A 72089-nucleotide genomic window follows, 5' to 3' on the forward strand; every position below is an offset into this window, starting at 1 on the left:
CCTGATGAGCATTTGGCCGACTTTACTTGGTCCATTTATTTTCAGGTCCAAGCCTCAAAAAGGTGCCCAAACTGACCAGATAACCACTGGAGGGAATCGGGGATCACCTTCCCGTATTCCCCAGTGGTCACCAACCCCCTCCCACCCTAAACAAAAAAAAATTTGAAACATTATTTGCCAACCTCAAATGTCATACCCAGCTCCATCACAGCAGTATGCAGGTCCCGGGAGCAATTTTAGTGAGCAATGCAGTGCACTTCAGGCAGCCAGACCCAGGCCCATCCCCCTTACCTGTTACACTTGTGGTGGTAAATGTGAGCCCTCCAAAACCCACCCAAAACCCACTGTATCCACATGTAGGTGCCCCACTTCATCCCTAAGGGCTATGGTAGTGGTTTACAGTTGTGGGTAGTGGGTTTGGGGGGGGGGGGGGTTGGGGGGGCTCAGCACCCAAAGTAAGGGAGCTATGCACCTGGGAGCTTTTTCTGAAGTCCACCGCAGTGCCCCCCTAGGGTGCCCGGTTGGTGTCCTGGCATGTGAGGGGGGACAGTGCACTACGATTGCTGGCCCCTCCCACAACCACATGCCTTAGATTTGGCTGTTTTTGAGATGGGCGCTCTCGTTTTCGATTATTGGCAAAAACCGAGTTCACCCATTTCTAATGTCGACCTAAATGTTGGAATCTGGGAGGCCCGGACCGTATTATCAAAACAAAAGATGGGCGCCCATCTTGTTTCGATAATAGGGTCAGCGCCGCCCCTTTCGTAGTCCCTTAGAGATGGGCACCCCCATTCGATTATGCCCCTCTTAGTAACATAGAAAAATGATGGCAGACAATTACCTAAATGGCTGTGACCTGATCGTAGCTGGACAGATTTGGATGGACTGTAGCAGGGGTGTAGCCAGACCTTGCGGAAAAGGGGGGCACATTTTGGTATGCCACCCCGTTACCTCACCACCCCTTTCCCCAGTGAGTTGCACACTGCAAATACCTTGGCTGGCGGGGTGAAGTTTTCATTCAGCGCCAGTCTCCGGCGCCTCCGCATTGTCTGCCCTGCTCTCTCTTCCCCTCATGTCCTGCACTCTCCTGTTAGTGAAACTGAGCATACCCTCCAGCAAAACCAGGAGCCCAGAAGAAATTTGGGGAGCCCAGGCCCCCGTGGCCTCACCTAGCTACGCCACTGGACTGGAGTGGGGTTTCAGTGACAACTTCAGTAGTGGGAGAACAAGACCAGTGTCGGGCAGATTTCTACAGTCTATGCCCTGAAAGATAAATGAAGATGAAGTGTACATATGTAGAATCACATCATACCTTTTGCTATGAATTTATCTTGTTGGGAAGACTAGATGGACCGTACAGGTCTTTATCTGACATCATCTACTATGCTATAAGAAGCAGCACTAGGATTTGCAGCAGGCGTCTTGGTGGTCAGTCCATTGTCCCAGGTACAAAATAGTTACCTGTATATAATATGGAAACTGCTTTGATTGTAACCACAGAAAGGCAGTATATCAAATCCCATCCCCTTTCCTAACTAGCCCCAAGTGTTACCCCATTCAGTGAAGAATGACTCAGAAATGAATTTATTACAATAAAAAGATAATTACAACAACTTTATTTATTATTCACCAGTATATCTACTTAATGATATATAGAAATTGTGTATCTAATTTCAGTTATATTATAAAATATATGAAATTTAGGATGGTCGCAACCAAAGATGCAGTTTCTGGGTAAAAAACTGACATTCAACTTGGACTTGCCCATCAACTGAAAACAATATTTAAATGAATAAATCCTTTATTAATAATTCTAGTTTTTTCTATATGAATTTTCTGCTGTTCCTTTCAGGTCTCAGCAGAATAATGTAGCACTTAGGGAAAAAGATACAGCCCAGGAGTCCAGCACTAGAAGCCAGGATAGCAAATATCTCCACTGCCACCACGTACTTGCCCTTGGTGCTCAGGTATGTTGGGATGAAGGAGATCCAGACGCTACAGAACACCAGCATGCTGAAGGTGATATACTTGGCTTCATTGAACCGGTCAGGGAGATTTCTTGCTAGGAAAGCTACGATGAAGCTGATACCAGCCAGAAATCCCATGTAACCCAAAACACAGTAAAATGCATGTATTGACCCTTCATTACATTCAGTTAGTATTGTTCCAATTTCTGATTTCATATTAAGATATGGGAACGGGGGAGCAGTGAACAACCAGACAAGACACAGAACAGTTTGAATAAGGGAACAGAAAAGGACTACAGAAATTGAGATCCTGGAACCCATCCATTTCCGGACCTTGCTTCCAGGCTTGGTGGCATGAAAGGCCATGACCACAGTGGTGGTTTTTGCCAATATAGAGGAGAGAGCAATGGAAAAACTGATCCCAAAGGCAGTCTGTCGGAGAATACAGGTCATGTTGTCAGGGTGACCGATGAATACCAAGGAGCAGAGGAAACAGAACATGAGTGAGATGAGGAGAATATAACTGAGGTCTCGGTTGTTGGCTTTCACTATAGGGGTGTCTTTGTAATGAATAAAGATCCCCAAAATGACAGTATTAATGAGAATTAAGAAAATACAGACAAAAGTCAAAGTTATCCCCAGAGGCTCTTCATAGGTCAGGAAGGATATCACTTTTGGGATGCAGGCATCCCTCTTCTGATTGGGCCATTGGTCCTCTGGGCATTTTGTACAAGTGTCTATATCTGAGAATGAAAATTATTTTCCCATTATCTCACAAATAGCATCAGTTATAGGACAGTAACTTTTCCTTTATAGTAAAGCTTGTTTCAAAATGACAGACAGTAGCAAACATTAAACAAATAATGAACAATGAGAATTATCTTTTAGATGAACTTTCATCTGAAATGGATTTTTTAAAGGATTCCAATGTCTTATCCAATCGGGGTGTGATTAGTTTTGCTAGCAGTATCCAGCGCATATTTTTGGATTAGACACAAGGTATTTCACTAGGACATGCGAAGACCCATTTTTCATAGAATACTGAGATTGCGATTGGGACATCCAGATCAGGATGTGCTCAGCTGTGTTGATGTTTTGGAAAAGTCAGGAGTGCATGCAAATTTGTTGACCCATGTTGGGTCTTCAATGCCTGTCACATTATAACATGAAATCACTCACCAGTTTGGCTGGAGATCTCTCCCTCTGGACAGGGGATACAGTCATAGCAGCAGACAGGCTTTCCTTCCCTGGTTAATTTCCTGAACCCAGGAGGGCAACTTGGGCTGCATCTGAACTCTGGAGGTGCCTGAGGATTGAGAAGACAATGATTAACTTGAGGTAATACTGGATTATGACTTTTCAAATGCAATGTTACTTTTCTGTCTAAACATGAGCATTTTTTCAATTTAGTTTTTCAGCTCATTACCAAGCTATTCAGTTGAATATAGAGATCAGTATGAGCTCTATTTTGATTGGAAATATAAATAATATGAAGTAGGTTTGACCTAGAATCAGTCATTCAGGCTGATTGGGGAATGTTTTGAGCAATGTTTCTGTGCTGGTCACCCTTAATGGGTTGATTAAAAGTATGAGAAATTACCTCTGCTTCCTCAAATAACTCTGAATTCTTCGTCCCCTTGTAAGGGGCTATGAGAAAAGGACTTTTAGGTGATGTCTTTTTAACCTACTTTTCTACCTCAATGACCGAATATTTTCTTAATGGATTTGCTCACCATTGGTTATTTACGTATATGTAGTTTTGTTTCTTTAATCAATTAGCTAACAGAGTGAGTTTCATTCAGCTACACTAGGATTTTTTTTAACTTGTTGCAAAATTTGTCTTGATCTGTAAAGGATGCAGCAAGAGTGTTCTAGGAGCAGGGCCTAATGTTATACAGATATCAATACTATTCAGGTACTGTCCAGATAACTCACCCATTGATATTAAATTACACTGCAGAAATAGCAGGTCTAACTTTAACACAAGACTATCTCTATTTCAGGAAGCAGGTGAAAGCTTGACTCTTCAACCAGGCCTTTAATGAAAGAAGTAACTAACTTCTTACCTCACTCACACACACAAGGAATGATTCAGGCTGCAAATCCTGCAGCAGGACATGTTCATCCACTTCTACCCTAGCTGAGATAATATTTAACTATCTCTCTGACCTCATGTGCACCTTTCTTTAAATTAGTTGCCTTACTTTCTAATTCTTCTTACTCTCTTACCTATCCATCTTTGCTTATACCCTACACTGTCAATTAAAATGTTCTATTACAGTACATATTGTGCTGACATTGTAAGTAATACTTTGTATTGTTATTTGAATATTTTTACTGCTGTAATTGTGTATTGACCAAGCAGGAAAGAGAAGAGGCTGATCAAAGGATGAATCCACCACTGGAGATGTTATGGAGAAACACTTTATTGATGCAAATATTAAGGGACCCGACATAGTCTGTATTTCGGCGTATCGCCTACATCAGGGGTCACATGAATAATTCTTTAGAAAGGCTAATGTTGCTGATCGACCATTAAAGCTCACAGTGGCAGCTGAAGTACAACTCTGGGTAAAGCAATATTGACCAAGAATGCTGAGAAGTCGAGTCCTATTTCAGTATTGATTAAAGACTTTTACTCCATTATCACATCTCCTTGGATGTTTGGAAGAGTCCTGTTGATCGTGTTACTCCCTCTTTTGAAAATTCTCAATCCTCCATAAATCCAAATTAGGATTCAGACCGCAACACAGCACTGAAACGGTCGCAACCACTCACTTAACTCTACTTGCTGCTTGCCGTGGTCATATGCAGTCCAGTTTCACTTCCTAGTTGCCAGCAGCCAATCAGCTGAATCAAAGACAGCCCTATGACCTCCCTCCTCCAATTGCTTATGCTTGTTTTATTCTTACTGTATACCACCTTGAGTGAATTCCTTCAAAAAGGTGATAAATAAATCCTAATAAATAAATAAAATATTGTTAATTGATCTATTTAAAGTTAGGCTGGTGTATTCTGTGAGCTAAACTAATTTGAGAGCGGCAGATTCACCCAGAGATGGTTGTGACCCAGGCAGTGGGAGGAGGGAGCTAGTGTACTGCACAAGCACTAGGTGCAGGCGGACCAGAGTTGTGTTCTAAGTGGCCGCAGGGTAGCTGAGGGCAGGTGGCTAAGTGTTTTGAGACAAGCGGTTTGCGTATCTGTGTTTAATCAAGGTTTGGAGAAGTTCCTGGAGGAAAGGTTCATAGTCTGCTATTGAGATAGACATGGGGAAGACACTTCTAGTCCTGGGATTGATAGCATGGAATCTTGGTATTATTTGGGTTTCTGCAGGTACTTGTAACCTGGATTGGCCACTGTTGGAAGCAGGACACTGGGCTTGATGGACCATTGGTCTGCCCTTGTATGGCTATTCTTACGTTCTTAAAGATAGGCACTGAAATAATACATGCTATATGCCAGTATTCTTTAATGGGACACTTTGCAGAATATTAGCTTAATGCACATTTCACACCTAACTTTGGATGTGAGGATTTATACCTGCTAAAGTCTGATGTAAATGCTGGCACCCAACTGATGGCAGTTAGATGTGCAAATGCAGGTATTCTATAAAATCACATGTAATTTATGAGAATGCCACTGACCTGTCCCTGCCCTTCCCATGGTCATGCCCCCTTTGGAGGTCTGAACTAAGGGGCGTAAGGAGAAATGAGAGCAGTAAGGTAAGGAAAGGGGCGGGGGCTGTCCTAGAGTGAAGGGCCTTGAATGCCAGTGCGATGAGCTTAAATTGTATTTAAATCTGACCTCGTTGAATGTGCTCTCCCACATGATCGCCTCTTCATAGATGGTAAATTCCTGATCTGGAGGAGCATAAGGGTTATAACTTCCAACAATTTCTTTAATTCGTGTCCCATCGGATAGAATGACAACGTTGATAATATCATATCCAATGGCGAGATCACCATTCTCATCAAAAAAGATTTCCTCACCCAGAATGTTCTTAAAGTGGAGGTTCTTCAGATAATGATGAAGCTAATGAAAACAAGAGACATTTTTATTAGTGTAACTCACTGCAGGTATGAACTCCTAACTTCAAACACATACATTCTGCTCCTGATTTTACGGACATGTTTTCATTTTGAAGCAACATTAGGGTGGAGCTTGTTTTTGAAGTTTATAAAACATGGCCTTCTTCCCCCTTAATTTTGTTTGTATATATTAAGAAACATTTTAGGCATAACATCAGTTAAATCAGTGAACATTTATTGGTAGTTCACCATCAAATAGTAATAATTCCGCAATCCACATAGGTTTTTCTCGAATATGGCCAAAATAACTTGGAATAAAGAAATTTAAAAAGGGGACACGACTACTCAAAGATGAACTTTAAACAACTGAGCCTCAACTGCCCAGGGCTGATTTCAAATACCCGACCTAAAATAACATTAAAAGTCCTCTTAATTTCATCTCATAACATTCTGTTAGCAAACGTGGAGGGGCATAATCAAACTGGGCGCCCAAGTTTTTATGAGGGCGTCCTCGCAGGACGGCCCCGCGAATGGGTGGGGAAACCTTATTATCAAAACAAGATGGGCGGCCATCTTTGGTTTCGATAATACGGTCGGGGATGCCCAAATCTCAACATTTAGGTCGACCTTAGAGATGGTCGACCTAAATGTTGAGATGGGCGACCTTAGAGATGGTCGTCCCCAGTTTTTGGCCATAATGGAAACGGAGGACACCCATCTCAAAAACGACCAAATCCAAGCCCTTTGGTCGTGGGAGGAGCCAGCATTCATAGTGCACTGGTCTCCCTCACATGCCAGGACACCAACCGGGCACCCTAGGTGGCACTGCAGTGGACTTTACAAATTGCTCCCAGGTGCATAGCTCCCTTACTTTGGGTGCTGAGCCCCCCCAACCCCCCCCCCCCCCAAAACCCCACTCTCCACAACTGTACACCAGGGGTGTTGCCACGGGCAGGCCTGGATGGGCCCAGGCCCAGCCACTTTCCCTCCAGGCCCGCCCAGCCAACATCCGCCCCACCTTGAGTGTCAGGCTGTCAGCAGGTGGGGGGGGGGGGGTGCGCTCCGCTGGCACCGCAGTCCCCACCTGCCAGCTCCATCAACAAGCTGACGACCGTCTTCTGCCACCGGCATCCAGCCTTAACCCCCCCCCCCCCCCCCCGTTGAAACGCCTCGCGTCTGCTGTGCTCTGCGCTGCTGGAAAGGCAGCAAATCCCCTTGTCGTGTCGGCCCTTCCTTCACTGTGTCCCGCCCCCACAGAAAAAGGAAGTTACATCAGAGGGCGGGACACAGTGAAGGAAGGGCCGATGCAATGAGGGGATTTGCTGCCTTCACAGCAGCGCAGAGCACAGCAGACGCGAGGTGTTGCACCGGGGTTTTTTTTAAGGCTGGATGCTGGTGGCAGAAGAGGGTCATCAGCTCGACGATGGAGCTGGTAGGCAGGTGGGGACTGGGTCAAGGAGGGGGGCTTAGATGGGAGAAGAGGTGGGGAGGGGCTCATGGGAGAAGGGGACTTCGTCTGGGTGGGGTTGGGTGGGGAGGGGCTCAGATGGGAGAAGGGGACTGGGTGGGGTGGGGCTCAGATGGGAGAAGGGGACGGGGACTGGGTCGGGGTGGGGCTCAGATGGGAGACGGGGACTGGGTCAGGGTGGGGAGGGGAGGGGCTCAGATGGGGGACGGGGACTGGGTCTGGTAGTGGAGGGACTCAGATGGGAGAAGGGGACTGGGTCGAGGTGGAGTGGGGCTCAGATGGGAGAAGGGGACTGGGTATGCGGTCTGAGAAGGGGGCAGGTGGGAGAATGGGTCTGGGGCTGAAAAGGGGGGCCCTAATGCAAGGCATGTGGATGAAGGGAACTGGGGACTGAAAAGGACGGTAGGTGGGATAAGGGAGCTAGTACTAGAACTGGGGGCTGAAAAGGGGCAGGGGCTGTAACTGTGCGGACTGGGGGCTGAATAGGGGACAGGGAGAAGTGGCTGGGGCTGAAGCTCCGGACTGGTGGGAGAAAAGGGCTGGGAGTGAAATGGGGGACTGGTGGGATAGAGGGGCTGAAAAGGAGGGGCAGTGGGATAATGGGGCTGGAACTGGGGGCCGAAAAGAAGGGGCAGCGAGAGGGAGGGCAGACCCTGGATGGATGGGAGAGGGAGGGCAAATGGTGGATTGAAGGGACAGAGAGAAAGGGCAGACAGTGGATGCAAGGGACGGCAGAGAGGGCAGACACTGGATGGCAGAGAGAGAGAGAGCGAAGACAGAAGCTGGATGGAAAGAAGACGGTGTAAACAAGATGAGGAAAACAGAAACCAGAGACAACAAACTGTAAATAAAATATATATTTTTATTTTTTTGCTTTAGGATAAAGTAGTATTGTAGATGTGTTAATAAATGTTTATAAATAGAACATGTAAATAAGGTAATCTTTTTATTGGACTAATTTTAATACATTTTGACTAACTTCCTCAGGTCAGGATAGGATACTGTAACAGCACTATACTGTATTGACCTGAGGACGTAGGTTTTGGCCTCTGAAAGCTAAATGAATTAGTCCAATAAAATGGTATTATTTTATTTTCTATGTTTGTTTTATTTCTATTTGTTAATTTGTAAAGTGGTAATTGGTATTTGTTAGATATTAGATGTTTTTTTCAAATTTACATCCACTGTCTTTATATTTTGCACAGTACTAGGGGACATTTTCTGTTTCTGTGGTGTTGCATTGTATGCAGAGTCTGGCATCTTGGGGGTTCAGTTTAGGGTGTATCTGTGTTTGTGAAAAAGACATAGCTTTCAGCTGGCATTGACTGTGCAGGATATACGATCTGTACTATTCGGTCTGGTTTCGTTTTACAATAGGTGAATTGAAGTTCTAGTGCTCACTGTACTGTTTAAGATGCTTTCCTTTTCCTTGTGTGACTTGTAGAAATTACTGCTTATGGTATGCTACAATTGCTCTATAGGTCCTGAGTGTTTTGTATTCTCGGTAGGCCTAGTACTGGATTTTGGAGGGGGTGTTAAAAAGTGACCCGCCCCGGATGTCAACTACCCTAGGTACGCCACTGCTTTGATTGCTGTCGCTGTGTTTTCTCTCGTGGCTGATGCCAAACTATGGGGGAGGGGGGAGGGGGGAGGGGGGAGGGGGAGGGCAGGGTTGATGCCGGGCAGCGCTACAGTTCCAGGCTGGAGATTTTGGGGCAGTCCTGCATTTCTGACCACCCCATTGTTATGGGACTTGCAGCACTGATTTCCATGGGCAGAATCAGGCACTGCAAATCCCACACTGATTTGGGTTATAAAGTTTAAATCAGGACTGCACAAAATCTCAAGCCTGGAACTGGGTAATTTGCCATCTCTGTGATTTCTAATTTTTTGTGTTTTATTCTGCAGTTGGTATGGGGTGGTCTGCATGTGACTGATGTAAAAGATTCTGTGTGCATGTAGTTCATGTGGGGATCTATATGAGTCTGACTTCTCTGGCTTTTTAAATGGGAATGTCAGTTTCAGAATTTACCTGTTTTATGAATACAGCTTAATCAGGCATTTGCATTTGTTGCAAAGCAAAGTTTGAAGGATATGTGCCATTGACATGTTTGCCTTATAGCAGTCATATCTGGTCAAGTTTAAGATATGGGATAAAATCACTATATTTAAAAATGCCAGTGTTCCATGAACCAAGTATGTGGTTTGTGTTAATGCAGGAGAGCTGTTGCACAGACTGTTTACTTAGAAATCCATCATCAAGTGCACTCTAAGACATTATTAAGGAGTATCCCAAGAAACACTACTCACACCTAGTGCCCACCCATATGCTCTGGGCCCACCCAGAATGTCAGGTCTGGCTACGCTACTGCTGTACACCACTACCATAGCCCTAAGGGGTGAAGGGAGGCACCTACATGTGGGTACAGTGGGTTTCGGGTGGGTTTTGGAGGTCTCCCATTTACCACCACAAGTGTAACAGGTAGGGGGGATGGGCCTGGGCCTGGCTGCCTGAAGTGCACTGCAGTGCTCACTAAAACTGCTCCCTGGACCTGCATACTGCTGTGATGGAGCTGGGTATGACATTTGAGGCTGGTATAAAGACTGGCAAATAATGTTTTAAAGTTTTTTTTTAGTGTGGGAGGGTATTGGTGACCACTGGGGGAGTAAGGGGAGGTCAACCCCGATTTCCTTCAGTGGTCATCTAGTCAGTTCAGGCACCTTTTGAGACTTGGTTGAGATTGAGGCTTTGGTCATCCCCGCGATGGAAAGCAGTTGAGGGCGCCCAAAATTGGCTTTCGATTATGCCGATTTGGGCGACCCTGAGAGAAGGACGCCCATCTCCTGATTTTTGTCGGAAGATGGGTGCCCTTCTCTTTCGAAAATAAGCCTGATAGTTGCACAGTTCCAGAAGATAGATAGGCATGCCCCACAAACAACTTATCTGGTGAAGGATCTTATCATGCAGTCCTCAAAGCTTTTCTTTTATTCCAGCCTTTTAGCCATACTGTTTTCCAAACAGTGGCCAAGCCAGGTCACAAGTACCTGGTAGAAACCCAAATAGTGGCAACACTCCGTATTACAAACCCCAGAGCAAGCAGTTGGTTCTCATGTCTGTCTCAATAGCAGACTAAGGACTTTTCCTCCAGAAATTTGTCCAAACCTATTGAAAACCCAGATACGCTAACCACTGTTACCACATCCTCTGGCAAAGAGTTCCAGAGCTTAACTGTTCATTCAGTGAAAAAATATTTCCTCCTAACTGTTTTAAAAGTATTTCCATGTAACTTCCTTGAGTATCCCCTAGTCTTTGTACTTTTGGAATGAGTAAAAAATCAATTTACTTCGTCTCATTCTACACCACTCAGGATTTTGTAGACCTCAATTGTATCTCCCCTCATCCATCTCTTTTCCAAGCTGAAGAGCCCTAACCTCTTTAGCCTTTCCTCATACGAGAGGAATTCCATCCCCTTTATCATTTTGGTCCCTCTTCTTTGAACCTTTTCTAATTCCGCAATACTCAAGGTGTGGACACACCATGGAGCGATACAAAGGCATTATAGTATTTTCGGTCTTATTCACCATCCCTTTCTTAATAATTCCTAGCGTACTGTTTGATTTTTTGACTGCCGCCACACACTGAACAAAAGATTTCAGCTTATTACCTACAACAACAACACCCAGATCTTTTCTTGAGCGCTGACCCTAAAGTAACTGTGATTTGGATTATTCTTTCCAATGTGCATCACTTTGGCAACCAGAGACAAATCCTATAACACGACAAGGGCTCCCTGTTTCATTATGAGTGGAGGAGTGGCCTAGTGGTTAGGGTGGTGGACTTTGGTCCTGGGGAACTGAGTTTGATTCCCGGCACAGGCAGCTCCTTGTGACTCTGGGCAAGTCACTTAACCTACCATTGCCTGCTGCCATGAATGGAAAGTGTGGGTACAAATATAAAAAAAAAAAAAAATAACACTCAATGTGGAAACTCAAATGTGTGAAACCATTCTTCCCAAGAGAAACATTTTGCAACTTGATACAATCAATGGTACTAAGCCATGTAGACTACTGCAATGGAATTTATGCAGGATGCAAAAAACAACACATAAAGAAACTTCAAACTACTCCAAACACAGCAGCCAGGCTTATATTTGGAAAAACGTGATTCGAAAGCTCCAAATCCCTCCGAGAATAACTACACTAGCTACCAATCAAAGAACATATTGCTTTCAAAATCTGCACCCTGGTCCATAAAATTATCTACGGAGTAGCCCCGGGTTACACAACAGACCTCATAGACCTACCAACAAGAAATACAATCAGATCAGCACAAACATATCTAAATCTCCACCACCCAAGCTGTAAAGGACTCAAATACAAATTAACTTATGCATCCAGCTTCTCCTACATCAGCACACAACTGTGGAACGCACTACCAAAGCCGTGAAAACAACGAACGACCACCTAAACTTCTGGAAATCACTAAAAACCAATCTGTTCAAAAAGGCATACCCCTTCGACCCAACCTAAATGCCTAAACCTTGCAACACAACGAAACCAAACTCGGAAACAGACATTGCATAACTCTTCCTCTCTGCGATCCCCCAATGTGTCTATAACACATGAACCTATTCGACCACAATAACTCTTTGTATTTGTTTGTCTGCCGAAGATGGCGAACGCCTCTATGGTACTATGTAAGCCACATTGAGCCTACAAATAGGTGGGAAAATGTGGGATACAAATGTAATACAACAGTAATAAAGGAGTGAGTCTATTCACACAAAATATTGTGCAGGGAAAAAAATTAGAAAGAATGGGGGAAGACCGCAGAAAAGGTATCACACAGCAAGACAGCTGGAATTGTTTCAAAAAGAAAAGCCACCGTGCTTTCTTCAATCATCAGTCTTAAAAAACCCCACCTCCCTTTGTGTGGAAATCTTTTTTTCAGAAAAAATTTTTTAAGATATACTCAATATGCTTCAACAAAATTGTAGAGACTGAAAAAGAAGAAAAGACCACTTAGCTGGTTGCAGCATCATGGGCAGGCATCCACACCCGGGATAAGGATGCCAAGCTAACAATCACTGCTCTAGTGGATCTTTATAAAGTCATTGGATGAATCGGGCTGGCTTCCGGCTCAACACTCAGCTGCTGCACTCTTGAGCCGGGAGCCAGCCCGATTCATCGAATGACTCTATAAAGATCCACTAGAGCAGTGATTGTTAGCTTGGCGTCCTTATCCCGGGTGTGGATGCCTGCCCATGATGCTGCAACCAGCTAAGTGGTCTTTTCTTCTTCTTCAGTCTCTACAATTTTGTTGAAGCATATTGAGTATATCTTTTTTAAAAAATTCTGAAAAAAAGATTTCCACACAAAGGGAGGTGGGAGGTTTTAAGACCGATGATTGAAGAAAGCATGGTGACTTTTCTTTTTAAAACAATTCCAGCACTCTTGCTGTGTGTCACCTTTTCTGTGGTCTTCCCCCATTCTTTCTAATCTTTTTCCCTGCACAATATTTTGTGTGAATAGACTCACTCCTTTATTACTGTTGTATTGCACAAGTTTGAGGCGAGTCTCCCCTCTTTTGTCTGTTACCTGGATACAAATGTAACAAATAAATAAATAAATAACCTGCTTCAGGAGAAGGTAATCTGGGCAATCATACCATATTCCATCACTTCTTTCTGAAAATATCATTGTTCTAACATAGGATATTACCTTCCATGGCAGAAAATCTAAAAATCTCTCACTTTCTGCACTCCACAGGGTGGTATTTCCAGAACCTGAAGTGACCATGTTATGCAGTGCATGTGCCAGGCCATACACAGCATTGTAAATGTTATAACTATCCCCAGAGTTTATAGAGTCACACTGTGAAAAGTAAAAAGATGTTTCATCATTGCTGCAGGATCTTCGGATGCTCTTGGGGCACTGGTTGTTACACAGGTCCTCCCACCACATCTGTACGTATGAATCATTTGGAAACATGGCAGGATTCGCCTCACGGACAAATTTGTGAAAGCTTGGAATAGTCTTCTTTGCAACAGCAAAAGCTAAGGTGTTTTTTCTATCAACACTGTATGAGGGGAAGAAAAATCCCCATTCTTCTGTGATGATCCAAAGCTTTCCCGGTGCGTCCCAAATGGTTGTATGTCTTATAAGCTCTCTGTAGTCTTTATTACAATACAAAATAATCACTTTAGTTGAATATGTACTGAAGGTGCCTAAAATATCTGTTTTTTGAAGCCTGAGTGAACGGGATTGGTGTAAGGTTACTATGAATTCAATGCAACCTCCACTCTGCTCAATTCCTTCTCTCAGGATTTGCACAGCCCTTATGCTGTTTTCATCATCAAATGCAATGATACCGACCCAGGTCCAGCCAAAATGCTTCAATAGTTTGACTATTGCAGCACAGATGTGCAACTCACTGGGAACAGTCCGGTAGAAATAAGGAAACATAGCCATATCGCTCATGACAAGATTTCCTGAGGTGTAACTGATCTGCTGAAAATAAAAGATTGAATTTATCAGTACCTTTGTCATGAAAAGATCATATTCCATTCACATATCAAATACTTAGAGCATAATAATATGTAATTTATCTTTAAAATCGAGCATGGCATTGGAAGATTGGAGGATGGCCAATATAATGCCGATTTTTAAAAAGAGTTCCACAGCTGATCCAGGAAATTACAGACATCAGTGCCAGGCAAAATGGCAGAGACTATTGTAAAGAACAAAATTGCAGAGCATATACATAAGTATGGATTAATGAAACAAAGAGGGGCATTTTCGATATGACGTCTAAATCCAACTTTGGATGTTTTCCTAAAAACGTCTAAAATTCAAGTGGGGAATATAGCCATTTTCAAAACAGAAAGATGTCTATCCTTCTTTTATTTTTTTCAAAAATGGCTATTTGCTAGATGTTTTTGCGCTTTGTGCATTTATCTTTTTGGTCCATTAAAAAAAAAAGGCCAAGTGAAAAACGCACAAAATCAAGGGATGTAGGAAGATCCAGCTTTCTTAGTAGACTGGCCACACAGACATCCCAGGAGAGCAATGGGACACACTAGGGAGCACTGCAGTGAATTTCAAATAAATGCTCCCAAGCACACATCTCACTGTTGTGCCCTTATCCTGTCTGCTGAGCCCCCCAAAACCCACCACCCCCAATTGTACACCACTACAATAGCCCTTATGGGTGAACGGGGCACATATACATGGGTATAGTGGGTTTTGGAGGGCTCACAGTTTCCACCACAAGTGTAACAGGTAAGGGGAGGTATGGGACTGGGTCCACCTGTCTGCAATGCACTGCACCCACCACTAGACTATTCCAGGGACCTGCATTCTGCTCTAATGGACCTGAGGCTGGCATAGAGGATGGTAAGTAATGTTTTTAATCAAATATTTTGGGAGGCGTTTAGTGACCACTGGGGGCGTATGGGTAGTGAATCCCTGATTTCCTCCAGTGGTCATCTGGTCACTTAGGGCACATTTTTGTGGCTTAGTCGTTAACAGGTCTAGACCAAAACATCCAACTTATAGCCCTGGATGTTTTTGTTTTGTTCCATTATGGCAGAAAAATGTCCAATTGTTAGGAATGCCCAGATCCCACCATTAACACACCCCTGAAACACCCCCTTGTGATTTGAATGCACTTCTGATGGACTTCATAGAAAAACATCTAAAAATTGGTTTCAAAAAATAGCACTTTGGATGTTTTTGTGAGAAAAATGTCCAAAAGCAGATTTATGCCATTTTGGGGATGTTTTTCTCTTTTGAAAATGAGCCACAAGACCAACATGGATTTAGTGAAGAGAAATCTTGCCTCACCAATCTACTACATTCCTTTTAAGGGATGAGCAGATGTGTATAAAAGTGAGCCGGTTGATATTGTGTATCTGGATTTTCAAAACCCATTTCACAAAGTACCTCATGAAAGACTGCAGAGGAAATCGGAAAGTCATAGGATAGGAGGTAGTGTTCTATTGTGGATTAAAAACTGGTTAAAACATAGAAAACAGAGTACGGCTAAATGGTCACTATTCTCAATGGAGAAGGCTAGATAGTGGGGTTCCCCAGGGGTCTGTACTGGGACCGCTGCTTTTTAAGATATTTATAAATGATCTAAAGATGGGAATAACTAGTGAGGTAACCCAATTTGCTGATGACACAAAGTTATTCAAAGTTGTTAAGTCGCAAGAGGATTGTGAAAAAATGCAAGAGAACCTGTTTTTAATGCCCCCCCCTTTTTAGACCCCTTCTGGACCCCTCCACACGGAGGTATAAAGAGGGTAACTTTATCCAAAAGTGTTTGAATTGTTTCCCTGACGTCCAGTGTCACCCAGTCCCATGGGGGTCTATTCTGGGGAGCCATCAGAAGGCGCAGCTCAAATCTAATTCCCATGACCACGGCTTTCTCTCGCTCTGGGTCTAAGTGAATCTTTGGCCATTTATGTTCCCACATATATACTATTAAAAATCAACCCAAATTTGTTCTGCAAATAAATGTCACCTGTGCGTGGGTTATTTGGTAGAGGAGATGATAGGTAAAGAGTAAATAGAATAAATATAAATAAAGACAAAGATAGTTTTCAGATATAAGGTTCTGTTTATTCTTACCAAAATAAAGTCTTCAATTTAGTACATCTGGGTTCAACTGCACAGAGCTCTGCCCTCCGAGAAGAGTTGGAAGATGTTCTCTCAATCTGCCAAAATCTCATCCCTTTTATAGGCAAAGATCTCTATGCAAGTCAATGGCAAGACCCCTTTTTTTTTCTTAATATTGCCTAACCTCTGAATCATACTTTCCTTTCCGGCAGGTGCGCATATGTACCCACCTCCCCTTTCCGTTCTAGCTATTGCAAGAGATTTTGCAATTTCCGCTATTGTAAACACCTTGTTTTTTTCTTGTTACAAAAATATATTGCAGATGATTGTGACATTTCCGTTGTTGTCAACAGCTTGTTCTGTTTTCTCTCTTTTGATACAAAAATACTAACATATCAGTTTCATATCATCTTACATATCATCTTATGATCTCTTATTATGATCTGAGTGCCATCTTGCACAAACTCCATTTTAAAGACCAAATTTTATCCATTCTTTTCCATTATTCCTTCATCATAAGTGCTACTTTAATTCAGAAAGTTGTACCAGGTTTTGTCAAGACTCTTCATGCAGTCCTGCTTTTGCAGGTTCTCAACTATAAGGCCATTAGTGGGTTATCAGGCCTAGTCAGGGCTTCTTAGCTGGCCAAATCCCTGTAACTTGGCCCACCACCATTCCAGTGGATAGGCCTCAAGCTACAACACATATTAACATTCCCCTCTTCACCCTATCCCGTAGGGTGACACCAGGGTTAACGTACCATGGTACCATCCATTCCAGAAGGTATTCTATAGAATTATAGAATCGAATGAGTCTAATTGAAAGCTGGTATCGTCTGATTTGTTTGAATTAAAGTGATAACATAGGCACTACTTCGGTAACATACTATAACTACAACAATAATATTTCTAAACCTATTAATATGCAGGTTCAATCTTACTCTTACATATATGGAGATATATATATTAATAACAATCAATAATTCTTTGGTTATATACTGATTATATCTTGAGTATACATTTGCATGGATTACATAGTCATACCTATTATTGATTACATCCTTTCATCTGTCTTAACACTATTATTGCATCCCTGTGTGCTGTTACATGATTATACTGTTGCAGACATTTCTATAGTGTCTCTAGCATTTGCATAGCGATTGGTCCATCTCATAGGGAGATAGTCCAATGTGTTATCCCCTGTGGTGTTGGGAAGGAGATTTTCATACAGGGCATACTGTCCTGCGATTGTCTTTTTTGTTATTGCGGTTTCAATTAAGCGTTCTACTAAGCCTCTAGCACAAGGGATTATGCAACATCCTACTAATACAAAAATTGCTACCACGATGATTATGGTGGTGGCCGCTGAAATGATAAATGTCTTCCATTTACCAAAGGCTTTATCCATCCAACCAGTCCAAGATGTATCGACACCAGAGTTCTCTGCCAATTCTTGCGACAGTGAGGTTAGACCTTTCAAAGCTCTGGTAATTGATCCATCTGGAGCAGTATTGTTGGGGATAAAGGTGCAACACTGTGTACCTATCTTGCGGCACACTCCGCCGTCTGCTGCCAGAATCTGGTCAAGCACTAATCTATTTTCTAACGTCATTCTGCTGGTGGCATCTAATTGTGTTGCAATTCCTTGAACCGCGTCTCTGGTGTAATTGACAAATCTCTGCTGGTTGTAGTATATATAGTTAATCCAGTCTACGTTCTTGTTAATAGTGGCCCACCAAAAGAAGGCAGACTCGAACCCTGCAGCTATCTGGTTTCTGGCTTTGAACTCATCAGGAACCCCTCTTGGGACTCCAATTGCATCTATATAGACTCGATCATCAAAGGATCCAGGCATAGCATCTCTCTTCACTCGTGAGGAAGAGCTGCTATGAGGAGGGATCAAGGACGCTATAATGATTGGAATTACCAATTTGACTAAGGCACATCTGCCTGTCCAACTTCTGTGGAGCGTATGGTAGATAGTGTGGGTTCCACAATACCACCATATATCTGCTCTAGCCTGTGAAAAATCTGTGAGATTCAGATTTCGCAGGGTCCCTTTTTCCAGGGTATTATTACAATTGGTCAAATTACCTAGAAACCGTGTATTTTTCACTCCATATCGTTCCAGACATGTATGATATCTAGTACCAGGATCTGGAATCCTGAATGCAGGCGGTACCCTCATCCGAGGGGGTAAGTAGGGGTGATGTCTGTCAAGGTGTTGACAAGACTGATTAGTTTCAGTTATTACCTGTAATAGCTCTAACATACACCAAAACCCATCTGGATCATTGTGGAGATCTAAAGGAAAGGGGACCACTGTTGGTTCTGCTCTTGCATGGGTGCAAAAATAACAATTAGAGACATTCAAACTCTTAGTAGTATAATGCGCCCATTCGAGCCACAAGTTTGTCTCTCCAAACCCTGTTTCTAGTGCCATTAAATCTTTGGAATTATTAATTGGCACGATCTGGTAAGGAATCTTTACTTCTGGGATCTTTGTTGGCATCAAAGGATTCTTTTCTGGTTGGGCTGGGGGTGGAACAATCTTAAATTTTCCAATGGGGTCTCTACCTGTGGCATCAATTCCTAAGGAATAAGTTCTGTATGTAACAGCCGTTACTCCTCTGAAAGTGATGGCCACTTGATTACATTTGGTCATTGAACAAAGACCGGTCACTCGCAATTTCATAATGGAAATGCTCTTTTTGAGATCTGGGATTTCGCTACCTGAGTAGGGAACCCATGAACCTGTGTACCACCATACTTGTGCCCAACTTCCGCAATTGGAGAAGGGACACAGGTATATTTCAAAAGCTGACAAATATTGCTGCACAGGATGTTCCCCACACATTGTGTAAGCACACACATCAAGGGTTACTGTGGTTGTGTCTTTGGTAGTGGGTAATGTTATTTCGTAAGTGGTCATGAACTGTTGCAGAAAACCTTCTAGATTCTGTGCTCCTTGTACCATGGGCATGGTGAGCACACACAACAGGAGAGCTAGGCACTTCATATTGGTAGTTTTCATGATTAGATGTTGGACCTAGACTGTACAAAAGGCAATTGGCGGGTAATGAAAATGAGTAACAAAATTATCCCTAAGGTCTTAGCAAGTACTGCAATCACAATAATTAGTATTCCAAAGTATACTAATGCTTGAAATATCATTAGGGGTAACTTGGGTATGGGGGGTAAATTCTAGTTGCTCCTTGTTCAGTGGGATTGGGGACTTCGAAAAGACTGTATACTTCCAAAGGTCCCAATCCAACCTCTCTAATGAATAGGAAAGGTATCCAGTCTGTGCCAAGAACAGTGTATGTGATTAACCAAAAATCCACTACGTCACCAGTTTCTGGTCTTATTAGGAGCTCTTCAGTCTGTTCAACTTGTAAACCCAAGCTTCCTCCAAACAATGCTAGGGTATGAGTAACTACTCGACTGGGACCGAGTGTCCAACTCTCAAGTAAGGGTTCACACAGTATCTAATATCGTGTGAGGGGATCCCAAATGGGATTGTCTTCTGGGGCTGGGTCCCAATGGGGATATCTTAATTCTCGTGGATCTAAAAGGTACTCTGGGGGTTCAGGGATTACTGGATCACCTAAATTAAAAGGCGACAGTGGTGGAGATTCAAGGGAAGGAACGGATTGTGGTGGAGAAGGCTGGTTGTCTGGTCTGCGATGGGACATATATTGATGGTCAAAAGGAATGTAACTATCTAGGAGGACGTGTGGCAGGGACTCTGATACTTGAGGTGGCTAAGGTAGTATTCATGGGAGGAGGAACGTCACTATTAGGCACAAGAGGATAAGGAGAAGGGGTGGCTCGCAATTCAGGCAAGGTAATATTACCCTCAAAAGTAGTTGTAAGATTGGGGACAATATGGACCGTGCTACTGATATTATTGGGAACACTTGTAGAATGCAAAATACGAGAATTAGTGAGGACAGGAGTAGTCGCAGAGTTTTCAATAGGCACTGAAGGATGGCCAGTCGAAAAGTCTGTTGTGGCAGATGTGTCTGCCCAGGGGGTGGGATAACTGGTGGCAAGGGGACTGATCTTTTTGATCGTTTGGAGGGATGTGTGTCCAAACAAGCGCGTGAATGTGGTGTACAGTTGGGGCTCTGTGTAGGTTGCTGCAATAGTTGCTGGAACAGGAGTAGTTGCAAATACGGAAGTAGTTGCAAGTACTGCTGGGGTAGCTGCAAATACAGAAGTAGTTGCAAGTACCGTGGCGTTTCCAACGGGCAAGGTAACGTTGCCAGTGGGAAAGGCACTAAGTGTGATCCAAAGATCTGCAAGATTTCTGTCTACTGTATAAGTAAACAATGTTGTGACAAACAACACCAAACCTATGCAAAGGATGATACAACACGTGAGTCCAACAGCAAACAGTCGTGCAGATGGGAAGCAGAAGAAGAGGGTGTACTGGTGTACCACCGAGACTTCTGCTGTGGTGCTTTCTTCGTCCGTGTCGTCTTGTACGGTGTCGCCTTCAAACAAGGTTTCGTCAAAGTCGTGGGACCAATGACTGTTGGTGTCAGATAGCTGCTCAGAGTTACACTGGTCAACAGAATAATGTTCAGTTTTATGTGGATCTGGTTCCTTGATGTCGTCGAGGGCAGCAAGGTTCTCTGTAGTGGGTTCCCTTCGGAGGGCAACACCAACGAGAGAGGGTGATGGAGGTGGATAGGCCTCAAGCTACAACACATATTAACAAACCTTAAGAGACAGGGAGACTGGACGTCTAAATGGCAGATGATGTTTAATGTGAGCAAGTGCAAAATGATGCATTTGAGAAAGAGGAACCTGAACTATAGCTACGTAATGGAGGGTTCCACATTAAGAGTCACCGACCAGTAAAAGGGTCTAGGAGTCATCATTGATGATATGTTGAACCCCTCTTGCTCAATGTGCAACGTTGGCTAAGAAAGCAAATAGAATGTTAGAAATTATTAGGAAAGGGATGGATAACAAAAATGAGTATGTTATAATACCTTTCTATTGCTCCATAGTACGACCACACCTCGAACACTCTGTGCAATTTTGGTCACCACATCTCAAAAAAGATATAGTAGAATTAGAAAAGGTACAGAGAAGGGCGACAAAAATTATAAAGAAGATGGGTCGACTTCCCTATGAGGAAAGGTTAAAGTGGCTGGGGCTCCTCAGCACTGAGAAAAGATGGATGAGGGGAGATATGATAGAGGTCTATAAAATAATGAGTGAAGTGGAACAGGTAGACATGAATCGCTTGTTTACTCGTTCTAAAAATGCTAAGACTTGGGATCACACAATGAAGCTACAAAGTAGTAAATTTAAAACAAATTGGACAAAATATTTCTTTATTCAATGTATAATTATACTCTGGAATTCTTTGCCAGAGAATGTAGTAAAAGCAGTTAGCATAAGCGGGGTTTGGATAGCTTTGGGATCTTGCCAAGTACTTGTGACCTGGATTGGCCACTGTTGGAAACAGGATGCTGTGCTTGATGGACTTTCAGTCTGTCCCAGTATGACAATATTATGTTCATCTCTTTCCTCATCTCTTTCCTCATCTCTAGCAAGAATTTGGATTCCAATACAGGATTCTCACAATTTCTAATACAGCAGAGGCATATTATTTATTTATTTATTGCATTTGTATCCCACATTATCCCACCTATTTGCAGGCTCAATGTGGCTTATATAGTTTTGTTAACATAGAGGGGAATAATCGAACATCGCCGGCCAAATAATTCGCCGGCGATCTATTGTGGCGGAGGCGCTACAGCTGGCCGGAACCGTATCAAAAAAGATGGCCGGCCATTTTTTTCGATAATACGGTTTAGCCTGACCAAATGGCTTGTTTTTCGCCGGGTTTGAGATGGCCGGGTTTGTTTTTCAGTGATAATGGAAAAAAATACCGGCGATCTCCAACCCGGTGAAATCCAAGGCATTTGGTCGTGGGAGGAGCCAGCATTTGTAGCGCACTGGTCCCCTTGACATGCCAGGACACCAACTGGGCACCCTAGACATGTGGGTACAGTGGGTTTTGGAGGGCTCCCATTACCAGCACAAGTGTTACAAGTAGGGGGGAATGGGTCTGGGTCCGCCTGCCTTAAGTGCACTGTGGTACCCACTAAAAGTGCTCCAGGGACAGGACTTGTTGCTGCTGTATAACCTTGGCACACCAGTTGACACCTGAAGAATAATCTCTTTGAAAAAGTCCTTTATTTGAATAAGCACGTTTACTCACAGTTAACTGCAGAGCAGAGGTTGTGCCCCACTGGCAAAGAGTCTCCCTGGTACTGAGATTAGCAGTAGGTCAGAGCTGGCAGAATGCTGTACAATGCCCTCTTTCAGCACCATTCAAGGTAAGAACTAAGTTCTCTAGTGTGGCTAACACATGAAAGGGATCTAAAACTGGCTTACAAAAATGGCCACTACCTCATGGACTAACGGAAGTAAAACAGGGCACACTCTAACCCAGTTAGCAGGGGGAAAAGCACCATGGGAGTACAGCCCACTACCCTACACCCACCACAATGCATTGCTGATGTGACTCTGCAGTGCACCTAACAGAAAAGGTGTCACACTCACAACCAGGGAAAGGCTGTTGGAGGATAGAACACATTCTGCGGTCATGGAGGTGGGTACAGCATTTGAGGCTGGCATACAGGCTGGCAAAAAAGGTTTTTAATTTTATTTTTTTTAGTGTGGGAGGGGGTTGGTGACCACTGGGGGAGTATGGGGAGGTCATCCCCCATTCCCTCCGGTGGTCATCTGGTCAGTTGGGGCACCTTTTTGAGGCTTGGTCGTGAAAATAAAAGGACCAAGTAAACCCGGCGAAATACTGCTTATCGCCGGGTTTTGTTTTTCCATTATCCGCGAAAGCCGGCCATCTAGTAGCCACACCCACGCCCGCCCATGTCCCGCCTTCACTTAGCCAGCGACACACCCCTTTGAACTTTCGCCGGCGAGGCGACGGGAAAGCGGCGATGCTGTCAAAAAATCAGCTTTCGATTATACCAATTTCGCCGCTTTTCCGAGATCGCCGGCCATCTCCCGATTTATGTCGGGAAATGACCGGCGATCACTTTTGATTATAAGCTGGATAGTCATTGCAGGTTCAATGTGGCTTAAGTAAGTAAGGTTAAGTAGTAAGGGTAAAAGGAAGAAGGAGAGGGGTGATTGAGGTAGTTATAGTAATTGAGCTATCTTGACTGAGTGGGTTGTCGGGTGGATTAGTGTGGCTGTTAGTTCTCATTGTATGCCTTGTTGAAGAGGTATGTTTTCAGGGATCTGCGAAAAGTAGTTGTTTCGTTGATTGTTCTCAGGTCTGTAGGCAGTGCATTCCACAGTTTCGTGCGCAAGTACGAGAATGTAGCATCGTGCATCTGCTTGTACTTTAGTCCTTTACAATTGGGAAAGTGCAGGTTGAGGCATTTGCGAGATGCTCTTGTGGCGTTTCTTGGAGGTAGGTCTACGAAGTTTAGCATGTATATTGGGGCGTCTGCATGAATAATTTTGTGTACAATCGTGCAGATCTTGAACGTAATGCGTTCCCTAAGTGGGAGCCAGTGGAGCTTCTCTCTTAAGGGTTTTGCATTTTCATATTTAGTTTTTTCCAAATATGAGTCTGGCGGCAGTATTCTGGGCAGTTTGTAGTTTTTTGATAGTTTGTTCTTTGCATCCAGCGTACAGTACGTTGCAGTAGTCCAGATGACTTATTACCATTGACTGTACCAGGGTGCAGAATACGTACTTCGGGAAGAAAGGTTTCACTCTTTTAAGCTTCCACATGGAGTAGAACATCTTTTTCGTTGTGTTCTTCACGTGGTCATCAAGGGTGAGCTTTCGATCAATGGTGACTCCAACAATTTTCAAGTTTTTTGAGACAGGGAGAGAACAGTATGATGTGGTTATGGTAGAGAAGTGTTTTGTGTTATGTTGTGAGGTGAGTACAAGACATTGTGTTTTTCTGCATTGAGTTTTAGTTGGAATGCATCTGCCCAGGTGTGCATTATTTGGAGGCTTCGGTTGATCTCGTTGGTGATTTCGTTTAGATCATGTTTGAAAGGGATGTAGATTATGACGTCATCTGTATATATGTAGGGGTTGTGGTTTTGATTAGCCAGCAGTTTGGCTAAAGGTATCATCATCAGGTTGAATATGGTTGGGTGGTGAGAGGGGGGATCCCTGGGGAACTCCACACTTGGGTGTCCATGGGGGTGATCTTTCCGCATTCGTTGTTACTTGGTAAGATCTTGTTGTCAGGAATCCTTTGAACCATTTGAGGACTGTACCTCCTATTCCGAAGTATTCTAGTATATGTAACAATATTTCATGATTAACCATGTCAAAGGCACTGGACATGTCGAATTGTAGAAGGAGTATGTTGTTACCAGTTGCGATTGCTTGTTTAAATGAGTTCATTGCGGACACTAGAACTGTTTCGGTGCTGTGATTTGATCGAAATCCTGATTGAGAGTTGTGCAAGATTGAATGGTTATTTAGGTATTCAGTAAGTTGTTTCATCACTATACCTTCCATGAGTTTAGTTGTAAGTGGAATAGATGCTACTGGGTGGTAGTTGGTTAGGTCCATTGAGCTTTTCTTAGCATCTTTTGGTAGCAGCGTAAGTAGGATGTTTCCTTTGTCTATGGGGAAGAGCCCATTTTGAAGCCTGTGGTTTACGTGGTTCGTGAGTTCTGTTTTGAAGTGTTTGGGTGCTGATCTTATTAGATTGTTAGGGCAGATGTCTAGTTTGCATTTTGATTTGGCGTATTTTCCGAGCCAGTGTGAGAGTTCATTTGATGAGATTGTGTCAAAATTGGTCCATGATCGGTCTGCTGGGCATTCCTCGGGTTTTGGGTCTAGATATTCAAGGATATTTGTGTAATCCGTTGCATTAGTAGGTATCGTGAGTCGGAGCTTTATGATTTTTTCCTTGAAGTGATTTGCAAGATTGGTTGCTGATGGGATATCTGAGTTGTTGGATGTAACCGTGGTAGTATTTAGAAGATTATTTACAAGCGAGAAGAGTTTGTGTGTGTCCTTGTAATTTGGTCCTATTTTGGTTTTGTAATACGTTCTTTTTGGTTGTCTGATAGTGTACTTGTATTTCCTTTGTAGTTGTTTCCAGTTTTTAAGCGTGTTTTCGTCTTTTTTCTTGCTCCACGCTCTTTCTAGTCTTCTGACCTGTGTTTTTAGTTCTTTCAGTTCTTCGTTAAACCATGGTATTGAGTTTTTTCTGTGAGAAGTTCTGGTTTGAAGTGGTGCTATATTGTTTAGTATTGTTAAGCATCTGTTCTCCCATTCTTAGAGGAATTGGGGTGAGTCTGTGGGTGTTGTCCATTCGTTGGTATAGAATTGCTGCCAGAATGTTAGTGGGTCTATTTTACCTCTCGTAATATAGGTTTGTTGTTTTTGCTTTTGCTGTGTCTTTTTTGTTCTCCAGTGGAGGGAAAGGTTTGCACTGTAGTGGTCAGACCATGGTCTGGCTGTCCATTTTGTGTCTATTAATATAATATTTGGTTCTGATGAGAGTTTGTGGGTGACGATGTCTAGTGTATGTCCTTTTTCATGGATGGGCTGTGTGTTTGGTCAGTGGAGCTCCCATAGTTCGAGGAAGTCTTTGCATTCTTGTACATTGCTTGAGTTATTGTCTTCAAGGTGAAGATTGATGTCTCCTGCTATAAGAAGGTTTTGGGTGGAAACACAGGTGTTCGATATGAAGTCCAGAAGATGCATTTGTGAGTCTTGCCATTTGCCCGGGGGTCTGTAGAATAAAATTAGGTTTAGTTGATCACATAGGTTGGAGTGGTTGATTCTGACAGATGCTATTTCGAGTTGGGGAAGAATGGATTCTGCTGTTGTTGTGACAGTGAATTGAGATTTGTAGATTATTGCTATGCCTCCTCCTCTTTTTCCTACTCTTGTCCAGTGGGTGATTTTGTATCCTGGAGGACAGAGCTCTGAGATTATTGGATCTTTGGGATCATGGATCCAAGTTTCGCTGATAAGTAGGAAGTCGAGATGGTCATCTGTAATCCAATCCGTTATTGTCATGGTTTTATTGACTACTGATCTGGCATTGATGTATCCTATTTGTATTTCTTGGTGGTGTTCACTTGGGTTTGAGGTAGTGATGATTTTTATCAGCTGTCTGTCTTCTTGATGTATAGGTTTGTTGTGTCTTTTCGTTTCTTTCTGCTGATTATGACTGTGACTCGTAGGTTGTTTATGCTGTTGTTTAATGTTTTGGGTCATTATGTTGTGTGTAGGGCATGTGAATGGTTTGTGAGTTGCGGGAGTAGTGTCTGTGTTATAGATTGTGTGTGCGTGGTGGGTTAGGTAGAGACAGTAGTTAATTAGGAGTAATAATTTGCTGGGTTTCATATCAGTGTTAGTTATGTAGCAAAATATTATAGTGATATCATTTCGGGGAGTGGGTATTTCTGTCACAGATTATAATCTATCACAGCCCACTGTGATCCATCTGTTTCTGGGTCAGTTCATTCTTTCTGGGAGTGCTGGTAAAGGATCAGGAGTCTTAATGGAGGGGAGATTTCCTTTTTTTTCGCTGTTAGCTCCTCTTTGAGCTGATTCAGTTTCTTTGTTATTATAGAGAGTTGGAGACAGACAGACCATTTGGAGACTTAGAGCTTGTCCAGCACCAGGGCCATCAAGGAGTTCATTAAGAACCCTTTGTCTAGACCCTACTTAAGGAAAGCAAGGATACTGAGACCCCAGAAGTCTGGCCTGCCCCATCCTGAAACTATTTCCTCACTCAAAGAGAGTCTCCAAGCAACTCAGGGGAAGAGCAATGCCTAGATAATTATTTCCACCTGCCTCGGTCTAGGAAAGCAGAGAGATAGTTTTGAGTATGTAATGATTCACTACTACTAATCATTTCTATACTGTTACTAGACATATGCATTATCCTACAGATTCTATATAGTGTGACCTAAGTTGCACGTGTAAATCTGGTTGTAATCTGGATTTGCAAGAGCAACGTAATTAGCTAACAAGTCAATCAGCAACGATAACTGAATTTAACAAGGAAGTTATCCATACCCATTCCTATATGTGGATGACATCAAGATCTATTTACCTTTCAAAAAGAATCCATCAGAAATCACCAATGAAATCATAAACAGCATGACCCTCATGGAATTTTGGGCATCAGCAGGGAAAAAACACAATCTCTCATTCTCTCATCCCAACACAACACTAAACACCCCATTACCATCAATGCCTTGGGCTCATCTCTCCCAATCTCAGACAACCTGAAAATCCTAGGCATTACCATAGACTGCAACCTGTCACTCAAAAACAAAGCCAAGGTCATGACAAAGAAAATGTTCTACCCAATGTGGAAACTCAAACACATAAAATCTTACTTCCCTAGGTTCGTATTCCGCAACATGATCCAAACAATGGTGCTAGCCCATGTAGACTATTGAAATGGAATCTATGCAGGATGCAAAGATCAAATCATAAGAAAACTACAGACTGCCCAAAACACAGTAGCCAGACTTATCTACGGAAAAACACGATTCCTACAAAGACTACACTGACTAACAATTAATGCGCACATAGCCTTAAAGATATGCTGTATCATACACAGAATTATCTATGGACTAACACCAGGCTACATGACTGAACTAACTGATTTACCAATAAGAAACACAATGAAAGCAGCGAGATCATACCCCAGATGCAAGGGCCTGAAATACAAATCACCATACACCTCTAGTTTCTCCTTTATAGGCAAAGGAAATTGTCTCTTACTAACCTGAAGCTCAAGGAGAATAAAAGAAACAGGTATACAACCTTTTGTGCCAGGCAAGACACCAATTTGCCCCAACCTGTGGAAAACAAATAGTAACGTTTTGCCATTCAAGGCAAGACCTACAAGATTCATAGAGATTTCTAAACATTGGACTTTCTCAATGACCCCTCTGTATCACTGTGGCTTTAATTTGAGGCTCACCATCTGGAGAATTCATTGGCTACAGTCAGCATTAAAAGAATAAATCTACCCACCCTGTAGTAGCTGCCATTACTTGGAACAGGATCTTTAGTCAGCAACTTGTTTGCCACAAAAAGTAGTATGACTGTTGATCTTATTCTTCCTTTGGCTTGGGATCACTTAGAGCAATTTGCCTTTGCTTCCAGGAAGTAGAGGTCCGGCTACCTGATACTTTGGTTTGTTTCTTTCAGGAAAATTACTTGTGAGGAATTTCCATCTCAGACTACTTATTGCACTGAGAGTTAATCATTTTATACTCATGTGTTCAAATAATACATCATACATATTAAACACATTAGCCTTAAAGCTTCAACCAGAGGCAATGGAGGGTGAAGTTATAAGAAATACCAGGAGGGGGGCATAGGGAGTCTCAGCCCATTGACTAAATATTTGACACATTATTTACTTTCATGAAGTTCATTTTACAAGCATTTTTCTCTGAACCATCATTTAAATTCTACAGTTTTTCAGAGTTAAGGGTGAAAGGTTAATAATTTGGGTTCATTCTGCTAAAGGTTGATGTTCCTTAAGGAAGGCCTGACCTGTGGGTAGTGGTATATCCCAGACAGGCTGGAAAACTGGCTCGAGTGCTCAGGTGGAAGACTTTCAATAAAAGCAAACAGTAATCCAGAAGTTTTGCAGCTGTAGTTTGGGATCCCAGTGTCCATTCCTGAAAATATATTCATGGCAGCTATATACATTAAGAAAAAGTTGTCGTAAGGGTTATCAATGCGGAATCCCAGTGTGAGGTTGGGTAAGAGCTCCGAGCTGTTGTTAATCTCCTCCACCGCAGACACAAAGGCCAGGAAGTTGTAATAGTTCAAAGGTACAGGACTTTAAAGACAATAAATACCATTAAAATATGAAACTAGCATCAAAGTATAAGATAGAGAAGCACAGACATTAGTAATAGACAAGAGTGAAAAAGGCTTAGGATTAGGGTTAGAAGATGCTTTGTTACAAGCTTTATATATTGGTCTGATAACAAACACTAACAGGTGCATGCTCCAGGTTTAGTAGAAATGAACTGCATTTCTTTCTTCTCTCTCCCTCCTCCCATATTTTTTCTATTCTTCAGCCATGCCCTCAGGCCACAGCAGATAAATGCACATCCTACCAAAATACACAAACCCTTAATCACTAGACCTAGCACTGCTGTTTCTCTGCTCATCCATATGCATCTGAACCAACAATATAAACTCCCCATTCAAGATTATTCAGGAGCCAAAGAAGGTAGGATGAAGAAGTGGTATCAGGGGAGACAGCATGGTTGAAAGTACATGTGGAAATTCCCAATCCACAGCAACAAAAATGAGGCCAGACCCATGATGGAACAGCTTGAAATATTAGCAGAAGTTCATATCAGCCAGAGGTGAAGATGTGTCCCAGAGTGCAGGGAGAAAGAAAAGAGAGAGAGGTGAGGGGAAGGAAGAGAGTTAAGAACAAGGAGGGATAAGACCAATAAACCTCAACAAATTTGACTATTTGAACGTTTCATTTTTATAAGTAACTCTAGTTGACTTTTGTGCAAAATGGCAGACTACTCAAGAAACCCCTCAGGTTACTACATCGGTGCCTGAAACCTCTGTTCACACAAATAACTTTCCTAAATCTGCACAGATTGTGTGTTTATAGGTTTCACTGGATATTCAGGCAAACACTTCACTGGTTATGTGCTGTCAAGTGTACTGAGCTTCAGCACAAAATGCAGGTGCAAACCTTTACTCTTGACACAGTAAAATAATGACAAGCTAACTACTAATACACTAAAAAATGTGCAATGATAGAAAAACAGTAACACACTACAGATTGCTGCATCAGGCTTATGTGTTTCCCTTCCTGTCAGGTGTCACAGTTTTTCCAGCTAGCAGCAGAGAAAGAGGGAACCACAAAATGCCGTTGTGATCCAGTGAAAGGCCAGGGGTGCTGTGGCTACTAGGTTGCTCGGGTGGCTACCTCAGTTGAAGTAAAGTTTCTGCACAAAAGGACAAGTAGGATGGAGGTAATTCATACAAAAGTGAGCAAAATGGCGGATATTCTGCAGAATAAGTCACATGCAGAGAGGCTGAAGGAACTAAAGACACTCGACAGAAGAAGAAAAGGAAAATATAATGCAAGTTTTCAAGTACTTATGTGCTTTGAATAAGGTACAAACAAGTAGTATTTTCAAAAGAATGAAAAGCTGAATATTAAGAAGGGGAGAACCTCAATAAAAGATTTGAATTTTTTCCTTCACGGAGAGTATGGTGGATATCTATTCAATAGAATTCAGCTTCAGAATGCAAACGTGCTTTGGAAAAATGTGGGGAGGTCACTTTTCATAATACATTTATCCAGGATTTAAAACTGTCATAAAACTTTTCATTCTGTTCAATGAAAAAATTGGATCCAGGGAAAAATATATTTTTACCTGTCCAAAAAGTATGAGGGCTTGAGAAAGACAACAACACATCTAGTTGTGTATTTTCACAATGGTTTTAAAGGGAAAATATTCACAGATAAAGCAGATGAAAATCTTAGCAGGTCATTCTTCCCCAGGGCACATTTCAAAGGGAAAAAACTTGGACTAATGTGAGAGAATTAGTAAAATGTCATCAGGTTATATCTGCAGTTTATGTCACTGTCCCAACAAAATTAAAACCCTCAAGCCTGTCTCATATAGGAACTAAACCAGGATGCTACTTACAAGATTTGTCCAACTAATGAGGGAACAGTTGTGAAGGATGGATGATGATATAGGTGAAAGGTTTCTACAGTTACAAGTCCCCCGATCACGATGTCCCCATCCCTATAGTAACCTGGTCGTAGAGATATTGATAAGTAGTTTCCAAGTGTGCACTGACACTCAGCCGTCTTCCACAGGATGTCACAAAGCATCAGCACAATCAGAACCAGATGAGCTACTATGAAACAGCTTCTGCTGTGATAATGCTCACTCTTCCTGCTCCAAATGTTATAACTGGGCATGGCATAGGATACTGTATAGTTCCTGATGGTATTATCTAACTGAATATTTAAATGATGGACAGAAAATATGAAGAACTAAACTGCAGTGAAGAACACCTGTCCATTTACACACAAGAAAGATGAAGAAAGGCAGCAAAATTGCAATGCTTATGGTGAGGTGATCACTCTATTTCTAGCTGAGCTCCAATGCCTGTGAGGACACCATGTGATCTCTGTTCATCCTTAAGGGATATCTGCTTCTGGCATCTACATTTACTGTGAAATATAGGTTGTTTCTTCTAAATATGACCTTATGGATCCTCTGTCTTCATTAACTTAGAGACAAACATTAATTTGATTGGAATGCTTGTGTGCAATAGTATAACACAACATTGTAATACAGTTGATGACAACAGAAAAAGATGAAATAGCTCATCCACTCTGAACAGTTATTGTATCTATACTGCTTTCGATACATATGAGATTCTAGTTAGAGTGAGATTGATATAAAGTATCTCTCCAGGACAGTCTATTGTGTCCCCATCTTTTTCATCTTTAACCAGAAAGGCTTTGTAATAATTTAAATAAATCTGCTTGATACAGATTTGTTCCACTGGCCTAAGGTAAACCATACTATCAGTAGATTCAGTCCTACTACCTATATAGATAATGACCTTGACTACATGGATTATGTTAAACATCAGTATTGACTTTTAATTTAAGCCAGTTATCATGTTGACTGAATATTGACCCCCATAAGTTCTGGAAGAGATAATGGAACAATAGTCAGGCTGCTTCTTTATCTCCACCACTGTCTACATCAAGAACCTGTAGAGGAGAAGCATAATGGTTAGCTGACTGGGCTGAGAATCCAGGGAATCATAGAAAATGTAGTCAAAGACCCTATGGCCTATGAAGTCTCCTCACCCATACCATCTACTCTCTCTTTCACTCCCTTAGACATCCTATGTACTTGTCCCAAGCTCTCTTAAATTCAGATACTGTTTTTGTCTTCACTGGTAGGCTGTCCCTCGAGTTCACCATGTTTCCTCCTTATACAATATCTGCCCCTCTCTCTTAGCCTCCTTTCACGTTCCTTTTAATGCCCTACATTTCCCTCTATCTAACTTTCTATCTCTCTCAGGTAGCCTCACAGCCTAATTTATCCCTTAGCTGCAAAGCACCATATATAGTCTGTGACAGCATATCAAGCACTTTCAAAACTCTCAGACTTGTAAAAAGAAGTTGGGTTATTGAGGGCTCAGATGTGCATTTTGGCCATTGGGAAAGGATATGCATTTTGTGAGCTCTCTACGTTACCAGTGCTTGCAGTGTGGCTTCTGAGGATTTTTTCTTATCGACATGTTTCTCAGCACTTTGTTCCAACATCGGCAGTTTTAATTTGATATTTTCGCCTCTTTTTGTTCCATGTTTTCTTTTTAGTTTTTGCGTTTTTGGCACTTTGAGTTTTCAGCATTATCGCTACATCATTTTCACTCGGTGCATTCCGTGGTTCTATATTTTCTCCCCATTGCGCCATAACCACCATAGGAAGGCACAGCTCTGATACTACATGGTTTTTGTAGTGGATTTATCTTTATTCTTTTTTAACCGACTTTATTATTTTGCATTGTTGTTTTATCTTTGGGGCTCTGTTTACTAACCTGCGTTATAGGCGTGTTAACGTTTTTAATGCTTATTAACCATGTATGTGCCTACAATATCCCTTATAGATGCCTACATAGTTAGTGCACTCACTAATTGTAAGGGAGTTTAAAAGGCTAACGTGCGTTAGTAAACATGGCTCTTAGTATCACAATGTTAGTGATATTTTAGTGCCTCTTTTTATATTTTTGTTTTTGTTTTGTTTTTTTCCTATTGTTTCCCCTGCACTCCCTCCCCCTTTTATCATACACATTTTAAGGATATTACATCATTTTATCATGTTTCTCTGTGTGATGTGTACTCACAAGTTGACCATGATTCTTATATACCTGGTCCTTACTGGCTATTTTTTTAATATACACTTTTATCAATATGTACTTTCATTAGTTTCTGTCAACCACCCTTTTATTCTGATTATTAAGACTGAATATTTGACATCCTTCATTTGTCCCAATGTATTCCAATGTTCTTTTCTGATTATGTATCAGGGGCGTAGGCAGACACCCAATTTTGGGTGGGCCTGGGCCCAAGATGGGTGGGCTGAAGAACCTCGCCCCATCCCACAAGTGATTTGGTCTCTCCCTCTGTTGCCTGTATGCCATATGGTCTCTCAAACATCCCCCTCCCCCGCATACCTTTAAAATAGCAGATTTTCACCAGCAACTAATACACACTGCTCATGTTGGCCCCAAAGCCTTCCCTCTGATGCAACTTCCTGTTTCCATATAGGCAGGAATACATCAGAGGAAAGGCTGTGGGGCCGGTGCGAGCAGTATGCATCAGTTGCTGCTCGTTGCAGGCAAAGATCTTCTATTTACAAGGTATACAGGAGGGAGAGTTGTTGGGATTTTTAGGCTGGGGGGGGGGGGGGATTGTGGATCCCTGCCAGCCACATCATAGGTGTGGTGCTACTGGGTGGACCTGTTATGTATCAGTTTCTTTTCCGGTTGATTCAGGTTTTATCACCACAAGGTATATAACACTCTACATTGTGCACCTATACTTTGTGATTTTAAATCACAAGGTCAGTTCTGTTTTTATTTCTTATATGGCTTGTAGTTTGTTTTAATATATTGCTTCTGATGATGTCTTCATCTTCCTTCTGCTTATGTATACTCTGATTGTTAATATGTCATTTATGTCCTTTTTATGGTTTTTATGTATGCATGTTTATTTATGTTTTAGGATTTTAATGCTTTCTATGTATTTAAATATTTTATATGTAGTGTTTGACCCCCTGATACAGAAAGTTGTTCCGTCGAAACACGTCCCCGTGTCGTCATATACATATCTGGTGCTGAATAAAGATTTCCTGGTCCACCCCCCTACTTCTCTGTACTGACTTCTTCAATCTTGGCCAGCCCTTCTCTGTCTTTCATCCTTGGCCCATGATAGGGAGGGTCCTTCACAGGATCCTTCAACATCCAGGTCTGGTGGTTCTGATCATTCCAGATTGCCTTTGAAGGCAATCTGGTTTGCTTACTAGTAAACAGCCCTTACCATCTCCCTCTTTGCCCAAACCTTCTGCAGGGACCAGTCCAGATGGAGGTTCCAACCCCTTTGGTATTATGGCCTTTCTCTTGAAAGGTCAAAGTTGAGGAGAAACAGTTACTTGAAAGATATCATTGATTCTCTGCTTCAAGCGAGGAAGAGATCTACCTCTATGGCTTATGCTAGGACCTGGAAGCTTTCTGAATCTTAGTGTTTGGAATGGGCAGTGTCTCCCTTTCACACTTCTTTGCTACACATATTGGCCTTCTTGCAGGATGAACTTAAGAAAGACCTTTTCTAAAACTCACTTACAGTGCAAGTAGCTTGTTATCAGGGTCGTATTTAGAGGTCCTCTCTGGCCACACATCCTGACATTCTTTATTTTCTAAAGGGGGTGAATCGTCTCATACTACCTCTTTTGACCTGCATGGAATCTTAATATGGTCCTTCACTCTCTTCAGAGAGTGCCCTTTGAGCTCCTTCAGAAGGCATGGCTCAAGGATCTTACCTTGAAAACCATATTTCTCATGGTAATTCTGCTCAGCAGATTTCTGAGCTTCAGGCACTCTTGCCAGGATCCTTTCCTACATTTTACTGAAGTTGGTTTCTCCATTCATACTGTGTCTTCTTTTCTCCCTAAGGTGGTTTATGACTTTCATGTCAGCCAGGAACGACGACAGGAGGTGGAGGAACCCACAATTCCTACATCAAAGTAGTACAGCAAAAAGGAGTAGGATGGTCTGGCCTTTGCAATAACCCAGGGAGACATATAAAAATTAAGTCTTTATTAGGAAACATCAAATGGCTTGACACAGCAGCTATGTTTCAGCACCTACACACCTGCCTCAGGAGTCTAGAAAAACATACACAAATAGTATACTGAAATATAAAAATTATGAATCAAAACACACATATATATATATATACATGAGTAACATGAATATAAAATTGTCTTAGAAATAAGATGTGACTATAATATATGACTTAAAATTAAAAATTAAATACGATAAAATAAAATAAAATACATGTAATCTCTGAAACAAATGTGGAACAGAACTGTTTAAACATTAAGAGTACCCATTTACATATGGGCATACACTTATATCATGTGCCACAGCTTATAGGGTGTGCTCTAGGCAACTGAAGTTAGGATGTTCCAAAGATGTAAAAAATAAATAAACACAAAACTTTCTTATGTAATCAGGTTATTGGATGTCAAATTCCTATAAAGAAATATAAACAAAATTTAATATAAAAATGATAGAAATAATAAAATCTTGTATATGTAAGACATCCTATACTGCAAGTGAAATAAATGATCTCAAAAAGGACAAACATGGTGTAAAAATAGGGAGTATCAATATAAAACAGAGTACTAGTATGAAACCAAAGAGCTAATGTAAAACCGGAGAGCTCTATTATACTCACAATTAACTAAACGTAATATTAGTATAAACAAAGAACAGAGAAACTTAAAAAAAACACATTAAAAATGAAAGCAAGCTTGTTGATAAATCTTTTTCAATAAAAAGATGGTGAATCTAGACATCAAAACAAACCAAAACCTTAAAAGCGCATAAAAAACTGAGAACACAATCATTGGCAATGTTTCTTAAGTAAGAGATGACCAATCTAAAGATAAAAAACAGAAAGATGTGTCACTTCAAGACATTAAGGTTTTGACTCCTAATCACTACTCACTTGCCCTGTCCTTTTTATCCTCACCTCTTTATTCCCTTACCCTTATTGTTCTGTCTGTTTATCTGTCTTATCTAGATTGTAAGCTCTCTGAGCAGGGACTGTCTTTTTGTGTATGATGTACATCTCTGCGTATGCCTTGTAGCACTATATAAATGATAAGTAGTAGTAGTAGTAGTAGTGATGAGGAAATACCTTATGTAAAAAATTAGAAAAGTCGCACACTCAAGTAACTTTACGTCATGTATGTAAACACCTTACTTATTTAAATGCGTCAAACGATTGATTGTATAAAAGCACGTGCTTTTATACAGGTCACTCCACTAATGGTCCAGGGGGGGTGACCTTCATCGGGTCAGTTGGGGTGGACTGGCCTACCTCAGCTGAAGTAAAGATTGTGCTGTAAAGGGAAGGAAAGGGTGGTAGATACATAGAATGCCCTCCCGTGGGAGGTGGTGGAGATGAAAACAGTAATGGAATTCAAACATGCATGGGATAAACACAAAGGAATCCTGTTTAGAAGGAATGGATCCAAGGAATCTTAGCGGAGATTAGGTGATGACGTTGGTAATTGGAGAGTAAAACCAATGCTGGGCAGACTTCTACGGTCTGCGCCCTGATCATGGCTGAATAGATATGGATGGACTGGAGTGTAAATTTTAAGAGGCTTCAACGTTAGCTTCAGAACTTAGTACAAGAACTAAGGGTAGTGGTGTACAGTTGTGGGGAGTGGATTTTTTTTTGGAGGGGGGGTTGTGGGGGGCTCAGCACACAAGGTAAGGGAGGTATGTACCTTGGAGCTTTTTCTGAAGTCCACTGCAGTGCCCCCTAGGGTGCCCGGTTGGTGTCCTGGCATGTCAGGGGGACCAGTGCACTATGAATGCTGGCTCCTCCCATGACCAAAGGGCTTGCATTTGGTCGTTTCTGAGATGGGCATCCTTAGTTTCCATTATCGCTAAAAATCAGAAATGACCAAGTCTAAGCACGACCATCTCTAGGGATGACCTAAATTTCAAGATTTGGGCGTCCCCGGCCGTATTATCGAAACAAAAAATGGACACCCATCTTGTTTCGATAATACGGATTTCCCCGCCCCTTCGCTGGGACATCCTGCGAGGGCGTCTTCTGGAAAACTTGGGCGCCCCTTTCGATTATGCCTCTCCACATCTACTTAATGATATATAGAAATTGTGTATAATATCTAATTTCGGCTATAATATAAAATATTTGAAATTTAGGATGACTTCAACCAAAGATGCAATTTCTGGGTAAAAAAAGGACACTCAACTTGGACTTGCCCAACAACTGATAACAATATTTAAATTTAAAAGCATTTTCTGCTGTTCCTTTCAGGTCTCAGCAGAATAATATAGCACTTAGGGAAAAAGATACAGCCCAGGAGTCCAGCACTAGAAGCCAGGATAGCAAATATCTCCACTGCCACCATGTACTTGCCCTTGGTGCTCAAGTAAGTTGGGATGAAGGAGATCCAGACACTGCAGAACACCAACATGCTAAAGGTGATGTATTTGGCTTCATTGAACCTGTCAGGTAGATTTCTTGCTAAAAAAGCTACAATGAAGCTGATGCCAGCCAGAAATCCCAGGTAACCCAAAACACAGTAAAATGCATGTATTGACCCTTCATTACATTCAGTTAGTATTGTTCCAATTTCTGATTTCATATTAAGGTATGGGAACGGGGGAGAAGTGAACAACCAGGCAAGACACAGAACAGTTTGAATAAGGGAACAGAAAAGGACTACAGAAATTGAGATCCTGGAACTCATCCATTTCCGGAGCTTGCTTCCAGGCTTGGTGGCATGAAAGGCCATGACCACAGTGGTGGTTTTTGCCAATATAGAGGAGAGAGCAATGGAAAAACTGATCCCAAAAGCAGTCTGTCGGAGAATACAGGTCACTTTGTCAGGGTGGCCAATGAATACCAAGGAACAGAGGAAGCAGAGCATGAGGGAGATAAGGAGAATGTAACTGAGGTATTGGTTGTTGGCTTTCACTATGGGGGTGTCTTTGTAATGAATAAAGATCCCCAAAATGGCAGTATTAATGAGAATTAAGAAAATACAGATGAAAGTCAAAGTTATCCCCAAAGGCTCTTCATGGGTCAAGAAGGATATTACTTTTGGGATGCAGGCATCTTTCTTCTGATTGGGCCATTGGTCCTCTGGGCATTTCGTACAGGCATCTGTATCTGAGAATGAAAAAATATTGTCTCATTACCTCACAAATCACATCAGTTATAGCACAGTAACTGTTCCCTTATAATAAGGCTTGTTTCAAATTGACAGACAGTAGCAAGTAATGAACGATGAGCTTCCTGGCAATAAAATCATGCATTATCTTTTAGACGAACTTTCACGTGAAATGGATGTTTTAAAAGGATTCCATACGTCTTATCTAATCGGGGTGTGATTAGTTTTCCTAGCGGTATCCAGCGCGTATTTTTGGATTAGATATAAGGTATTCCACTAGGACATGCAAATACCCATTTTTCATAGAATACTGAGATTGCAATTGAGACATCCAGATCAGGATGTGCTCAGTTGAGTTGATGTTTTGGAAAAGGCAGGAGTGCATGCATATTTGCTGGCCCATGTTGGGTCTTCAATAAAGGATGAATATGGGCCTAATATGAGCGTAGCACATAATAACATGAAATCACTCACCAGTCTGGCTGGAGATCTCTCCCTCTGGACAGGGAATACAGTCATAGCAGCAGACAGGCTTTCCTTCCCTGGTTAATTTCCTGAACCCAGGACGGCAACTCGGACTGCACCTGAACTCTGGAGGTGTCTGAGGATTGAGAAGAAACTGATTAACATGAAGTAATACTGGGTTATGACTTTTCAAATGCAGTGTTACTTTTCTGTCTAAACATGAGCATTATTCCCATTTAGTTTTTCAGCTCATTGCAAGCCTACTCAGTAGAATATGGAGGTCAGTATGAGCTCTATTTTGATTGGAAATATAAATAATATGAAGTAGGTTTGACCTGGAATCAGTCATTCAGGCTGATTGGGGAATGTTTTGAGCAATGTAGCTGTGCAGGTCACCTTTAATGGTTTGATTAAAAGTATGAGAAAATACCTCTGCTTTCTCATAAGAAAAAAGGACTTTTAGGTGATTTCTTTGTAACCTACTTTTCTACCTCCAAGTCTGAACATTTACCTCATGGAGCTGCTCACCATTGGTTGCTTATCTTATAAGCATTTTTGTTTTTTCAATCATTTAGGTGACATCTTTATCCAGAGTGAGTTTCATTCAGCTACACGAGGTATTGTTTGTTTAAACTTGTTGCCTTGTCAAATAGATATATTTTGGCCAAATTTATCTTGATCTGTTAAGAATGCAGCAAGCATGTTCCAGGAGCAGGGCCTAATTTTATACAGCTATCAGTACTATTCAGCTACTGTCCAGTTAACATACCCGTTGATATTAAATTACACTGCAGACATAGCAGGTCTAACATTATATTGTTAATTGATTTATTTAAAGTTAGGCTGGTGTACTTAGAGGGCTAAGCTATATAGATATTACTGCTGAATATAGCATGAAGATATATAGATAAATTAGCAAATGATGGTAGACAAAGACCTGAATGATCCAACCAGTTGGCCTTCCAGTCACGCTCATTATCAAGTCATGATTAAACCAACAATGAATGTGATTTAAAATGCTTGATCATTGCCCAGCACCAGCCTTAGTTCTTCACATCCTGGAGGTACAGGACAAATATATTCAGCATTTTAGAAAAAGGGGAAAAAAGACCAATTGTCAGCCGGCGTGGCTAAACAGTAAGGAAAAAGAAGTCATTAGAACCAAAAAAGAATCATTCAGAAAGTGGAGAAGAGAACCGATTGAAAGTAACAAGATAAAACATAAGGAATGCCAAGCCAAATGCAAAGCGGAGATAAGGAGGGCAAAAAAGGACTTTGAAAAAAAATTAGCGTTAGAAGCGAAAATACATAGTAAAAAAAATTTTTAGATACATTAAAAGCAGGAAGCCGGCTAAAGAATTGGTTGGACCGCTGGACGAAAATGGTGTTAAAGGGGCGATCAGGGAAGACCGAGCCGTAGCGGAGAAATTAAATGAATTCTTTGCTTCGGTCTTCACCGAGGAGGATTTGGGAGGGACACCGGTGCCTGGATTGGCCGCTGTCGGAGACAGGATTCTGGGCTTGATGGATCCTTGGTCTTTTCCCAGTATGGCGGTGCGTATGTACTTATGTACTTATGCCACTGAACATGCAAACACACCACCAATCATTTTTTTTTTTGCTGTTTATACCATTCATTTTCTAATTAGAGATCCTCTGTGTTCATCCCACACTTTTTCAAATTCCTCCACCGTTTTGTCTCCACCTCCTCCCTCGGGAGGGCATTCCAAGCATCAGCCATACTTCTCTGTAAAGAAGAATTTCCTGACGTTATTCCTAAGTCTACCACCCTGCAACCTCAATTCATGTCCTCTAGTTTTACCATTTCCCCTTCTCTGTAAAATATTTATTTCTATATTAATACTTTTCAAGTATTTGAATAGCTGTGCTTCCTCTCCTCTAGGGTATACATATTCAGATCTTCCATTTTTGTCACCTTCCTCTGGACCTCTTCAAGTTCTTTTACATCCTTAGCAAGACATGACCTTAAAAACTGAACATAATACTCCAAGTGGGGCCTCACCAATGACTTGTACAGGGGCATCAACACCTCCTTTCTTCTGCTGGTCATGCCTCTCTCTATACAGTCTAGCATCCTTAAGGCTATAGCCACTGTCTTGTCGCACTGTTTCATCGCCTTCAGATAATCAGAGTTTAACCATATATTGAGTGAAAAAATATTTTGTCCTATTATAAAACATGGTATTGCTATGTAACCTCAAAACTTACATGGAATAGGTACACAGTGAGCTAGATTCCTTCAAAAAGTACAAAGAGTAGGGGACACTCAAAGAAGTTACATGGAGGTATCAGCGGTTTGCATATATGGGTTTAAAAAAGGTTTGGACAAGTTCCTGGAGGAAACGTCCACAGTCTGCTATTGAGACATTCATGGGGAAACCACTGCTTGCCCTGGGCTTAGTATCATGGAATGTTGCTACTAATTGGGTTTACGTCAGGTACTTGTGACCTGGATTGGCCACTATTGGAAGCAGGATAGTGGGCTAGGTGGACCATTGGTCTGTCCCAGTATGGCTGTGCTTATGCTCTTAAAAGATAGGCACTGAAATAATGAGTGCTATGAAAGTGTTCTATTGACCTTTACAGATTAACTCAGTGAAAACTTCACACCTAACTTTGGGTGTGAGCATTTATACCTGCTAAAGGCTGGTGTAAATACAGGCACCCAACTGATGGCAAGTAGGCAAATGCAAGTATTCTATAACAACACGTGTAATTTGTGAGAATGCCCCTGACCTGTCCCTGCCCTTTGGAGTTCTGCACTAACAGGTGTAAGAAGAAATGAGAGCAGTGAGGTAAGGGGGGGGGAGTGGAGGTGCCAAAGTGAAGGGCCTCAAATGCCAACGTGATGAGCTTAAATTGACTTTAAATCTGACCTCGTTGAATGTTCTCTCCCACATGATTGCCTCTTCATAGATAGTAAATTCCTGATCTGGAGGAGCATAAGAGTTATAACTTCCAACAATTTCTTTAATCCGTGTCCCATCGGGTAGAATGACAACGTTTATAATATCATATCCAATGGCGAGATCACCGTTCTCATCAAAAAGGATTTCCTCACCCAGAACGTTCTTAAAGTGGAGGTTCTTCAGATAATGATGAAGCTAATGAAAATGAGAGACATTTTTAATAGTGAAGCTCACTGCGGTTATAACTTTTAAGTTCATACAATCTGATCCTGATCTTAGGAACATGTTTTCAATTTGAAGCAACATTAGCGTGGAGCTTATTTTTGAAGTTTATTTTAAAAATTACCTTTTTACCCCATTAATTTTAAAAAAAGCTAATCCACACTTTCATGCAAAAATGCAAAATTTAGAAGCGTCCTCTTTATTTAATCTCATAACACTCTGTTACATAGTTCCACAGTTCCAGAGGATCAATAGGCATGCCCCAAAAACAACTTATCTGGTGAAGTATCTTATCACGCAGGCCTCAAAGCTTTTCTTTTCTTCCAACCTTTTAACACAACAGCTGCAGGATAAATACTTAGTTAAATATTAGATAAATATGTAGTTTTTATATGTGCTTTTATCTCTGCAATTAGCTGTGTGTCTATAATGTTGGACAAGAAGCATCTGTTTAATAGTTAAAAGACCTTCTGCAATTCACTACATCCTGCTTCCCTTTCACACTGCGCAATCATATACCATCACTTCTTTCTGAACATATCATTCTTCTAACATAGGATGTTACCTTCCATGGCAGAAAATCTAAAAATCTCTCACTTTCTCCACTCCTCTTGGTGGTATTCCTAGAACCAGAAGTGATCATGTCATGCAATGCATGTGCCAGGCCATACACAGCATTGTAAACGTTATAACTATCCCCAGAGTTTATAGAGTCACAGTGGATTTGGAAAAAAAATGTTTCATCACTGCTGCAGGATCTTTGGATGCTCTTGGGGCACTGGTTGTTACACAGGTTCTTCCACCACATCTCTATGAATGAATCATTTGGAAACATGGCAGGATTCCCCTCACGGACAAATTTGTGAAAGCTTGGAATAGTTTTCTTTGCAACTGCTAAAGCTAAGGTGTTTTTTCTATCAACACTGTATGAGGGGAAGAAAAATCCCCATTCTTCTGAGATGATCCAGACCTTTCCAGGTGCTTCCCAAATGGGTGTATGTCTTATAATCTCTCTGTAGTCTTTATTAGAATACAAAATAATCACTTTAGTTGAATATGTACTGAAGGTGTTATAAATATCTGTATTTTGAAGCCTGAGTGAACGGGACTGACGTAAGGTTTCTATGAATTCAATGCAACCTCCACTCTGCTCAATTCCTTCTCTCAGGATCTGCACAGCCCTCATGCTGTTTTCATCATCAAATGCAATGATACCAACCCAGGTCCAGCCAAAATGCTTCAATAGTTTGACTATCCCAGCACAGATGTGCAGGTCACTGGGAACAGTCCGGTAGAAATAAGGAAACTTAGCTGTGTCGCTCATGAGAAGATTTCCTGAGATGTAACTTATCTGCTAAAAATAAAAGATTGAATTTATCAGCACCTTTGCCATGAAAAGATCATATTTCATTCACATATCAAATATTTAGAGCATAGTAATATGTAATTTATCTTTAAAATCGAGCATGGCATCGGAAGATTGGAGGGTGGCCAATATATGGCAGAGACTATTGTAAAGAACAAAATTACAGAGCATATACATAAGCATGGATTAATGAGACAAAGAGGGGCATTTTTGATATGACGTCTAAATCCAACTTTGGGTGTTTTGCTAAAAACGTCTAAAATTCAAGTGGAGAATATAGCCATTTTCAAAACAGAAAAATTTCTATCCTTTTTTTATTCCAAAAATGGCTATTTGCTAAATGTTTTGTGCTCTGTGCATTTATCTTTTTGGTCCAAGAAAAAAATGTCCAAGTGAAAAACGCACAAAATCAAGCCATTGGGATGTAGGAAGATCCAGGAAAGCAATGGGACACACTTGGGAGCACTAGAGTGGACTTCAAATAAATGCTCCCAGGCACACATCTCACTGTTGCTCCCTTATCTTATCTGCTGAGCCCCCCAAAACCCACCACCCCCAACTGTACACCACTACAATATCTCTTATCTGTGAAGGGGACACTTATACACGGGTATAGTGGGGTTTGGAGTGCTCACAGTTTCCACCACAAGTGTAACAGATAGGGGGACATATGAGCCTGGGTCCACCTGTCTGCAATGCACTGCACCAGGGACCTGCTTGCTGCTCTAATGGACCTGAGGCTGGTAAGTAATGTTTTTATTTATTTATTTATTTATTTATTTATTGCATTTGTATCCCACATTTTCCCACCTCTTTGAAGGCTCAATGTGGCTTACAATACATCATGGATAGTGGAAATAAGAAGAGAATAGACATTTGATATTACAGAAGGATTTTGGGTTGCATGGTAATGGAATACATGATAGTAATATAACAGAAGGCATTATTAAACATTTCTGGATATATTTGGGGAGTTTCACATGTGTTGATCTTTGTGGTATATCTTGTCAAAGAGATGGGTCTTCAGTAGTTTGCAGAAGTTGGTCAGTTCATAGATCGCTTTTAGGTTGCGTGGCAGCGCGTTCCAGAATTGCGTGCTCATATAGGAAAAGGTTGATGCATGCATTAGTTTGTATTTTAGACCTTTGCAATTGGGGAAATGAAGATTAAGGAATGTGCGAGATGATTTTTTAGCATTCCTGGGTGGTAGGTCTATCAGGTCTGACATGTAGGCTGGGGCATTGCCATGGATGATTTTGTGAACTAGGGTACATACTTTGAACGTGATGCGTTCTTTGAGTGGGAGCCAGTGTAGCTTCTCTCGTAGGGGTTTTGCACTTTCATATTTTGATTTTCCGAATATGAGTCTGGCTGTCGTGTTCTAGGCTGTTTGGAGTTTTTTGAGTATTTGCTCTTTGCAGCCAGCGTAGAGTAAGTTGCAGTAGTCTAGATGACTGAGTACTAATAATTTTACCAGATTATGGAAGACGGTCCTTGGGAAGAATGGTCTTACTCTTTTTAATTTCCACATTGAGTGGAACATCTTTTTGGTTGTGTTTTTTGCGTGATCCTCAAGTGTTAGGTGCCGATCAATGGTAATTCCAAGAATTTTTAGGGTTTCCGAAATTGGTAGATTTAGTTTTGGTGTGTTGATGATGGTAAATTTGCGCGTATTGTGTTGAGAGGTGAGTATTAGGCATTGGGTTTTTTCTGCATTAAGTTTCAACTGAAATGCATCTGCCCAGGAGTGCTTGATATGTAGACTTTGGTTGATTTCATTGGAAATTTCTTTTAGGTCTTGTTTGAATGGGATGTAGATCGTTACATCATCAGCAATATATACTGTATCTATGGGTTGAGGTTTTGGTTTGATAGTAGTTTGGCCAAGGGTATCATCATTAGGTTGAATATGATCGGTGAGAGGGGGGATCCCCTTGGAACTCCACATTCAGGTGTCCATGTGGCTGATGTAGTCGAATTTGATGTCACTTGATATGAGCGTGTGGTTAGGAATCCCTTAAACCAATTAAGAACGTTGCCTCCGATACCGAAGTATTCAAGGATGTGTAGTAGAATTCCATGATCAACCATGTCGAATTGTAGAAGTAGTATGTTCTTGCCGGTCGCAATCATTTGTTTGAATTTAGTCATGAGCGTAACTAGTACTGTTTCAGTACTGTGATTAGAACGAAATCCTGACTGGGAGTCATGTAGTACTGAGAACTTGTTTAGATAGTCTGTGAGTTGTTTGGTCACCATCCCTTCTGTTATTTTGGTTATTAAGGGAATGGATGCTACTAGTCTATAGTTGGTTAATTCACTTGCATTTGTCTTTGCATCTTTGGGTATGGGGGTGAGTAGAATGTTTCTTTTCTCCTTTGGGAAGAGTCCATGTTGTAGCATAAAATTCACGTGTATCGTTAGGTCTGTTATAAATTGTTGAGGGGCCGATTTCATAAGGTTATTTGGACATATATCTAGCTTGCAATGAGATTTGGCGAATCTTTTAAGCGTTTGGGAGATGAGATCTTCCGAAAGTATTTCGAATTCAGTCCAAGTCCTATCTGCTGGGTATACTCCAGGGTCTGGGTCTAGACAGTCTAGGAGTGTAGCGTATTCAATGGGGCTGACAGGTATTTTAAGTCATAGTTGTACGATTTTCTCTTTGAAGTACTTCGCGAGGTTGTCAGCTCCTGGTGTGTCTTTGCTGTTGTTCGTGACTGGTGTGGTGTCTAGTAGTTTGTTCACAAGTTGGAAGAGTTTGTGTATGTCCTTGTAGTTTGGTCTGTAAATTTTAAAGGCCCTCCTTGCACCCTAGGAATACCCTTCTCCAGGGACAAAGGGTCTGCGCTTCCACTATGTGTAGGGCCGCCTGCCTAAATCTTTCTGATATTCCATTCCGGTGATATATCTGTTGTGTAGATACCAGAAGGCGTAAGTCTAGGATAATGTCCATGACCATGGCCTTCTGTCTATCAGGATCTAAGTATATCTTTGCCCATTTATGTTCCCATATATATGGTATTAGAAATCTATAAAAATTAGTGTAAAAAGTGTGTGTTAATCGTATGTGGCTTAGTTTTAAGTTAGAATGACAGGTAAAGAATTATTGGAAATAAAGACAGAGATAGATTTCAGAAAGAAGACTTTATTCTTACCAAGTTTTCCAATCAAGTACAGACATCAAACAGATTCTGGATTCAATGGCACAGAGCGCTGCCGTCCGAGAAGTGTTGGGGATGACTCCCACTCCCTCTCAAAATCTTATCTCTTTTATAGCCCCAAGTCCCAATACAAGTCTATTGTGAGGTACCTTTTTTTCCTAATATTTCTCAATTTCTGAGATCATACTTTCCTATCCGGCCAGATACTTCCGTTCTAGCTATTGCAAGTTATTGTGCAATATCCTCTTTTGTCAACATGTTTTCTCTTCTGCCAGAACATCTTATTTTTAGCATATCAGTTTCACTTCCTCTTTTTTTTATCATCTTATGATCTCAGTTTCATCTTATAGAAAGACAAACTCCATTGTAATAAGTGCTACATTCAATTTGTACCTGATTTTGTTAAGACTCATCTATAAGGCCATTAGTAGGTTATCAGGCCCAGTCAGTGCTTTTCAGCTGCACAAAGCTATGTAGCTTGGCCCACCACTATTCCAGTGGATAGATCTTAAACTAGAACGCATATTAACTTGCAGGAAAAGCAAGTCCTTGCTCAGCCAGTCATAGATTTTTAAACCTAGCTGGTATTTTTACAGCCTGAGTCCTAAAATCTGGCCTTCCACCCTTCCGGTGGGCATCCAGTGAGGGCCTCTTGCTGTAGTATAATTATACAGGTCCAATTTCAGTTTTGTAGTATAGTCTTTTGGTTTGTCTTATGGTGTATTTGTATTTTCTTCGGAGTTGTTTCCAAGCGTTAAGTGTGGGATTGTCTTTCTTTTTATTCCACACATGTTCTAATTTCCTAATTTGTGTTTTGAGTTTTTTCAGTTCCTCGTTGAACCACGGTATTGAGTTCTTTCTGTGCGAGGTTCTGGTTTGAGTTGGGGCAATGTTGTCTAATATTTTTCTGCATCTATCGTCCCAGTCTAGGAGGAATTGGGTTATGTCTGCCTTTGTTGTCCATCCGTTATAGTAGATTTGTTGCCAGAATATTACCGAGCCTATTTTTCCTCTCGTGATGTAGGTTGTTCGTTCTTGTTTTTTAATTGTGGTTTTCGTTCACCATTGGAGGGAGATGTATGTTTTGTAGTAGTCTGACCACAGTGTGGGTATCCATTTTGTATCTGCTAGTATAAGGTTTAAGTCTGGATTGAATTTATATGTGATAATGTCTAGTGTGTGTACTTTAGTGTGTGTTGGCTGTGCGTTTGGTATGTGAAGATCCCATAATTGTAGGAATTCTTTGCATTCTTGGGTGCTTGTTGAGGTAAGATCTTCCAGGTGCAGGTTAATATCGCCTATTATGATAAGGTTTGAAGTAGAGACACATGTGTTCGAGATTAAGTCCATGAGGTGTATTTGGGAGTCCTGCCAGTTACCTGGCAGCCTGTAAAGTAGGATTGCGTTAAGGTGTTCCTGTAAGTTTGGGTGGTTGATTCTTACTGAGGCAATTTCAAGTTGAGGTAGGATGGATTCAGCTGTGGTTGTGACAGTGAACTCGGATTTGTATATTATGGCTATTCTACCTCCTCTTTTCCCGTTTCTTGTCCAGTGGGTAATTTTGTATCCTGGTGGGCATAAATCTAAGATTATGGGATCTTTAAGGTTGTGGATCCAGGTTTCAGTGATGAATAGGAGGTCAAGATTGTCTGTGGTGATCCAGTCTGTTATGATCTCTGTTTTGTTTACTACTGACCTGGCGTTTACTTATCCCAGTTGGATTGGATGGTGAGGTTCGATCCGGGCCGTAGATGTGTTCATTTTTATTTGTTGCTTGTTTTCTTGGTATTTGTTTTTGTTGTTTCCTTTCTTCCCTTTCTGTTGGTTATTTCCATATGTATTTGTTTTTCCTTTTAGTTGGTTGTTATTCTTTTGGTCTGGTAAGTTGTAGATGGGTTGTTTGTAAGGTTTATGTATTGTGGGTAGGTTGTTAAGTTGGGAGTGGTCCATGCGTGGTAGATTAGGGGGAGGAAGTAAATTATCATGAGTAGTTTTTTGGTGTTCATGTTGGCTATGGTTCATGGTTTTTGGTTGTGTTTGAAGGTATTAGTGAATGAAATTTTGTGCGAACAGTAGGCAGTGTCGCATCTAAAGGATGCTCTAAAGGATGTTTAGAGGGTAGAGGTTGGAGAGCATATCTGACATCATTATAAGATAGTCATTACAGTATTGCTATAGTTCATTAATATAGAGAGTGTTGCCGTAAGCAATATGGTAGTAAGCAGTGCTGTATAGGCAGTACAATACAATCATTACAGCATGAGTAGTGCAGTACAGTGTAAGCAGTGCAGTATAAGCAGTACAACGTAAACTTAAACAGTAAGCAGTACAGTATACGCAGTACAGTATAAGCAGTACAGTCTAAGCAGTGCAGTCTAAGCAGTGCAACTTAAACAGTAAGCAGTACACAGTACACAGTATAAACAGTATACGCAGTACAGTATAAGCAGTACAGTCTAAGCAGTGCAGTATAAGCAGTGCAACTTAGACAGTAAGCAGTGCAGTATGCACAGTGCAGCATAAACAGTAAGTTAGTGCAAAGTTAAAGTTCTTTAAAGCAGTATTAAGGTAATACAGTTCTGGTATAACGAGTTGGATTTGTTTTTTTTTTTGTTTTTTTTTTTACTTTTCAGCTGATCAAGTAGTTTACCTGGAGGAATGTTATTCTGCAGCTGCCCTGGGGGGGGGGGGGGGGGGGGTTGCTCCGAGTGTAGTCGCGTGCTGGTTATGTCCGACGGCTGGGCCACCTACAGTTGAGGTGCTTGGGGTAGCAGTGGAGACTCGGCACTGGGTCGCTATTTCCAGTCTCTCAATGCTCGTCTTGTAGGTGATCTCGTAGGAGGTTTGATAGACTGGAAGAAAGTTAGCCTATCCGGTCCATCGTGAGCAAGGGAGCCAATTTGCTTAATCTTTGTTTCCCCAACCCTGTGCAGCCATCATCCAGAGCACTCAAAACAAAGCATGCAAACCTATGAGCAGCTGCAGGGGGTTTAATAGACAGGAGTGGGAGTGAGTCTTTCTAGTCCATTGTAAGCAAGGAAGTCAATTTGGTTAGTCTCTATTTCTACTATCCCTAAGCAGCCGTCAACCTGTGCACTCAAATAAAGCGTGTGAGTCTATGAGCTGCTATTTGTGATACTTTTTTTTTTTTAGTGTAATGTTAATATGTGCACCTCTGGTCTTGCGATCGGGCTGCAAGGGTGCTCTGTCTCCTCCTGCCTTCTACCCGTTGGTCACTTGCCTTTTCCTCACCGCCACGCGGGTCTCCACCTTGACTGCCATCCTTCTCAGGTGAGGCATGGATGTCCCGAGTCTCTGGTCATGCAGTCGGGCTGCCAGGGTGCACCGTCCCTTCTTGCCTACCTCTTGTTGGTCACTCGCTCTCTCCTCGCCACCACGCGGGTCTCTACTTTGTCAGCTGTCCACTGCCAGATATCTTCTCACCTCTGCGAGTCCAGGTGGCTGAGCAGCGAAGTGGGGGTGAAGCGTTCGTCTCCGTGGTGGTCGGTGCCCGATGGATTCGGAAGAGGCGGTGTGGGTGTTGGTCATGGGAAGAAGCGGTGCGGGTAGAATCGATCCCGGTCTTGGCTCCAGCACCAGCCTCCGTGGGGAGGTTCGCCTGCCTCTTCCTGCCTGGGATGGCAGTGGGGTGGTAGTGACTCGTTCCGCCAACTGGTTCCGCCGATTTCAGGCCTCTCCTGCTATGCCTGCCACTCAATGCGCCAGCGTCAGTCGCCACGCCGGTTGGGTGATCAGCGCTCAGCGGAGGGGTCTAGCGGAGGCGTCGCTCGATCTCTGTGCCGCTGCCCTCCGTTCTAGCTGTCCCGTGCCTCCGTTCCTCCAGTGGCAATTGGGCAGCGGGGGAGGTCAGAACGTGGTTCTCAATGAGCCGGGGCCCCAGCGCCCGTCTTCCATGTGGCTCCGGGACTCCCGGATCTCCGTTTGCAAGTCTCGATTGTCATTCGTGGGGACTACAGTCCCGTCCAGAGGAGGTACTCCACCTCCTCAAGGGTAGCGGGGCAGCTCTGCTCGCGAGCCCCCGATGGGGCAATTCAGATCGCGATTCTAGCGGAGCTCCCGTCCCAGCGTCCAATCAGGTCGCCATCTTGGGTGCCACCCACCCCAAATATCAACTTTGGGGTGGGGGCACCCCAAAGTTAATAATCAACTTTTATGGGGAATGGATGGCAAGGGGTTAATGACCCCTGGGGGAGTAAGGGGAGGTCATCCCTGATTCCCTCCAGTGGTCATCTGATCATTTAGGGCACTTTTTTGTGGCTTATTTGTTAATAAAACAGGTCTAGACCAAACCATCCAAATTATAGCCCTGGATGTTTTTGTTTTGTTCCATTATGGCAGAAAAATGTCCAAGTGTTAGGAATGCCCAGATCCCACCCTTAACATGCCCCCTTGTGATTTGAATAAACTTCTGACAGACTTCATAGAAAAACGTCTAAAAATTGGTTTCGAAAATAGTACTTTGGACGTTTTTGTGAAAAAAATGTCCAAATGCAGACATGCCACAACTGGGGCATTCGGCACTGCTCAATCGTCCACTCTTTTACCACCAATAAGGAGAAACAGGACCAGCCGCTTCTTTGACAAATTTGGAATTTATTATGGCCGCAACCAAGCACTTTGCATTACATCTCAATAAATCGCATTTACTTCTGTCGTAAATTTCATGACTTCCTATCACATTACAACTCATAGGAAGACCCCCAGGTACACAGCTTGTCACTCGTTTCGTGTTTTATCGCTCTGCCGGTTGTGCCGTCAAAGCACACACCCCCAATTAGGGTGCCTCCTGTTTAAGGACACACCCTGCATAATCTCTGGGCCTCCCAGCCATTTAAGCCAGGAGACAATGTGATCAAGCTAAGTGAACTTAGACCTGGCCCCTTGCCGGTCTTAACCTTGCACTTGACCTTGAACGTCAGCCATTATTCCCTGCCCCCGAGGAACCATTCTGTGGTGACATGCTGTGTACCCCCCTGTAGTTTTACCTACACCCTGTCCTTAACCTGTGTGTACACCTTGGCTGCGGCATACCCTTGCCTGTAAGCCCTAGCGCCCTTCAACCCAATTTGTGGCTTCAATGTAATCCTGTAGGTCCGAATTAAAGATATCTAGCCCTATGTCCGATAGATGGACCCCGTCTGGTCTGTACAACCCCCTATCGGCCGCTGTAATGAGGGGATGTGCAATGGCCTGACCCTTCAGAGTGGTTAGAAACTTGGCCATCCACTTGTTAAGCTTCCTCCTAGTTTGTTCGACGGCCGAATGTGACCGTGCCCCTCACCACACCCTGCGTGGTATGATATCAGACCAGACCAACCCAACCCAACCGTAATTGTGGGTATGAGGATGCAAATTGTAACAAATCCTGTTGCATATTTTGTAACAGGAGGATACTGTTTACCTGGGCTAAGTCATTGCCCCCTAGATGCACAATCAGGACTTGAGGGGGGGGGAGAGAGTTCAATCGCCATACCACGGTTGGCAGCAGCTGCGCCCATCGCATCCCTCGGAGTCCCAGCCAAGTGACTGCTACTTGCCCTCTGGGGAAACCCAAGTTCTCCCCATTGGGCCGTACCGCAGCCCTCCTACGAGCCCAGTGCACAAAGGAATGACCGCAGATCCAGATTCTGCGCTCTGTCTCCCGGCCACCTGCAATATGTGAAGCAAGGCATTAATGATAAGGGGTAAATGCAAATTATGAGACAAGGGAGATTTAAGTGACGTGCTTAATACATGCATTGAAGGCAGACAGCGTAAGGAACGATACCCCCGCCTGATAGTAGACCCATCTAGGACTTAATGCTAGGAGACTAAGGTCTAATATATGTCTTGTAGACCTGCGACTTCCAGCGACCCAGGTCCATAATTTGCTGTGCCGGCAGTCCCTGGGCAGCTGCGGCCGTCGCAGCTCCTATGCAAAAGAAGTGGGAACTAAAACCGGTCGATGACAACCCTGCCTGCCGCACACATAGCGCTAACACCCTCGTGAACTGAAAACGGGTGAGGGGTGATCCGTTCTGGTGTACTAGCAGCCATCCCCCGCCTGCGGGCCAAATCCAAACGTACTTGGACAGTGACTGTACTGGGCATGTTCTGGCGTCCCCCTGTTGATGTAAAGACAGGCAAGTTCCCCTCGACATTTGGTCTGTTTTTGATTTTCTGATTACTAAACTAAAGGAGCCCCCGTGCAAGGTGACATCCCTTAGTAATAGCCCCATCTCGGGGGATGCCATCTTTGACTTAGCTACTAGTTCACTCACCCGGAGGGCCCCGAAAAATGCCAGGGAAAAGGCACAGCGAAACAGGCAAGTCTCGTAGGAGGTGGAACATACTGCCTCAGTTGCCTGGAATAGTTGCAGCAGTTCGCCATGCATAATGGGCCGCCTCCCATCGGGACGATGCCCTTGTTCTCTATGCCATCCCCGTAACAATCTGGTGACCACAAAATTGCGGGTCGGGTTGGCCAGTCCCATCGCCTTTGCAAAGAAACCTATGCCAGCCAAAGTGACGGCCACCCGACCCCTTCCCACCCCGTTCACCCGGGATACTAGGAGATAGCGTACTACGGTGTCTACTCTGAAAGCCTTCGACCCTCCCTGGACATCCATAAAATCCAGAAAGGTCGTCAGGGCAGCCAGATATCTTCTCCTTGTGACATCGGACAGAGAGCGCAGCATCAATTCCAAAACTGCTACAGGCCAAATTGCCAGACGGTGGCCGGTATTGGAGTCGGCGATCGATCCCCCGACGGTGCCAGCAGTCTGAATTCTGAAAACTTAAAACAAGACAATGCATCAGCTATGGAGTTCTGCTTGCCTGGCACATGCTGCGCTTTAATCACTATATTCAGACATAAACATGCAGCACTATATTCCTCAATAAGTTAACAGTGCATACCGTATGCGCGGATAACCTGTTGATTGCTTCGACTACCGCCATATTGTCAGAATGGAACAGTAGCGTATGATTCGCGAGTCCCTGACCCCAAATGTGGAAGGTTGCCATAATGGGAAACAACTCCAGGAAGGTGATGTCCCTCGTGGTTCCTGACTCTATCCACAATGGGAGCCAGCGCGCCGCGCACCAAGCACCTTGAAAATAAATGCCAAATCCTTCCCCCCCCCCCCCCCCCCGCAGCATCCGTGAACACTTGGAGAGCGGACAAAGGGGTAGGGGCATCATACCAAAAGGAAATTCCGTTGAATTGTGTCAAGAATGTCTCCCAAACGCTAAGATTAGCTTTAATAGCCTGAGTGATTTGTATGTGGTAATGAGCTTGTGTCACCCCCTTAGTAGCTAATGCTAGTTTTCTTGCAAAGACTCGACCCATGGGAATGACGTGCATCGCGAAGCATAAGAGACCCAGTACTTCTTGGAATTGTTGTAACGTGGCTTTACGCAGCCGTCTCAATTGCCGCACTGCTGCCCTTAATTTAACAATTTTGTCTGTGGGAAGCCGTGACAGTTGGCCTCTAACGTCCAACTCAATACCCAGAAAAGTGAGGACTGTACTAGGCCCGACCGTTTTATTTGCCGCCAGGGGTATGCCGAATTTTTGTGCTACATCCGAAAACGCTTGCAACATTGCTGCGCACTGGCAATCGTCCCGTCCGATGCACAAAAAAATCATCCAGGTAATGGACCAAGGCCCCCCCTGGGGCCACTTGCTCCACCACCCATTGCACAAACGAACTAAACTGTTCGAAGTATGCACAAGAAATTGAGCAACCCATCGGCATACATCGGTCAAAATAGTACTGGTCATCAAAACGAAAACTGAATAGGTGAAAGGAGTCCGGGGAGATCGGCAGCAATCGAAATGCAGACTCTATGTCAGCTTTCGCTAGGCAGGCCTCGCGCCCATGCGCCCGAATTACTTTGATGGCCTGGTCTAGAGAAGTGTATTGCACCGAACAATCCTCCGGGTCAATAAAATTTCAAGGATCGTCCTAAAGGATAGGAAAGGTTATGAATCAGTCTGAATTTACCCGGGTCCTTCTTTGGTATAATGCCAATAGGGGAAATTATTGCTACTGGAAAAGGGAGTGCAGGAAATGGACCCGCTATCCGCTCTAAACACAACTCCTTTTCTATCTTTTCCTTAGCTACATGCTGGTAAGTGTCGACAGACTTGGCATTTTTGGGGCAAATAATAGATTGGTGCAGGCTCCCTTTGTAAGGAATTGAGTAGCCCTTTCGAAATCCCTGCCTAATAGCCTCCGCACTCGTCTTGTCTGGGTACTTAGTCAGCCAGTATAACATGGGCTGCAGTTTAACGGGAGACGGGGCGAGCTCCGTCAGCAACTTGGGTGGGGGGGAACGAGGGGCCCCGTCTGTCTTTCGGTGATCTGCACTGCGACGCAGGGTGTCCTCCCCCACATTGTGAGCAAGCATGCCGGAATTTACAAGGATGCTATGTGCAATGTCCTCCGTTAAATTGCCAACACACCCCTTTACCTCCCTGGATAGTGATATGCTTCCTCCCCCCCACCCCCCCAAGCTGGAGATAGGACTGCCCTTGTCTAGTATTCGTCTGCGCTGTTGTATCCCAGAGACTATATCCTTTCTCATGGGGAAAAGGCCAATTAGCGGACATCTCTTCTAGCCATAAATCCACAAATTTATGTTGCCATGTAATAGAAGGGTCATCGGCCAGGCTCTTACGAAATTTCACATCGTAATTTAGCCATGCCCATCCCCCATAGCGCCTGTGGGCTTTGATGATCGAGTCCATATACCGGATCAAGTACTGGCTCATTCCCGGGTCTTTTTTGACTACTGCTGACATGAAGATATGGAACGCGGACGTTCAGTTGTTAATGGACTTGGCTATGCGCAGTTTTCTCTCCATGCCAATTGTAGTCAAAATTTTGTCCTGCACATTCCCGCCCTCCTCATCTGACTCCCGTAAAAGGAGTGAGAAAATGTCAATGAACTCCCGCTTCCATATCTTTTCTTTCATTGTCCTAGAGACACATCTAGACAATGTAAACACCTCGCAAACCATGTCGGCACGCGGATTAACAACCCCTTGTTGACAGACAGAGGCTAATACCTCCGGGTTGTCAAGCGCATGCCCAGGCGGCACAGGGGGTGAATCTGTCCCGCCTAGGGGGGTAGTGGTCGATACCTGCAATGCCCCACTACCTGTTTGGGACGGAGTCATGATAGGCCGAGCGTCAAACTCATTTAGTACTTTCCTAAGCACCTCTACCATGGATGTGTCTCTTGTGTGTTGTGATGTACAGTAATTGGCAGACTCACCCGCCGTGGACAGGGCCTGAGGGACGACAGTAGTCGAAGCTAAGACCACTGACGGTCCAGCTTCGTGTAGCAGTGGCTGCTGGGGAGTCGATGCTATGGATCTCGCTCCTCCCATGGTCTGCAGCTTCTGGGCAACAGATGCCACCCCATGCTGATTGATAAGTTTTTGCAGTTCGCCCATCAGTGTGTCCGCATCTGGTGAGGCTGTGTTCTGGGTCGCCGATGATTTCTTCCTGCCACCGGGTGTCCGCGGCTTATTGGCGCGCTTCGCCGTGGCGCGCTTCGCCGTCGCTGGGGTCCCTCCTTGTGTCTTGCGACGAGAAGGCATATCTGCATTAAAATCACTAAGAAGAGAATTTTATTAGCATGCATATGGCGGTATGACGCCCAAAACAAAATGTGCATCCCTTTGAATTAATGGCAAATAATTAACTGTGGGGTACACCTGCAGTGATTATAAGACCAAGTCATGGAAAACTCCCACATATACCTTTGCCTGTAAGTTTGTACCTTCTATTTTACTATTATGTCTTGTATTACCAGGCCACCTAAATCCTTCTGTAACCCCATATGACAAATCTGTTCTCATTTCCCCTATCCATGATGTATTGTAAGTCACCTTGAGCCTGCCAAGGGGTGGGAAAATGTGGGATACACATGCAACAAACAAATAAATAAGTAGCAAAATATTCGAATGGTACTGTCTGAAACCGTAGTGAAAACTATGATGAAGCTAAGAAGCAGAATAGCATGGCCAGGGCTCCCTCCGGTGTTCAATCACAAAATTGCAGCCATAGGCTGTAAATGCCACTTAACTTAAGCCTAAATAAAGCCCTACAACCTTCCTTGGAAGAGAAAGTAAGTTCTAGTGACCCGCCCCTATTGTACGTCATCACAGACTGGCGGGAGCGCGAAAACGACCATTTTCACACCTTTTAATAATGGCAGGAACAAACACCTCCACGTGTTCAGCAGACGCAAGATTAAAAAGCTGGTCAATCGACATGCCTCAAACCGGCACTCCTCATTATGCTAACAGCTGGAACAAAGGAAAGATAAACGGAGGCCAAATGCGACGAAGCAGGAAAAAGATAGAGCAGGCAAACGGACTTTTGTCAGCAAACAAACAGGAGATTTAAAGCATGCAAAAAGGAGCATTTAAAAGCAAACAACCTGAAGCACTCTGGAAGGAGAAAAATGTTCGAGTCAGGCCTTCTCAGGCCTTCTCGAGGTATGTAAGCATGTTCAGATCTCTATCCTCCTTCAGCTCAGCTCCTCTGGCTTGCTGATGCGGCCCGAAAGACCTTTCCTTACCTGCTGTCCATCATTTATGCCTTCCTTCCCCCTTCGACCCCCCCCCTCCCTCCCCTGTATTCTTTAACCCTTTCCTTCCTGCTGGCCTACAGCCCAGTTGTGTCCGGCCTCCCTATTTGGTTTGGACTTCTCCTTTTTTGGGATCTTTTTCCCCTTTGAAAATGAGCCCCAAAGCCAACACGGATTTAGTGAAAGGAAATCTTACTTCACCAATCTACTACATTCCTTTGAAGGGGTGAACAAATGTGCATAAAGGTGAACCGGTCGTTATTGTGTATCTGGATTTTCAAAAGGCATTTGACAAAGTAATTAATGAAGAACTGAAGGAAATTAGAAAGTCATGCGATAGAAGGTAATGTTCTGTTGTGGATTAAAAACTGGTTAAAAGATAGAAAACAGAGAGTAGGGTTAAATGGTCAGTATTCTCAATTGAGAAGGGTTGATAGTGGGGTTCACAAGGGTCTGTGCTGGGACCACTGCTTTTTAATATATTTATAAATGATCTAGAGATGGCATTAACTAGTGAGGTAATTCAATTTGCTGATGACACAAATTTATTCAAAGTTGTTAAATTGCAAAGGCAGTTACCCCCAAACTCTATATAAAGTGCCCTAAATTGGCCACATGGCCAAATTATGTGCAAGAGGATTGTGAAAAATTACAAGAGAATGGAAAACAAAAAGGAGGACATTATAATGCCCTTGTATTGCTCCATGGCACGACCGCACCTCAAATATTGCATTCAATTCTGGTCACCACATCTCAAAAGAAATATAGAGGAACATTTTTGAAAGGGACGTCCAAGTTTCAATTAGGACATCCTTGCAAAACGTCCAAACCCAGGGGCGGGAAAACCTGTATTTTCAAAACAAGATGGATGTCCATCTTTCATTTTAAAAATACCGTCAGGGACTTCAAAATTCTTAAATTTTGCCGTCCCTAGACATGGACGTTTCTGATTTTCAGTGATTTTCGAAAACAAGGACGTTTATTTCAGAAACGACCAAATGCAAGCCATTTGGTCGTGGGAGGAGCCAACATTTGTAGTGCACTGGTCCTCCTAAAATGCCAGGACACCAACCGGGCACCCTAGGGGACACTGCAGTGGACTTCATAAAATGCTCCCAGGAACAAAGCTCCCTTACCTTGAGTGCTGAGCCCTCAACCCCTCCCCAAAACCCACTACTCCCAACTGTACACCACTACCATAGCCCTTACGGGTGAAGGGGGCACCTAGATGTGGGTACAGTGGGTTTGTGGTGGGTTTTGGAGGGCTCCACAAACGTAACAGGTGGGGAGGGGGAAGGTGCTGGGTCCGCCTGTCTGAAGTGACCTGCATACTGCTGTCATGGACCTGAGTATGACATCTGAGACTGGCATAGAGTCTGGCACGACATATTTTTACAGATGTTTTTTGAGAGTGGGAGGGGGTTAGTGACCACTAGGGGAGTAACGGGAAGTCATCCCCAATTCTCTTCGGTGGTCATCTGGTCATTTCGGGCACCTTTTTGTGCCTTAGTTGTAAGAAAAACATGTCCGGGTGAAAACATTCAAGGGCTCGTCAGGACCGTCCTTCTTTTTTTTGATTATGGGTCAAGAACGTCCAAGTGTTGGGCACGCCCAAGTCCCACCTTTGCTACGCCTACGACATGCCCCCTTGAACTTTTGCCATTTCTGTGAGAAGGACATCCATCTTCCAATTTATGTCAAAAGATGGGCATCCTTCTCTTTCGAAAATGAGCCCAATAGTGGAATTAGAAAAGGTACAGCGAAGGGTGACAAAAATAATAAAGGGGATGGGACGACTTCCCTATGAGGAAAGGCTAAAATGGCTAGGGCTCTTCATCTTGGAGAAAAGACAGCTAAGGGGAGATATGATAGAGGTCTATAAAATAATGAGTGGAGTGGAATGGGTAGATGTGAAACACTTGTTTACTCTTTCTAAAAACGTTAGGACTAGAGAATATGCAATGAAGCTACAAAGTAGTAAATTTAAAACAAATTGGGAAAATATTTCTTCACTCAACTTTTAATTAAACTCTGGAATTTGTTGCAAGAGAATGTGGTAAAAGCAGTTAGCTTAGCAGGGTATATAAAAAGTTTGGACAAATTCCTAAAAGAAAAGTCCATTAAAAGATGGACTTGGAATAATCCACTTGGAATAATCCATTCCCAGCATAAGCAGCATAAAATCCGTTGTACTCTTTTGAGATCTTGCCAGGTACTTGTGACCTGCATTGGGACTGTTGGAAACAAGATGTTAGGCTTGATGGACTGTCAGTCTGTCCACCACCACGACCGTCAAGGAGTTCATTAAGAGCCTTTTGTCTAGACCCTACTGAAGGAAAGCAAGGATGCTGAGACCCCTAAAAGTCTGGCCTGCCCCAACCTCAAGCTATTCCCTCATTCAAAGAGAGTCTCCAAGCAACTCAGGAGAAGAGTAGTACCTAGGGAATTATTTCCACCTGCCTCGGTCTCAGATTCATACTATTTGCTAACAATGGTACTACTAGACATGCACAGAACTGTACACATTATCCAATGGATTCTATATAGTGTGTTTTAAGTTGCTTGTGTAGAGAGGTGTGGTAGCCGTGTTAGTCCACTCTTAAAGGTTATCAATAGAAATCAAACAAAATAAAACGTGGAAAAGAAAATAAGATGATACCTCTTTTATTGGGCATAACTTGCTTGTGTAAATCCAGTTGTATTCTGGATTTGCACATGCAGCATAAATAGCTAACAAGTCAATCAGCACTGATAATTGAACTTAACATGCAAGTATTAACATTAATTGGCATTAATTAGGATTTACATGCACAACTGTCTAGGCATGTTCTAAAAGCGATGTGTGTACATTCTAAGATGCGGATCTGAGAGGGCAGTATGGCCATGGGAGGGGAATGGACAGGTCATGTGCATTACTTGAAATTACATGCAGTGTTATAAAATATGCCCGTTCCACAAGTAATTAGGTGTCGGTATTTATTCCAAGTTTCCATTGGTATAAATGGCTGCAACTAAATCTAGTCACAGAAAGTAGGCGTTGGGCGTATTCCATAAACTACACCTAGATTTAGGTGTGTTCTATAAACAGCGCCTAAATTTTGGTATAGTTTATAGAATGCACATAGGCTTATTTTTTTTTCGGAGCCATTGTTTTAGGTGTGATATATAGAACGTAGCCCGATATGTAGGTACTTTCTTTAGTACCATACTCTGTAAGCCGCACTGAACCTACTCTATGTAATTATCCTGCTTATTTTCGAAAGTGAACGCAGGCCATCTTCCGATATAAATCGGGCGATGGCTGGCGATCTCGCAAAAGTGACGAATTCCGTATAATCGAAAGCCACTATTTTTACACCATCGCCGCCTTCCCGTCACAGAGCCGGCGAACAGTCAAGGGGCGTGTCGGCGGCGTAGTGAAGGCGGGACGTGGGCGTGGCTATCAGATGGCCGGCTTTAGTGTATAATGGAAAAAACAAAAAAGCGGCTTTAAAAAGCATTTCGCTAGGTTTACGTGGTCCTTTTATTTTCACGACCACGACTCAAAAAGGTGCCCCAACTGACCAGATGACCACCGGAGGGAATCGGGGATGACCTCCCCGTACTCCCCCAGTGGTCACCAACCCCCTCCCACCCACAAAAAAACAACTGTATAACATTTTTTTTTGCCAGCCTCTATGCCAGCCTCAAATTTCATACCCAGCTCCATGACAGCAGTATGCAGGTTCCTGGAGCAGTTTTTAGTGGGTGCAGTGCACTTCACACAGGTAGACCCAGGTCCATCCCCCCTACCTGTTACACTTGTGGTGGTACGTGTTGAGCCCTCCAAACTCCCCCAAACCCACTGTACCCACATGTAGGTGCCCCCCTTCACACATAAGGGCTATGGTAATGGTGTAGAGTTGTGGGGAGTGGGGTTTGGGGGGGATTTGGGGGGCTCAGCACCCAAGGGAAGGGAGTTATGCACCTGGGAGCAATTTGGCTATGTTGTTAAACTTTGTAGAAGTGCCCCCTAGGGTGCCTGGTTGCTGTCCAGGCATGTCAGGGGGACCAGTGCACTACAAATGCTGGCTCCTCCCACTGCCAAATGCCTTGGATGTAGCCAGGGTTCAGATGGCCGCTCTTAGTTTCCATTATCACTGAAAACCAAAAGCGACAATCTCGAAACCCGGCTAAATCTAAGACATTTGGCCAGTGCCAACCGTATTATCGAAAAAAAAGATGGCCGGCCATCTTTTTCGAGAATACGATTCCGGCCAGCTGTTGCGCCGCCGCAAAAATAGATCGCCGGCAATCCATTTCAATATATAACAAATCAGTATATGTTCTTTACTATTCCACTGCTTGCATTGTTTTATTATGTCAGTAATACAGTATTCTTGATTTAGCTCATGTAAGTGGGAAAATGTGGGATATAAATTTATTGTTGGTACATTTGTACCCTGGGCTTTCCTCTCACTGCCCTAAGGTGCTGCTCATTAGCCTGCCGCATTGCCCCCATCTCCTGCCTCATTGCTGACACCTCCTGCAACAACTGGGTTTGCCCATCAACCAGCTGCTGCAGGAGGCGCAGTGCTGGGGCAAAGGATGGGGGTGGGGCAAGGGATGGGGTGGGGATGGGGATGGAGGTGGGGATGGGGTGGAGAGTGCAGGGGGTGTGGGCCCCTCATCATCCCCCTCAAGGGGAGGCATGTCTGCCCAGGCGTTTTCCTCCTGGGCCTCTGTCTCCTGTGCCTCCTCCTCCGTCTCCAGGGCCTCCTCCTTCTGGGCCTCCTCCTCCTGGGCCTCCTCCTGCCGCTGCTGGCGCCCTGTGTATGTAACAGGATTGTCTTTGAGATCAGCACATCCAACATAGCTTACATAGTGCAGGAGCTGGCTGGCCTGAGGAAGGGGATGGGGTGTGAGATGCATGAGATGAGATGACAGGGAACCCTGGATGCTGGTCTGACTCAGACTACACAGGCAAACCACACTCATTGCTCAGCAGCATGTTTGCATACTGATGTGTGGCTATGCTTGGCTGACCATTGTGGGTTTATGTTTTTTTTGGGGGGAAGCACATAATTTTAATATGAGGCAATGACATCCACTAAGAGTAGGACCTGAGGCAGCAAGGGGGATACAGAAGTGAGGCATGTCATCTCATTCATCTCAGAGGAGGTGAGTTGGAAGCTGCAGCCACACTCACGGGAGGGTAGCTGCAACCTCAGGCCTTGATCTGGGACAGAGGTGTTATGACTTACTAGTTGCCTATTAGCCACATGGAAACTGATACTGTACAGGACATTTGTATTATGACATTCATTTACAAATGAGTACAGGTGCCCTGTTTATAATACTTACGTTGATCCCTGAGGCGCCGTCTCATGGCCCTGATCATGTCAGATCTTTGTAACCGGATGCGCCGGTACCTCCTCCGGAGGGACTCTAGGTCCCTCCTGATGCCAAATCTTCTGCAAGATATAAGTTTGTACACCAGGAGTCAGGGGATGGCCCTTCTTGCCTTCAGCACACAAATTCATTTGTAAATCAAACAGAAGAGATTCAGAACCCTGATTTGGGGGGGGGGGGGGGGCATTACATTGATACAGATGATGTCATAGAGGTGGACGTGAGGACAGAGAACCGTTTGTGTGCAGTATTGTAGGGATGTGGGAATGGTTTTCCTTTCTAGTACATAGATTCTATTAATGATTGTGCATGTACACATATCACTGATTCCCCTTGAATGCAGACTACAATTTGTGCTTACACTGCTGAGGGAGCTCTTATATGTATAGCTACAGAAAGGGCTGACAAATGCACAAACCAATAGGGAGATAATATCAAAAACCAGTTTATTCAGAATATTCATATCAAGGACCTGACACGGTCCGTGTTTCGGCGCTGAAACACGGACCGTGTCGGGTCCTTGATATGAATATTCTGAATAAACTGGTTTTTGATATTATCTCCCTATTGGTTTGCGCATTTGTCAGCCTCTACTTTTGCTGTTTTGCTTTGACTTTCCGTGGAGGCTTCTCCTGTCTTCTTGGATTAGCTACAGAAGGGGGCCATGTTAGGGGGGGAACACTTACCTCTCTAATCTGTCCCTGATCTCAGCCCAGGTTCGGTCCTGGGGGGCAGGTGGTGGTGGTGGGAGAACAGTATACGCCTGTGCTTCAAGCACAGGTGTACCAACATGAGATTCTCTCTGACGGAGAAGTTCGGCTCTCTTCTCATACTCATGTTTCTCAGTGAATAACCGTTGCAAAGCGTGCATCGCCTTATATGGCCGGCCATGCGTGATGGCCGACCTTACGTGCACAGCTCCATATAAGGTTCCCCATCCCATATATGGATAGGTCAGTACGTGCACGTCTGGGCACGTATAATGGCTACAGGCGTGGCCGGCCATCACTTATGGCTGGCCGAGGACTCTATCATCATGCGTGCGGGGCCTACATGCTGCGTTTGGGATCTACGTTCGGAGTTTTCCTTATATGGATCATTATCAACGGTGCTAACTTCATATATACACAATAAAATATATTTCCTATAGCTGCATGTTCCACAAGTAGACTGCATATAGTTGCGCACATCCAGGTACGGGAAAATATAAGAAACATTGAGTACAGTAACGTGTTTCTCAAATTCCGTATTCCTCTTTGGCTGTCCCTGATTTGGCGGGCTCTGACCGTATTATCGAAACGACAGATGGCCGGCCATCTTGAGCTACTTTGGCTGTCATTACTTTTGGCCAGCTCTGACCTTATTATCGAACAAAAACGATGGCCGGCCATCGTTTTCGATAATACGGTTCTGGCCAGTTCTTGCACCAGCGCCAAAATAGATCGCCGGCGATCTATTTCGCCAGCGCCTTTCGATTATGCCCCTCTATGTCATCTCTATGATACATTGTTTCCATACCTGTATTATCTCCGTGATACTTTTTACCATGCTTTGTAAGCTGAACTGAACCTGCTATCGAGCAGGAAAGAGCGGGGTATAAATGCCACAAATAAATAAATAAATAAATAGTGGGCCTAGTGGGTTCATAATCTAAGTTTTTGTACCTATGGCATTGGAAGATTAAGAGGGGCATAATCGAATGCGAACGCCCATCTCCATGGTCGTCTATGTCCGAAAACGGGTAAGTGAAGAGGCGGGACAGAACGTATTTTCGAAAAAAAAATGGACGTCCATCTTTTTTTTCAATAATAGTTTGTGCCGAGCAAATGCATCGGATTTGTGCAGATTTGAGCTGGGTGGTATCGTTTTTCAGCGATAATGGAAACCGAAGGCGCCCAGCTAAAAAACTACCAAATCCAAGGCATTGAGTTGTGGGAGGGGCCAGGATTCGTAGTCCCCCTCATATGCCAGGACACCAACCGGGCACCCTAGGAGGCACTTGTAAACAGTAAAAAACAAAAGTAAAATACCTCCCAAGTCCTTAGCTCCCTTCCTTTGGGTGTTGAGCCCCTCAAATCCCCCCAAAACCCACTGCCCACAACTCTACACCATTACCATAGCCCTAAGGGGTGAAGGGGGGCACCTACATGTGGGTACAGTGGGTTTTGGGGGCGGTTTGGAGGGCTCCCATTTACCAGCACAAGTGTAACAGGCGGGGGGGGGGGGGCCTGGGCCCACCTGGATGAAGTCCACTGCACCCACTAACAACTGCATACTGCTGTCATGGAGCTGGGTATGACATTTGAGGCTGGCATACAGGCTGGAAAAAAAGGTTTTTAAAGTTCTTTTTTTTTTGTGGGAGGGGGTTAGTGACCACTGGGGGAGTCCGGGGAGGTCATCCCCGATTCCCTCCGGTGGTCATCTGGGCAGTTGGGGCACTTTTTTGGGACTTGTTCGTGAAAAAAAGGGTCCAAAAAAGTGACCCAAAATCACGGTAAAACCGCCTTTTTTTTCAATTATCGGCCGAAAGCGGCCATCTCTCCTTGGCTGATAACCACGCCCCAGTCCCGCCTTCACCATGCCTCCAACACGCCCCCGTCAACTTTGGTCGTTCCTGCGACAGAGTGCAGTTGAAGACGACCAAAATCAGCTTTCGATTATACTGATTTGGTCGCCCACAGGAGAAAGACGCCCATCTCCCGAATTGGGTCGAAATATGGGCATCTTTCTCTTTTGAAAATAAGGCAGTAAGTGACTTGCCCAAGGTCACAATGAGCTACAGTGGAAGCTGAGCCCAATTCACCAGGATCAAAGCCAACTAGTAATGTTTTCTTAGCAGTAGTTTCATTACAAACTCTTACTTTATAGCAACTAATACATTTTCTCAAATAAAACAAATTGAGGTATCAGATAGCCTGACTTACTCTTCCTGAAACAAAGGAAAGTGTCTCTTACTGATCTCATGCTTAAGGAGAATAAAATAAACAGGTATACAACCTTTTGTGCCAGGCAAGACAACAATTTGTCCCAACCTGTGGGAAACAATTGGAAACGTTTGAACCAGGGCAACGTAGTCATTTGGGTGGTGAACGACCGGTTCTCCAAGATGGCCCACTTCATTCCTATGAAGGCTTTACCCACTGCTGCTACCCTTGCCGCAAGCTTCATCACACACATCTTCCGGCTCCATGGATTGCCACAGAGGATCATTAGTGACCGAGGCTCGCAGTTTACCTCGCGCTTCTGGAGAGCTCTGTGTTCAGCTTTTGGGGTTACCACTCTATTCTCGTTTGCATATTACCCCCAGACCAATGGTATGGTGGAGCAGGTCAACCAGACTGTGAAGGCGTTCCTCCGGACATACTCTAACCAGCGCCAGGATGACTGGTCTACTCTGCTACCCTGGGCTGAGTTTGCTTATAATAACAGTCCACATTCAGCCTCCCAGACGACACCTTTCAGCACCCGCGTCTATCTCTGCCAATTTCCCCCGCAGAGGTTCCACCTCTAGTGCAGTCCACGGTCCGTTCCTTTCAGGATGCTTGGAAGAAGGTCCAGGAACAGTTACAACGAGCAGCGGTCAAGGCCAAGGAGACCTTTGACCGTAGGAGACAAGCAGCTCCCGCGTTCCTGCCGGGAGAAAAGGTATGGTTGAGCACCTGTACCTGAAACTGCGGCTCCCATCTCTGAAGTTTGCTCCCCGGTTCATTGGACCTTTTGCTGTACGCTCCAGGATAGGAGCAGTGACTTACCGGTTGCCCCTACCCAGCCAACTCCGGGTGCACAGTGCCTTTCATGTGTCCCTCCTGAAACCTTTCCGCAGGTCAAAGTGGCATCCTGAACCCAAGAAGGTGGCTGTGCCTGAGAGTGATCCAGATCCAGAGTATGAGGTGGATCGAATCCTAGATTCCAAGCGTCGGGGAAGGAAGCTATACTATCTCCTCACCTGGAAACATTTTGGACCGGATGATAACTCCTGGGAGCCGGCGGACAATGTGCATGCTCCAGATCTGATCCGGGAGTTTCACGCTCATCATCCTGCTAAGCCCGGATCGAACCGGTGAAGGGGAGATCTTTCCAGAGGGGGTACTGTTATGTTCTGCTACACTCCTCCAGAGGTGCAGTCTGCTTGCGCAGGGTATGGGCATGCGAGGATGCGGCGGCCATCTTGGATGTGGGTATCTCCAGGTTAGGGCGGCCATCTTGGAGAGGGGCATCTCAGGTGGTGGCAGCCATCTTGGGACTGAGCAGCTTCAGGAAGGAAGCCCATATTTGGGCATAGAGCATCTCCTCTGATGGGGGCAGCCATCTTGGAACAGCTGCACATGGTTGAGCCTAATTCCTGCACTATTTAAAGCCCTGCTTCCAATCCTTCCATGCTTCGGCTTCTATTTGCGTAGAGGTTGTGGTCTTCATCTGTTCCAGTGGTTTCCTGTGTTCCTGACCTCGGATTGCTTATTGACCACGCGCTGTGTTGCTGCCCGCCCAGACCTTCGGACTGCTTCTTGACTATACGCTGTATCGCTTCCTGCCCAGACCTTCGGACTGCTTCTTGACTACACGCTGTGTTGCTGCCTGCCCTGTTTTTGCTGCTTCGCTGACTCCTTGCTCCGGAACTGTGTCTGCTCGCCCGCCTGTTGGGTCAGTGGCCATGCAACTCCGCCGGTTCCAGAAGTCCTGGTGGCCGCCTGCACTTGGGGGCTCAACTCTCAGGGAATGGCGGTCACTTCCCAGGTGAAGCTAGGGGTTGTCTGGCTGCCTGACCGAGTGCGGTGTCCCTCTATCTTCGCCGTGCTCAGTCGGGGCACAAGTACTCACATCCCCAGTCATAACAAAGTCTTTGCAATCACGTGCATTGGTTGTATTAGGGTCTTCCAGGTGTAGGTTTATGTCCCCTATTATGAGTAGATTGGAGTTGTATACACATGTATTCGATATAAAATCCATAAAGTTTGACTGGCATTCTTGCTAATTTCCTGGTGGTCTGTAAAACAGGACTACGTTTAGATGGTCGAGCAGGGTAGCATGGTGGATTCTAACTGAGGCAATTTCGAGTTTTGGTGTTATAGACTTAGCAGTTGTTGTTACGGTGAAGTGGGATCTATAGATTAGTGCTATTCCACCTCCTCTTTTTTTCTTTCCTTGTCCAGTGTGTAATTTTGTATCCTGGGGGGCAGAGTTCTAGGATTATGGGGTCCTTGTGATCATGGATCCAGGTTTCGCTGATGAGAACTAGGTCAAGATTGTCTGCCGTGATCCAGTCAGTTATTGTTGTTCTATTTACTATTGATCTGGCGTTTATGTATCCCACCTGAATTGTTTGGTAAGGGTCTTTTATGTTCGTAATTGTGATGATTTTCTTAAGTTGTCTGTTCTCTTGTTGTGTAGGTTTGTTATGTCCTTTCTTTCCTTTATGTTTGTCCCCGTGGGGTAGTTTATTCATTGTTTTGATTATTGTTGTTCTGGTGGGGTGTTGTGTGCCTGAGTAATCTGAAGAGGTTAAGTATTGTGGGTATGTTGTTGGTGTTTGTGAGGGGGGTGGTTAGTGTTTGGTGAATTAGGAATAGTGTGTAGGTTATTAGAATTAGTTTGGTGATAATCATTTTGTTGTTTCTCTTTGGGATTCTCTTTAAGGTGGGAGTGATGTTTTTTTTTATTTTTAAGGAGTTTTCTAGGGGTCTGTGAGGGGTGAGCTTAAAGTTATCTTCAACTCACGTTTCTCATCTGATTCGGTGACCTCGCTGGTGACTGTGAAGTTGTGTTAGCTGGCCTTCACTGTCCGTTGCAGGCTGCAGGCTGAGTGTGGTCAGGCAATCATCCTCCTCACGATGGGGTGAAACCCGCTTCTAGCCGCGTGGTTGCTCACCGATTAGGACCTCGTTCTGGCTTTAAATCTTGTTCATACTACTGCAGGCGCGTCTCAGTGGTTAATCCTGTTTCCTATCCTCCTCGCTCTTGTAGATAATATCTGAAGCTGTAAATAGCTGACATGATGGAAAGTTCATCATGAGAGCAAACAGCTAGAGGGCAGCATGACCTATGGGTCACGGGAAAAATGTGAGAACAAAGAAGTAAAGTTGTGCAGGTGAGTGGGTGGAACAGGAGAAGCTCGGAAGGAATGTAGATGACCATTGCAGCACTAAACATTGATTGTAAGCTGAGTGAAAATATTGCTGACATGATGATATGCCAACCATTGTGTAGAGATGTATATAAGTGATCCTGTAAAGACAGAAAGCTAAGCAAATGTGGATTTACCATTGCAGCTTGTGAGTATGTTGATTTTGCTTCCTGTATAATGTTCTTATACAGCCTCTGTTCAAGGGAGGACAGTTGAAAAAAATAAAAGTTTTTTTATTCTTTCTTGCTGAACATTGTGAATGTGATTTGTATAACCTAAGAGAATAAAGAGGTTTTAAACAATTGGCGACTGCGGCAGGACAGCGCATCCTGGCCGCGTGTCATTTTGGTTAATGATATAAAGGTATGTGTCTTTCTTTCTTATAAACTTCAGAAGTGGCCAATCTGAGGCGAGTAAGTACAAGAGAGTGAACACTGGAAACGAGACTGTAAGTATATAATCTGAAGCAAAACTTTTCTGTTGTTGTTATAATACTGGCGCTTGTGCTTTACCTGCTTCTTGCTATAGTTTCGTTTATTGTTTACTTTGCTCTACTCTTTTGGTTGGGCTTTACCATCATGAAGCGTTTCTATTCTAAAACCCCCACAACCCCCAACACCCTCATCACAAGCACTGTATGTCTTGTATATTGATAGCCACAAGAGTTGTTCCCCCCTTGTCCATGTTAGGGAAACTTTCCCTCTTGATTCAAAGCTTATTGCAGAAACCTGTGCTAAATGGGCCAATTATGTGGTTAAAGATCCTTTCCTTGCCTGGCCTGTTACTGGCTCTTTTAAGAAATCAGATCTCATGTCTTTATTAAACTTTTTACAGCAGTTACTGTTGCAGGAATTACAATCTGTTATGAATATCACACACCGCAAGGTGGCTGTGTATCGTCCCACTTCCAATGGTCTGGCTGAGCGTTATAATGGCATTTTAAAAACAAAATTGAGGGTGCTGTTACATGCTCTGCATGCCTCGGTCCCGGATCATAAGTATAATTGGTATGATATTTTGCCATTAGCCCTTATGTCACTGCGAAGCAGCCCGCTGAAGTGTTTAAAAATTTCCCCCTTCCAGTTGCAAACTGGTAGGCAGATGAGACCACCTGTTGTGTCACCACAGGTTACTCCTCATACATATTGGCGTCAATTGCAACCGCTAATGTCCTTGGCTGAAGGCACCGTCTTGACTTCTACAAAGCAAGGCACTGTTGCTCCAAATGACAAGTCTCCTTCTGTTTCTTTTCAGATTGGACAACTGGTACTCCGGAAGAACTTCACTCACAAAACATGGAAGGATCTGCTTTACATTGGACCGTTCACTATTAAGGAATTAACCGCTACTGCAGCCCGACTCACGGACCACACAACATGGGTACATTTGGCAGACCTCCGCCCCTGTCCGTCACCATCCTCCTCCTCAGCACAGTCCTAGTTTTCTTATTGCCCGGACACACCTCTGCTAACACCTACATTGAGCGCATTCAAATGGCAGCTAAGACATTGAACTTGACTGACTGACTGTATTATATGTACTCCTGTGATGTCATCTTTTTCTTCTGTTCCCGCTACAATCTTTGGACATACTATGATACATTTGAGTGGTCATCTGTTTTTCCAATAATACATGTCGCAGAGATGATGGACAAGTTCTCTGGCGAAATGAAACTTTTGATCTATGTCATTTTAATGCTACCTCATCAACAGCCAGAGGTCCGTGAATACTCCCTCAGCAGTGCCCTCTGCAAGCACTGATGATGAAGCATTACAGTTAGCTTTAGATTATATTAATTCCACATATCCTCTCACAAAGAAACGTTTAGATGCATTATCAGCTACTGCATGGATACCTTTTGCAGCACCCGCTGTCTCTGCGGAATTAGGTATGTCAATAAGACGCTTACAATCATTATTACATGTTGTGACTCATGAATTGAATATTGCTGTATCCACAATGCAGGACCAAATAGATGAAATTGCACGATATGCTATGCACACAAGAATGGCGGTCGATTTTATGTTAGCTCAATCAGGAGGAGTGTGTAGTATTGTTAATGATAGTTCATGTTGTGCTGTGATTAGAAATCAATCTGTTATAGTCAGAAATGCAATGTCACGAGTTCTTTCCTTGGCAAAGCTCAATGCTCCAGATTATAAAGGGTTTATTGATAGCTCATGGTGGGACACTATTAGTTCTTGGTTTTCATCATTAGCCCCCTGCGTACGAGGAATTCTCACATTTTTCTTTACAGTCATGGTCCTGCTGCTTTTGCTGTTATGCTGCACCTCATGTCTGCTAGCTTTATGCCAAAAGTGGTGCCAGCAAACTGTAAACTTGACTGTCCCGGTTCATGTGTCCGAACGTTCAGAACATCATGACTATGAACCCTTGAGGAGACATGTCAATAAACAATATGAAAGTTTAACTCCCTTGCGCCGAGTACAGATTACAGCCGTACAAGAAGTTTCTGAGGTTTGATAGAAAATGTTGATCACCGCCAAGACGGCCTGACAGGCTTGCTTAAAGTACAGCTTGCAATCTAACAGTAGTGACAACTATATCCTTAAGAACTTCAATTGTGAACCTTGTGTCAAGCTTCAAGGGAGGATTTGTAGATAATATCTGAAGCTGTAAATAGCTGACATGATGGAAAGCTCATCATGAGAGCAAACAGCTAGAGGGCAGCATGACCTATGGGTCATGGGAAAAATGTGAGAACAAAGAAGTAAAGTTGTGCAGGTGAGTGGGTGGAATGGGAGAAGCTCGGAAGGAATGTAGATGACCATTGCAGCACTAAACATTGATTGTAAGCTGAGTGAAAATATTGCTGATATGATGATATGCCAACCATTATGTAGAGATGTATATAAGTGATCCTGTAAAGGCAGAAAGCTAAGCAAATGTGGATTTACCATTGCAGCTTGTGAGTATGTTGATTTTGCTTCCTGTATAATGTTCTTATACAGCCTCTGTCCAAGGGAGGACAGTTGAAAAAAATAAAAGTTTTTTTATTCTTTCTTGCTGAACATTGTGAATGTGATTTGTATAACCTAAGAGAATAAGGAGGTTTTAAACACTCTGCAGCTGCATGCGTTACTCTCTTCGCCGTGAACGGCGTGATTCCCAGATGGGGCAGTTCGGGTCTGCTGTGAGTTGTTTTGGATGTCGGTGATTCCTCTTCTCGTTCGCCGTCCTCACTTCGCAGTCTCGTGTGCGGCATACACCTCTATTCTAAGTGGGTTTTTTTAGTGACCTCATTGTGCGTCCAGCCGGTGCCTCTCGTGGTCTACAGAAACTAGTCCGGTTCTTGTCGGCAGCTCGTTTGGCAGGTAATGCTGCGGTGCTGGGTGGTTAGGAAGGCATGTCGGTATTCGTGTGAGTATTTGGGTTTGTGTTGCTGTCGTTTGGCCAACTGTTGATTGATGGAGGACTTCTGTCAGGGGACTGGTGAGGATCGAGTCCGCCTGGGGATCCACTTGGGGATGGAGTCCCCCTGGGGCCGCGTCTCGACCATGATGTGTTGCTGTCATTTGGCCAGCAGCTGATTGATGTGGATAGAGGGTTCCCGCGTCGGGCCGTTCAAACCTGTGGTCCGCGGTATGCCTCGGAGGTGTTCCACGCTCATCGGCACCCTTCGTGTGCGGGTCCCTTGGGGATGGCTGTCGGAGATGCTCGCAGTCTTTCATCGTGTGATC

General features: G+C 43.5%; 2 protein-coding genes across 2 annotated transcripts; both read right to left on the bottom strand.

The window, feature by feature from the left end:
• Window positions 1–1823: 1823 nt before the first annotated feature.
• Window positions 1824–34144, bottom strand: LOC115464727 (vomeronasal type-2 receptor 26-like). Its single transcript, XM_030195084.1, has 7 exons — window positions 34050–34144; window positions 28652–28943; window positions 20528–20791; window positions 13185–13973; window positions 5772–5999; window positions 3147–3273; window positions 1824–2710 (listed from the first exon to the last, which is right to left on the bottom strand). Exons 1-7 carry the CDS (start codon window positions 34142–34144, stop codon window positions 1824–1826), a joined length of 2682 nt encoding a protein of 893 aa, XP_030050944.1.
• Window positions 34145–34795: 651 nt separating this feature from the next.
• On the bottom strand, window positions 34796–55047 carry LOC115464728 (vomeronasal type-2 receptor 116-like). The gene is made up of 7 exons (XM_030195085.1): window positions 54954–55047; window positions 51763–51938; window positions 42304–43092; window positions 41484–41711; window positions 38596–38722; window positions 37251–38120; window positions 34796–34863 (listed from the first exon to the last, which is right to left on the bottom strand). The coding sequence occupies exons 1-7, from the start codon at window positions 55045–55047 to the stop codon at window positions 34796–34798; spliced, it is 2352 nt and encodes a 783-aa protein (XP_030050945.1).
• Between the last annotated feature and the right edge of the window lie 17042 nt (window positions 55048–72089).

The sequence above is a fragment of the Microcaecilia unicolor genome, chromosome 3, assembly GCF_901765095.1.
Source record: "Microcaecilia unicolor chromosome 3, aMicUni1.1, whole genome shotgun sequence".
Taxonomy (NCBI): domain Eukaryota; kingdom Metazoa; phylum Chordata; class Amphibia; order Gymnophiona; family Siphonopidae; genus Microcaecilia; species Microcaecilia unicolor.

Excerpts from the sequence above, each read along its gene's own strand:
- LOC115464727 (XM_030195084.1), bottom strand. The coding sequence starts at position 34,144 with ATGTTGAAGGATCCTGTGAAGGACCCTCCCTATCATGGGCCAAGGATG. Across the intron at positions 13,974-20,527 it reads CCACAGCAGAAGTCTCGGTG|CAGATCAGTTACACCTCAGG; the intron begins GTACACCAGTAC and ends TTTTATTTTCAG. Across the intron at positions 2,711-3,146 it reads AGAGATCTCCAGCCAAACTG|ATATAGACACTTGTACAAAA; the intron begins GTGAGTGATTTC and ends TTTCATTCTCAG.
- LOC115464728 (XM_030195085.1), bottom strand. The coding sequence starts at position 55,047 with ATGAGCCAGTACTTGATCCGGTATATGGACTCGATCATCAAAGCCCAC. Across the intron at positions 41,712-42,303 it reads TAGATTTTCTGCCATGGAAG|CTTCATCATTATCTGAAGAA; the intron begins GTAACATCCTAT and ends CATTTTCATTAG. Across the intron at positions 38,723-41,483 it reads GGGAGAGAACATTCAACGAG|ACACCTCCAGAGTTCAGGTG; the intron begins GTCAGATTTAAA and ends CTCAATCCTCAG.